General features: G+C 34.2%; 1 pseudogene; it reads right to left on the minus strand.

Annotated features, from left to right (window-relative positions):
• Positions 1-14,771: 14,771 nt before the first annotated feature.
• Positions 14,772-37,790, minus strand: LOC124501965 (40S ribosomal protein S17-like; annotated as a pseudogene).
• Between the last annotated feature and the right edge of the window lie 34,299 nt (positions 37,791-72,089).

Consider the following 72,089-nt stretch of genomic DNA (forward strand, 5'->3'; position numbering starts at 1 on the left):
TTTTGATCATGCTCCCCACACTTTCTCCTCAATGTAGGGTCTTTTCTGTGATGTGAATGTTGGTGTTTTGATGTCATAGAGCTCAGACCGCATCAATCTTTTCTTTTTAGAATCTCCTCTCATTCTTGCATATAATTAGGTCTCAAATTCCCTCTCAGTTTTAAATGCTCTGCTCAGTTTGAACTGGGATACTGGACAGTGAATATCTTTGGCCACTAGGGGCTTTCTCAGGTCCAAGGGTGGTCAGAGCCAAGTTGCTTCCCCTCTGCCTTCCCTCTTGAAGTTTTTGATTCCACATGGGTCTTGGCAAGTTTGACTATACACTTATATTTTAGAGTCCATGAAACCATTATGTCATTTGATTTTATGTAATTTTCATGGAACTTTCGGTTTGGCTATCTAAACTTATCTGTTGTTTTGTTTTGTCTTGTTTAATTAGGAAACTGGAGGAGATTCACAAACTATCCAACCATTGTTCCATCTTTCCAGAATTCCAACCTGACCTATTTTTTATAGTAAATTCTCAGAGACAATGGACTATTTGTATGTTGCCATCTTTTTATTGCTTTTGGAAACAATAAACTTGAAATTTTATTTATAGTGTAGATGATAGTAATTAACTTAGGCTATTTTTATCACCTAATAATAATACAAATAGAATTTCAAGATTCTATGCATATAAAACTGCCAAAAATATTTAAAGGAGGAATTCTTTATGTTTTTAATTTTGACATTTAATGTGTGACTTCCTGCAAATCTAACTTAATTTCCAAAACCTATAATGTATACATGTATACAAAAATGCTCAGTTTAACTCTAAAATTAGCACAAATTATTATTAAAAATACATCATTCAGGATGCATAAAGTAGTGGCTAAGGCAAATGTTACTATTCAGAAATACCTTTAAGAGTCAAATGCATGCCTTCCTTCAAATGATATAATCTCCAAAAATCTTTTCATATATGATTATCTTAAGTTTGTACTAGTCTTAATTTGAACTAGTCTTCTTAATATACATTCATGCCACTACATATACATTCATATTCACACATTAAGTTAAAGCTACTCAATTCACTGCAAAGAAATATCTGGTTTCTTAAAGTATTATCATCCAACCCAAATAATTATTAGTTATTTAGTGGAACATTTCCCTGCCTCTACTCTACTCTGCCAATCTATATTCTATTCTCAAAACAGCAGCATTAAGAGATCTTTTTTTAAAAAATTGTAAGTCAAAACATGTCACTCCTTTCCTCAAAACCATTAAGTACCTCCCATTTTGCTCAAAGTAAAGCAAAAGTCACCTCTCTAGCCCAAATTGTAGTACAAGATCTGGTCTCTCTTCCTCTTTCTAATCTCATCTTTTATCACTCTGCCACCAGGGCCAGCTTCATGGATGTGCAACCTATGCTATCACATAAAGCCTTTTGCTAAAATGGACCCCATGTTTTGTTTAATTCTCCCTCATCATCATCTTTGAATTCCCAATAATATTTTTAACATTTTACTGTATGTAAATTACATAGTTGGTCCTGCTGGCCACTTTGGCATTTCTTGAATATGCCAGTCATCCCCATCTTACAAACTGTGTTAGTTGTTCCTGTTTCCTGGAATATTAATCCCCCCAGAAATGATGACCTTTCTCATCTCTTCACAATTTTTGCTCAAATGTCAGACCTAATCTGAAGACCATTAAAAACTACAGCCACTCCACCAGCATCGACCACACTAAATTTCAGATTTCTTGTTACCATACTTTGCACTTTCTAGTTTCTATAATTCCTACTGACTTACAATTTTCTTATTTATTGTGGGTTTGTTTTTATTTGTTTGTTTTTGCTTTGCTTTGTTTTGTTAATCTCTTCACTAGCTTGTCTGTATACTGCACAAAAGGAGGATCTTTTTTTTTTTTTTTTTTAAATGACATAGCACAACCACCTAGGAGAGTGATTGGTGAGTACATGCTCAGTAAATCTTTGTCAACTAAATGAATTAATTCAGTCCTCTTAACTAGGATTTAGCCTTTGTGGTTTTCCTCATACATAACATATACCCACAAATACATCCTATATTATTGCAAAAATTTGTTACTGTTTGGGTCCCAATATCCCAAATGGTATTTTCTTGATCAAAAGAATGATACCTAGCTAGAAATTAAAGCATTATTTTTCTGAGAAAAACACTGATCTGATTTTTATTAAGAACTTTGCAATATGCTCATTAAGCTTTGTAATCTCTCATAAATTAGAATCAGAAGACAAGAGATCTAAAACAGACCCATTACATTAATGCTCATGTAACAATGTGAAAAAATCACCCTTTCATGAGGCCCTAATTTCCGTATTTGTGATGTGAGAATCAGTACAATATAAAGACTATAATGGACATCTACAGAGCCAGTTGCCTCGGTTGTATTTCGTTGTATCATTCTAGCTGTGGAATGTTGAGATTACCTCATTAACTGTAAAGGGGATAATAATAGAACTTCCTCAGACAGTCGAAGTTGTGAAGACAAAATGAATTTATCAACATAACATACTCTGAACAGGCATATACCAAACACATACTAAGGAAGAACATACCACTATATAAATTTGCTAATATTATATATAAAATGCGAATATCATTGTTCGTGTGCTGTGTACTTCTTTGGTCTTGTGAAACTCAAAGATAATACAGTGAAAAAGTCAAATTGAAAATCAGAAAGAACTATATAAAAATATATTACGTTGATTCAGCTTAATGATTTACCGTGAGATTTCCATCCCTAGGAATCTACACTGAATATAATGCCGTTTCTGGTATATAATCAATCCTCTTCTTTAACAAACCTCATTTTTATCTCTTATAATCAACTTAAATAAAACCCAATAGTTCTTGAGAAAACATAATTTGGGATATAAAAGGAAGACTTTACTATATTTTACCTGCTCTATGTCCATCATGCTTACCTCTAAGATGACAGGTGCATCTTGTGGATTGTTGTCTGGAGATTAGAAGGTTAAGAAATTATCAAGCCTATATGATTCATTTGAAGTGTATGGTAATAGACATGGTCTCTCTGAGAAACATGAGTGAGGAGGGAAAGGAGACTACTGTTTGGGGTTGAGATTTGTAAATAAATATGCTTTACAGATAACCTTTGGCTCCATGTTTATGGAGCAATGCCATTTCTTAGAATAAATAAGGCTAGCATATAGAAGGGCCAGAGGAGTATGTGTTAGGATTGTTAATGAAAAGAGTCGTTTTAGTTATGGTTATACAATGATTTTTATTAATACAGTTTATGCAATTCAATCACATGCTTTCTTTGGATCTAGAGACTAATACTTTTTTTTTTTTTTTCACCAGATCACAGTCCTTTGAGAACACTGACTGAAAATTGAGCACAGAATTAGGAGAAAAACTACTCCATTTACTCTTTCAACAAAAACATCTTTTGTAGTTCCGGAAGACTATGTAGGCTGCTACGTTAAGTAACAGAGCAAAGAGCCAAAATGAAATTTTATCAAGAGCTCACATTTCCAAAATCGGTTGGATGATCTGGCAAGCATAAGAGTACTAGAGAAATCTGATTCCAACCCTAAGGCCAGCTCAATTCACAGCTATGGGAGAGTCGATATCTGATTGATCGTTAGCAGATAGCTACTTGGAAATTAAGATGTGAAAATGTTCAGATGCACTTGAATAGATCCAGATTTCACAACCGAAGAACTAATCAAGCAGAGATTAAAAGTGCAAATAAAACCAGAACAAATGATACAATTCGTTGATGGTACCAAGACTCAGCATCCCCCTGGAGACCAAAGAATATACATTTCCCTTAAATATGACACTACACAAGGAATGGTTGACATACAGCCTAGTTTTAACATAATTTTGTCTTTGCCATAAACTAGGTAAATATCATTGGAAAGCTTATTTCATTTTTTCAGATTTCAGTTAATCTACAAAATGGTGATTTTTTTTTTTAAGGTTATTTAGTTTGTGGGAGAGAAGTGGGCGTGGGGGAGGAGAGGCAGAGAGAGAGGAGAGAGAGAATCCCAAGCAGGCTCCATGCTCAGCCTGATGCAGGGCTCAATCTCAGCACTACGGTGAGATCACGACCTTAGTAGCTAACAAGAGCTGGATGCTTAACTGACTAAGCCACCCAGATGCCCCTGGTGATTTTTCTTCTATATATGACTAAAGATCTCATTCTAAACCTGTCATAAGGAATTTTATTTTGGAAAAATTAACAAGTTGTTGAGAAAGAAAAATATCGAAGTGATTCTGTAAAAAAATGAGTTAATATTTATATACACAAAATTTTTAAAAAGTAACATATTTTGACAAGAAGAAAATTTTGCAACTGCCTGAGAGTAATTGTCAATAAACCAATCAGATGAGCCTCCCCCCCTCATTAAAAAAATGTATCAAATAGTTAAAGTAACAAAACAAAACAAAAAACCAATATGCTAATTGTTGGAAGATACATACAGAGATTGGCATAAATAAAGAGTGCAAGAAGGGATTTTCATTACTGTAGTCAAGGCTTGGTGCCACAAACACCAAAGGAATAATTCCACTCAAAAATCATCCTGCCCAAGACACCATGACTATATGTTCTATGTGGGAGTTTGAGGCAAAAGCCTTGTACTAATTGTCTACCCTGTACTCTCTGGGACAGGAAAAAAAAAAGCTACCACGTGAGCATTGGCTAGAGCAGAAAACAGTTTAAGGATCCCAGATCCCAGTAGGTCTCAGAAGATACATATAAAATATAGCATAGTATGATTTAGCCTGATTTATAATCATAGAAATTTAGAGAGGAAAAGGTCATTGCAGGATGCTATGCTTTACTTTAAATGATTAACCTACTTATGGGAAATTGTTTCAGACCAGAAAAATCTCATTTATTATAAATACTGAATCTTGGAAATGCCACTTATTAATTCGATGATATAAATGAGTCATATGTAATATCAGGCTGAATATTTAAATAAATCATTTCAGGATGATTATCCATTATGACTTACTGGTGAACTTTCTTATTATGAAAGGAAGCTAACTAAAGACATAATCATTGAAGTATTAATCCAACATGATAATCATTCAATAGATGGGATAGAAAGATAATTGATGAGAGAGAAGCCATTTACCATTAACTATAGTGCAGTTTCATGGCACTTTTGACCTCTTTTGTGATTTTTTTTAAAGATTTTATATTTTACTTAAACTCAGGTACCTAAATACTACTATGTGGATTATGACAGTTTAGAGGTTTATAAAATCCCTTAATAGTTTATATGGCTACCCAAAAGGGCTTTGGGGCCAAGATGTACTTTAGGTTGACATTCTGTGTAGTCATTTATATTATAATGAAATGGGTGTACAAAGTATGTAGAAAACCAGAAAAAAATAGATTTTTTTTAGAATAACATCCTTTTATTTCTTCTTATGCCCTTACCCTTTCAGGTTACCCAGCTTGTCACAGCAATAAATAGCTTCTACCTCCTGCTATGCCATGCTCAGTGGGCGCTTAGTAAGGTCAGAAAACTAAACAAACAAGAACAAAAGAATGAAAAGGGAACATTTTTATAAAAAGGCAGAAATATTAGGAAGAAATGGAAAGACAGATATGGTTAGTTTATGGTAGTATTTTGCAAAGCATGCTTCATGTAACATTTATTCTATAAAATACTTTTATCTTGAGAAGCCATGGAAAAGAGTACCATGTTCAAATATGTGTGGAAAATCTGCATACACTAACAGTTTCTAAGGCATATTTGCATACCCAATGCTCTAACTCAGAAAGAGAAGGAACTTATTCAACTTTGCTTAGCTATTTATTCCTCAAATGTGTTTGATCATAGAAGTCTTTCTATCTACCCATTCCAATTGAGCATCTTCTCACACCAGAGTTCTGCAAATCAGTTTGGGAAGACATGGTTTGGGTTACAGTCAAGTGTTGATTGTTCCCTTCCAAAATAAAAATTAAAAGGGTTATTTATATATTCAAAAATAAATATTTTATGTTTGGTTTCTCATGTATATATTCTTTACTTAGAAAATTAAAAGTGGGAAACAACTCTGTGAGTTCATCTCAGTCAAACTGGGGCTCCTGACAGTCTATGAGGTGGATACTACATGAATCCTTTCACAAAAATTAAAAAATAATTGTAAGACACTGAAAGACACTATTTCCAAGAGCTCCTGGGTGGCTCAGTGGGTTAAGCACCTGAGTCTTAGTTGTGTCTCAGGTCATGATTTCAGTTTGGTTTGTGAGATAGAGCCCCAAGTGGTCGGGTTCTGAGCTGACAGCACATAGACTTGGGATTCTCTCCCCACCCTCCCGTCCCTCCTCCACTCAGGCTCGCTCTAAATAAATGAATGAATGAATGAATGAATGAATAAATAAATAAATAAATAAAACTTAAAAAAAAAAGACACCATTTCTTTTTTCTCTACCAAATATACTTCCAAGTGTGGTACAGCTATGATCCATTGCTCCCACCTTCTTCAAGTATCTCACTGATCTTATGACCTAGAGAAGGAAGCATGGCTCACTTAGAAAATGAAGATGACAGAAGGATTTTCCACAGCCAAGTATCTGTGAATTTAATCAGTCATCCCTATCAACAGTGTGAGGCAGTGTTCTGACACTCTTATCAATTTTTCAGAGCAGTTGTGAACCAGTGTGACCTCAAGTCATAAATTTCAGATCTCATTTGGAATAAGATGACAAGGGTTTTTCTCATTATATAGAAATAAGAAGAGCAACCTAGCAACCTGATTTCTAAACAAAGGAAGTCTTGAATTTTTTAGAGATGTTCTCTCTTAATTCAGATATGTGGTCTGTTTTCAAAAGGGGGTACAATGATTTTGGTGTGCAATGCATAATACTAAAGGGTTGTTAATACCATCTTATTCACATGAGAAGTCTCCATGTCTGGGATAGTCTTGATGGCAAGAAGCTAAAAGCATAGTCCATGCAGTTACAGTCTAATAGAAAAGATAGGTAAATTAAATACATAGTTACAATAAAATTAGTTAAATGGAAATAGGTATATTGCACAGAGTATAAGAAAGAGTCTGAGGATGAAAGACCTTTGAGCTGCTTCTAAAAATTTATTTAAAAACTAACAATGAGAGAGATAAGAGACCATAGTTTGTTCTGTAAGACAACTATTAAGCATATCATCCAAGATACAAAGGGAATGGAAGTGGAAGAGGTCAAGGAAGACACAATAGTCTTAGCTGTGTGAATGGGTTAACTGTGGTACTGCAATATAATGCTGAGAACACAAAAGTAGGTTTAAAGGAGAGGATACTGAGATTTTTATAGATTATTTTGTTCTGGAAGCATCCATTAAATGTCCAAATAGTAAAGGAGGAGCAGAAGCGAAGCCTGCCTTAATATTCAGCATATAGGAGATAACTAAAAATGGAGACAATAAGGTAACCCATATGAGCAATGGATTGGGAAAAACTCAGAGAGAACACTTTAATTTGAAGGGAACCATAGGGAATATTACATCTAATTACATATTACTTTAATATGAGATATTATATTAATGTTTTATTTCCCTATATATAATATCTTTTAAGTATGTTTAGACTTAAAAAATTATCTATTTGTAGAAAAAACCTACTTTTTGAATAGTTTATTGGTATTACTATTGTGTCCACAACTATGAATATAACAAAATTCCTACCCTTTTACTTGCTATTCATTATGAACAAAGAAATTACAATTTTTGAATCATAAAAAGTCCTCCATTTAAAGTGACATTTTATGCAGAATGTTTGGTGAATTATACTGAATTGTTGCTCTCATATTAGTACGATTTCTTCCGTGTTCTTAATCAGGATAAATTCTCTTCCATGTCCCAGGGCTACTGAGCTGTAGAATTAAATCCAGATGACACTATTTATCTTAGGAGGGCAATATGACATAACTGAGATTACCATGGACTCTGATATTTGAAAAACTCAAATTCAAATGATGAGCAACTTAACTTTCAGAGATAGAAAACATACTTAAGTCACTTATAGTTAACTGCACGTGTGAGCAAAACTTAAATATAGAACTCAAAGACTTTTACAAAGGTAACACACAATTGCAGAGACAGAACTCTATATCAGATTCTATAAATTTCTCTCATTCTCCTTTCTCATTAATACCCTCAGAATTTCTTAATTTTCTGACCTTTATAACCATTGACAAGTATTGTTCATTCTTGAAATTCATGTAAATGGATTTATATATTTTCATTTGTGTTTGCTTCTTTTGCTCAATATAATATCTATTAACTATATTATTCTGGATATGAGAATTTAATTCTTTTTTATAGGTGCGTAATATTCTATTATTTGAATAGAATATCTCATCCATTTTCCTGTAGAAAGATTTTCGAGTTGTTTCTAGTTTGGAAATATGAATAAAGCTATTGCAAACACTCACTGTATATGATTTTGAGAACCTATATATTCATGTCTTTGGGGTATATAGTAGCAGTGGATTTGCTGAGTCATAATGCAGGCATACGTTTAGTTTTAGTAAATACAGTTTCCCGAAGTCGTCTAGCCAAATTAAACAACCACCAACAATGAATGAAAGGTCCAGATCCTTCACATCCTTGTCAATAATTAATACTGGAAATCTATTTCATTTTAGCTATCCTGGTAGGTGTAATGTGGCATATAAGAGTTAATTTATACTTACCTGCCGATAGATGCTGTTGAATATGTTCCACAGGCTTTTTGGAGATTTGGATATTCTCTTTTATCAATTCCTATTCATCTTTCTTTCTCCTAGGATATCTTGATTTCTCCCTCATTCCTGAAGAGTATTTTCCCTGGATATAGGATTGTGACTGACAGTTCTTTTATTTCTGGCCTTCATGGTTTTTATGGGAAACCTACTATCATGAGAATTATTTTTGCCTGATAGGTAAAATATTGTTTCTCATTCAGAACTTTCAAGATTTTTCTTTGCCATTAGTTTTCAGAAGTTTGACTATGATGTCTCTTGGTGCTAATATTGTTAGGTTTATCTTATATGAGATTTGCTCAGCTTCTCTCTTTTGCCAAATTGGAGGATTTTTTGGCCATTATTTCTTCAAGTACTCTTTTAGCCTTATCCTATTTTTTTAAATTCAATCCTCAATTCTGGTGGTGCCTGTATTTCTATCCATTTTTTTTTCAGTCTATTTTCTCTCTGTTGTTCCCATTGATAATTTTTATTCTGCTATTGAGGCTCTTCACTGAGTTACTCATTTTAGTTACTGTTTATTTCAGTTCTATAATTTCCATTTGGTTCTTCTTTATAGCTTCAATTTCTTTGCAATGAATTTCTATTTCCTTGCCATAACTTTCTATTTCATTTGCTTCAAATATGTTCATAATTGCTCATTTAAACATTGTTGTGATGATTGCTTTAAAGTCTTTGTCGGATAATTCCAACATCTCTGTTATTTTAGTGTTGGCATCTATTGACCATCTTTTTTTTTTTTGAGAGAGAGAGAGAGAGAGAGAGAGAGAGAGACAGAGAGAGGGAGAAAGAGGGGGAGAGAGAGAGAGAGAGAGAGAGAGAGAGAGAGAGAGAATCTTAAGCAGGCTCCACATCTAGTGTAGCCCAACACGGGGCTCGATCTCACAACCATGAAACCATGACCTGAGCCAAAATCAAGAGTCTGACACTTAACTGACTGAACCACCCAGGCACCCCTTGCTTGTCTTATTTATTCAGATTGAGATCTTTCCGATTCTTGGTAGAGTTAACAGTTTGATACAGAAACCTAGACATTTTGAGATTATGAAACTCTGGATCTCATTTAAACCAGTTTTAGCTGGCTTGTTCTGACACTGCTCTAGCAAGGAAAGGGCAAAGTAACACATCATTACGGCCAGAAGAGAGTACAAGTCCAGGTTCCCCAGTTGAGTTCTGTTGATAACCCATGGTCAAGAGTTAGTCATTACTGTGAGATGGTAGTTCTCAGTCCCTACTAGGCCTGTACTAATATCTCCCGATCTGGGTGAAGTAAGGTCTGCCTTTTTTTTCTGCATCTTACATGCCTTCCATTTACACAAAGTTAGGGAGGATGTTCTTGTTGCTGCTGCTGAGTGTGAGTTTGACTCTCCAAGAGTCCTCCCCTAATGCTTTCCCAGGAGGAGCAGAGGAGGAACAATGCTTCATTACTCCAGGCTTGCCATATAGTCTCCATTAATAATACCATATGGGGTCCTTGTTACCTAGGAGAACCTAGAAGAAATGAATGCTTTGGGTCCTGACTCAGGTTTCTCTGACACCACTCTTCCGTGGTATGGGTGAGGAGTTTGTGCACGTTGCTACAACCTAGAGACAGTAAAAATCCAGGCTCCCCACTCTGCTTTTGCTGGCTGGGTTGGAGGTGGTGCCATGGTTTATTCTACAATAGAGTACTCATTATATAAAAGTTTCTGTCTTGCTATATAGCCATTTTCCTGGTCTTCTGGTTGGAAAGAGCGGGCATTTGTTGGAACTTTTATTTTTGCCTGCACGTCTTGTTATTTCTAGGTTTCTGTATTTTCCAATTCCAAATTTGGGATATATGAGACAAAAAGAAAACCCAGGAAACTCATCATCATGTCATTCTCAGATCCCAAGGTCCCTAGCCTATCTGTCTTTCTTCCTTCACCTTTCAGAATGTTCTTTATTATTAGTAGTATTTGTAGATAATGTATTTCTAGAGTTTTAATTGTTCTTAGGCAGGGAATAGAAGTAGACATGTAAATATGACAACCCTGTCTTCCGAGAAGCAATTCTGTGTGTGTGTTTGTATGTATGTATGTATGTATGTATGTATGTATGTATGTATGTGTATCCCTGCCAGTAAAAATGTTATTTTCTTACAGCATGGAGTATATACTACATTTTATTGGGTTATTCACCCTACATTGTACAATTAGTGCAATATCTCACCTACATGAAACTATTTACACATTTGTCAATCATTGATACATTTCTTAATCCTCCTCTAAGAACAGTTATCTCCAATGAAGGTATATTAGTTCTAACATACTGAGATTTTTTATATTTTAAAATAAATATATGATTTAATTCAATGTATCACAGATTTTTGACAACTATTGACATGTTAACTGATAAAAATAAATCTAATGATATTAAATATGCATTGCTTTTTCAGGGTTAAAGGTTACTTTTGTCATGATGTATTTTTCTTTCAAACACTGGTAAATTATATTTGTGTATACTTTATTTAGGATTTTATTCCCCTGGGATTTTTAAATTTGGATATTTTTATGTACTTGATGACTGCCTTAAAATAAGTTGAAAAGTTGTAAAACTTCTCTTATGTTCTCAAATAATTCAAATAACATGAGAATTGAGATTTCTTATTATTTGTTGTGTGTGTATAGATAGCTGCATCTCTCTTCTAGGTGCAATATAACAGCATACCCATTTTGCCACTTCTCTTTTCCAACAAGTATCCACTTATAACCATGGAAGTGGCCCTGGTTCCTAGCCTTGAAAGAGAATGGCTGTATTTGATGGGAAGATAATTGATCATGTTTACTGAGACATATAAAATGAACTCCTCAATCTCTTGCAGGCATGTTTGTCTCTGTAATTGAGGCAACCTCCAAGCTTCCAGATACCAATCCCCAATTTTCCTTTCTTGATTTATTTAACTTTATGGTCACTTCCATCCTGACTTCCTAATTTTTTGAGGTCTATTTGTATCATATGTCCAGATCGCCATAAACTGCATGGCCAGAGCAGATTGTGAAGAGTAGCACTCTATTTTTGAAGAAATATGTAACACAGTGACTCAAAATAAAACTGATAGAACCTTAAAGTAAGAAAAATCTGTATGTCAGTTTTACTCTATCAATTTCTGATGTCTTTTCTTGCTGGCACTCTGAAAATCAAGTCAGACGTGGGATTGCAATTCAGAGATCAGAAGTCAGAGGTAACAAAAACAAGAGTAGAGTGGTCCACCCACATAGTCAACCTCACAGCAGAGAAACACTTGACTGACTTATAGGAAAAGAAAAAAAGGCAACAACAATAACAACAACAAACTTCTCAACAATGTATAGTTTTGGCAAATTGCTATAAATCTTCCTTAAGGGGGAAAAAAACAGCCTATTTTGATTGCTTGTTTTTGCTGTCATTATTTTGAAAATCCCAGCCTTTAGGTCTCATTAAAAGACCTGTCAAATGGACTCAGGCCAAGAATATCAACTCAGTTATGGTCTGTCTTTCAGCATAAGCTAAAGTTCCCTAATCCTTGTTCAGTAACTCGTCTTCTGGTCAGAAAGTTTCTACAGGCTCTTTGAGGTAGAAAGCCACATTACTAAATTCCTCCAAGGAACTCAGATGCTGACTTTGAAATTGCATATCGGAGAATGATCCATGACTGTCAGGAGTCCCTTCTGAAGGTTAATGTTACAGGTGTTGATACCTGCTGCCACCAGTTTGCTTACTGAGTGGTTAAGGGTCTTCCATCTCTGAAGAGTCTTTATGAGTCAAATTCTCATCCATTGTCCTGCTTTCCATTAAAGCATGAACATAACTTCCATGACTCCCATTGTCTAACTGATGGAGAAGCTTCTATAAACAAAGTTGCCTTACTTGTTCCTAATGTCACGTTTGCCTGGTCAAGTCAGTTTGATCATTCTTCCATGTAGGTGCTATAAATGTAGTTTGAGGACATAGTTACCTTGACCCAATGTCATATGAAATAAGTATAAGGCTGATCCTTTATCTGTTACCCAAATTATGTTTAGAAGAAAACTCGATCCATATCACTTTTAAGAACCTCCTATATTTAAATACCATGATTGTTTCTTTAAAACTAATTAACCAGAACACAACAGTACTTTTTAGACAAATGGCAGCAGTGATGTTTTTCTGTAGAAAGTTAAGCCTTTTTTAGTATGCACTAAATAATCAAGGGCCACTGTGGTTACTCTGATTGAAAAACAGTAACCAAACCCTGTAACATCCATTTTAATGAGACTTGCTGGGTTTGTGAGTTATCTGTGTCACTTTCCCCTTCTTTCAGAAATATGTTATGGAAGGACAGATACATTTCTGCAGTTTGACCACTGGTTATATGAATACACACACAACAGAAGCTAGTTTTCAACTACACTCCCCCCCCCCCACTAAACCCCCCACACCCAGTTCTCTCCTGAGAATTGTATCTTGAAGTTGTTTAGTTGAAAACTTAAATGATAAAGGGACTGGAAATGGTATTTAGAATTCTGTAAGGGTATAAGAAATTGAGGGCAGGCCCCTGAGAATAGTCTGTGGTGACATACGAACACAATTATGGTCTCAAACTGACCGCTGAGAATCCATGAACCAAGGAGGAGGCTGTAAAAAGAGTTGGTGCCCTTTTGCTGAGAGAACCTTGGTTCCTCTGCTGCATTTCACAGACAGCTCAATAGAACAAAGAAAGACAAACATGCACACTGAATGTGTAACCAGTTCAGAGGAAGAAAGGTTAATTAATAGCAGAGATGGTAAGGTTACACTGAAATCCAAGAATAAGACCTTCTTAAGGACACCACTGAAAAGCAGAGCATGAAAGGATCATAAAGGGCAACGGGCACACATAGAGGAGAAAAAGTTAGGTTTTGTTACGTCGCACAGTCTAAATTTTTAAAGAGCTCCTAAGATGTGACCATGAAAATGTACAAATGTATCTTGAACCCCAGGGTTCACAGCTTCTCTATAGGATTGTATTAGAGAATTAGAAACGAAAACTTTCTGTTAAAACGTAATTTTATCAGCTGCTTCCTGTTCAATGGGTTTTGAGTATTTGTGGCTAATATCATTATTTTTCTTTTCTGAATTGTCAGTTCAAAGTGTGCTTACTTATCTATTATCACATTACTATTTTCTTATCTATTCATCTGAGGCATTTAACTAAACACATTTAAATTAAACATAGTTTAATTTATTTTAATATTTTGATCCATAGCTATTTATTTTATTTGTGGTTTTCTTATACTGAGAAGTTGTGGTATTTTATGATGAAAATCTACTGACACTCTTCTTTGGGCATTCTTACATTACTTTTAAACTCAGAAAAACTCAGAAAATTCCCCTGCCCTGAATATTTTATACTATCTTCATAATATAAACATATATTACATATATTATAAACACATCAGATAAATATGTATCTTTCTAACAGCTGGACTAGTAGAGTTAGAACCTTATTATGATATAATTAGAAAATCATCTTAAATTTGTTTATGTTTATTTCTGTCTTACTTTGAAAATAGATTTTATTTTTAAGACAGTTTATTCACATCCTCAGATTTTCTTATGAAACAAGTGCAAAGAGATAGAGGAAAATGATACAGGAAACAATATTGCCCATTTTAGTAAGAATGTTCAAAAAGTACCTATCGAGTAACATATTAATAATATAGTAGAATTCTTGAGGGCAATAATTTCTTCAAAGCCATTATAAAGCACTGCATCTTTTAAAATTATGCATGTAACAAAAATAACAGAAAGAAACATGGCATCTTCACTGCTAAGCAACAACCTAAGAATAGGAAATTGTCAAAATTATATTTTTTCTATATAACATATACATGAAATGTGTACAGCGAAATCCCCTAAAATAGCTATAATGTATAATATGTAAATATTATAGGTGGAAATTATTTTAGAATAATAGGGGACTCTATTCCAATTTCTCTTGTTATTGTTGTTATTGTCCAAGGTTTACTGAAGATATTACCGCACAGCTGAAAGATTCAAACGACTCCATGGAGGGTTTTGAAATTCATCCCAACTGGAGGCTGAGTGACCTGCAGTTTGGACAGAATGGCAAAGCCCGAGGGTTTCAACATTTCCTTAGTGTCAGGATCTACTTCAGTGATCTCCTGATCCAGGGCCGAGACCTCAGGACCATAATTATCTCTCCTTTCCCGCTCCTCCTCCTGCAGCTTGACTGAGATACCTCTCACGGGGCCTCTCTGCAACCGCCTCATCAGGTGTGTGACACAGCCTGCGCCCTTGCTGAGAAGCTTCTCGCCGGGTGGAAATAATGGCGATCTCCTCACACGTGTGCTGGTTGGCGCGGCAGTTACTGCCCGGGAGTGTGCAGTACCTCTCTCTCAGTGATGACCGGGCCACCTTCTTCGCAGTTTTAGAGCAAACGCAGCCATGTTGGCAGGGCCTCGTAAAAGGAAAGTGGTTACGAGGGGTTTGGAATAGATGGTAAAATACTGAAATGTTTTAAAAGTCACGAAAGGGTCAGCACAAGCATGTTTCACTTCATACAGATACTGGAGTAGGATGTGGTATGTTTGGACAAGAACAGAGCTGTTCCGATGTAACTGTTCTTGGCGTTCTTACATGATTCTCTTCTTAATAATTGTGGAAGAAACACTTTAATTAAAAGAGTAACATGTGTGACAGCAAAAATATTATTTGAGAACTAAATCAAGGCTTTGGATTGAACCATGCTGACTGACTAAATAATTATTAAATCATCAATAAGAATTCTAAATATACTACAACATAAAATAATGATGATAATGATAAAAATATCCAGCATGCAGCAAGCACTGCACTGAGAATTTGAGATACACTTATGTCACTTAATCTCCACAAAAAAAACTATAAACTACCAACAATACCTCCCATACCTTTTTATTAAGATTTTTTTTGTTGTTTGGAATAAAAAATGTTAAATATACAGATATAATAATATGGGAAAAATCAGTGTATGGATCTAATTCTGTCTGACTTTACTATCATGTACAGGTATATATCACTTCTAAAAATATTTTAAGTTTTCTTTTTCACACAAGTGTTAAGTTATATTTTTAAAAAGTAACAAAATAATCACATAATTAAGGAGAGTAGTACCTGTGTGAGGGAGGAGGCAAGAATGGGGTACAGGGAGACACAGAGAGTTAATATTATCTGCAGTCTTCTTCTTAAGTTTGATGGTAGTTTCATGGGTGTTTGTTCTATACTTACTGCCAAAATGTGACAATTATTATTTACATATATATATGTACACACACACACACATTTATTATTTACATACACACACACACACACACACACACACACATATATATATATATATATATATATATATATAAAATAATAAAACCATTTCCAAAGTAGCTACAAAATTTTCTTAATTTAAAAAGCCATTTGGGGTGCCCGGGTGGCTCAGCTGGTTAAAAGTGTTCGACTTCGGCTCAGGTCATGATCTCACAGTTCATGAGTTCAAGCTCCGCATCGGGCACTGTGCTGACAGCTGGGAGCCTGGAGCCTGTTTCGGATTCTGTGTCTCCCTCTCTCTCTGCCCCTCCTCCTCTTGCACTCTGTCTCTCTCAAAATAAAATAAACATTAAAAAGTAAATAAATAAAAATAAAAATCCATTTAGATAATATAAAGTATATTATCTTTATATTGGGCCAACTGGGCCCACCTAGAACTTTGTGTTCAAAATTCTATATAGAGAGAGAGCAAATGAGATAAATAATATTCTTTTCAGAAAGCTGGCTTAGTCAGGATTATTCATGACCTTATTGGAATATATCATGTCATGATGAACAAACCCCATAGAAAGTGTATGATTTAATACATAACAGTTTTTATTCTTACTTTACACAATGCAAAAAATGCTTTGCCTATAACATCTTACTTTCTCTATGAGAATTTAGTTTTAAAATATTTATTGAATTGACAGAAAACACAACTAATGTTCCCTTCACTAGCTTTCAAATGGATTATTTTGTCATGCAAGCACACAGACACACGCATGCACACACACACTCATAAATGACAGCACTGTCTAAACAAAGGACAAAAGGAGATACTGGTGTAGAAGGGAAATGTAATTGATATATTACATCATAGTGGACTTACTCCATAACTTTTGCTAACTAGTTCTGGAGACAAATATAGTATGTAGTGAAATATACAACATTGGTCTTATAGGAAAACCCTTTTCTAAATGAAATACTCACATAAACATTCAAGTATGATAAAATATTTAGCTCTTTATCTTCAATATCTTTTAGTGACCTTTCAAAGCTCATGACTATAAATTTTATTATATTAAATATAAATGTACATTAGAGGATAATTTCTAGAAAACAAAAAAGTCCTTACATTAGCTAGATTCATCTCAGATATTTATGTCTGTAATTTTAAACATAAAGCACACTGATTTTTTTAGAGATCCTAAATTAAACTCATTGGTAATTACTTAAATGTGAAGTGAAGCAAACAATTTATAAATATAACTTTACTAAAGAAGTTGAAATTCCCTACTAGATAAATAAGAACTTTACAAGTTATTTTCTATGCACATCTTAGCATAATTATGAAATGCGACATGTATTCATATTAAAATAAATTTTCAGAAGGTCTTCAAGAAAACAGAATAATTTAACAGTATATTGTGATTTTATGTTTATTACCATTAATTCCTTGCTACATTTATGATGCTGAAGGAAAGCAAAATTGTAATCTCAATAAAAGTACTGAACTCTGAATATCAGCTTTAGATTTATGTGCTAATTGAAAAACAGAATCCCCCTTTCCATGGTTTGCACTTTCTACTGACGTGTGTCACAGGCAGGGTTTTTACAGACAACTCAGAGAACATTTAGTCAGTGATTGAAAATTTCACGTTTCATGTACTTGCATCTTGAGAATTTTCAGATTCTGAGATAGAAGCTCCTTCATAATGTTTGACAATATCTCTAAAAATACTTATGTTATAAAATCATTAATCATCTGCATGTAATGAAATCTTTTACTTTCTTTTATCCTCTTTGTATCAGGAAATTTTGTGGCCCATAATTTCTAAATTTCTATGTAATCAATATATGTATTTAGCTTTAACTGCCATTTTCCCATTTTCAGTTTGCTCTTTCAAACTTATAAAACAGAGGTTTACACATGTCTGTAATTGCAATGAAAATGTGCGTACTTTTTTTTCTCTAAGATTTTTTTTATCTTCATTTTACACTTCTTTTTACACTTCATTAAGTAAAACCGACTTTTCCCATAGAATCTCACTGTTGGGTGGTATCCACAAGCTATATTTACTATCTAAATTTAATTTTAAGTTAATTAAAATTAAATGGAAGTTAAAATTTTCTTCAGTGCACTAGGCACATTTTAAGTGCTCAAAAAGAACACACAACTTGTGGCTACCATATTGGAAAGAACAGAAACATTTCACAGGTATGTTAAAACAACAAAAACAGGGAAAGATGCTAATAAATGTATATATATGTATATGTATGTGTGTGAGCATGTGCGTGTGCGTGTGTGTGTGTGTGTGTGTGTGTTTCTTTTGGATTCTTCTGAGGGAATTAGGATTCTGTGTATCTCTTGAAATTTTGAGACTATGCCAGCAGGAGTAAAGTAATGTCAATGTCTAGAAAGGTTGGAATTGTCATAATTAACCAAAGGCACCCATAGGGAGATTAGAGAAACAAGAGTCCTTGAAGGACCACAGACCTTTAAGTGCCTAAGTATCAAGATGCTTCAGTCCCTGTCATTCAAGTGAATTAAGTATATTCAAAAGATTTGAATGGCATAGGGAAATAAAAGGGGATTTTTTAAAACAATTTCTTTTTTTTTAAGTTTATTTATTTTGAGAGAGAGACAGAGAGAGAGAGAGAGAGAGAGAAAGAGAGAGAATGAGCAGGGAAGGGGCAGAGAGAGAGAGGAAGAGAGAGAATCCCAAGCAGGCTCCCTACTGTCAGCACAGAGCCCAATGTGGAGATCGAACCCACAAATTGCGAGATCATGACCTGAGGAAACCAAGAGTCTGACACTTAACCAACTGAACCACACAGGTGCTCCGGGGAATTTATTTTTTAATACATATTGGTTTTATATTCTGCCTGACAACTTTCTCCATTGGCCACTAACATGCAAAGGAACCTTCTCTGCCCTCTGTCCCAGGAAACAAAGAAACCCAGAATTCAAGAATACAGAAATAGAGCTCCCTCCTACAAATGGAAGGTGGAACAGAGTAACATTTTATACATTTTGTTGTGCTATGGGAGAAAAAAAAATAAGAGTAGACAGTTAATTTCTCAGTAGATTATTCTGCCACTTGAAATTCTTAATAAATCACTCTGCCAGGTTATATAGTAATTTTTGTGTTAACCCTCCATTGCATGCATATCAGGTGTGTGCTTGGTAGACGGCAGGAAAAATGGAAGGCAAAGTGAGTCTTGTTCAATGAAATACATATTAACAGACATCCCCCTGCGCAGGGAATGAATAAATTAAATGAGGCATTCATAAAAGATTATAAGCAGTGAGATTTTACTCAGAGCTAATATATTATCCATAGTCACACAAAATAGGTCCTCAGTTTTATATTTACATTAGCACACCCATTTGTGGTTCTGTGTTCTCAGAATGTAACCTTCCACATACATTAAAGGAATTTTTTTTCCTTTGTAATTTTTGCAGTGTTCGTTCTTCATAACTCTCACCCCCTTTCACCCCCAGACATGTATTACAGGAAAGTACCTAGTACATCAATGGGTTAACTGAGCTATATTACATACAATATGTTAAATCAATCTTTTTCTTTTTCTTTTTAATTTTGACGACAATAGACAACAAGTCTATTCACATTCTAAAACAATGATGAAGCTGCCAGAGTTCCACCCCAAACCTGTTGTGGACTCCACCTACTTGTTCAGAGGGTAGCCAAAGTAGCGTTTCAACTTTACTTCCCAACAATTCAGCCATGTAGGCAGAACGGAGAACTTTGGAGGGAGAAAATGAATCTGTTAGGTGCTGAGGTGTGGCTCACCAAAATAACTGAATGGAGCTCATTTTCAGAGAGATGGGATTTTTACCAAAGAGAGAGCTGTCATTGATCATTTCTGGTTAGATGTCTCAAAAGCTGCAGAAACTCTTAGGCCCACCCCAGAAATGCACTGGTAGGGGAATATGCTTGAGAAATTGACATTTGCCCTCAGTAGTTTGGTAATATACATCCACTCAGAGCTTCGTGCCTGCTTCCTTTCTGAGGAATTTTGAAGGCCGGTGGTTTACTGAATGAAGCACAACCAGTATGGTGAGGAGAGAGGAGAACGAAGTAGGCCCAGGTGTACAAGTTTCTAGGACTTAACCTAATGGCACTGTCAAGCTGGGATATGGATGGTGGAGTATGTATACCTTAAGGAGGGTAGTGCTTCAAAAATGATGCCAGTTGAAACAGAATGCTGATGGACAAGTATTAGCATTCATCCTTTGCCTACACAAAAGGATCTCCTCAGACTGGTGAGGCCTCCCATGAAATCATTTTACAATACAGTGTAAATTCTAAGACACAGAAAAACAGCAAGAATCTACCACATTCCACACACTTTAGGAAATCTAACTTAGGAAATGTTTTTCTAGATTATTTGATATAGAAGAGCTTGAACAATTTTTTCAAATAAAAATTCGTTTCATATTAAAATAACAAAACATCATGATTATAAATGTAAGCATTAAATCAGTGACTTTAAGGACTATTTCCTGAATATACAACTAGCTTTTTTCCCCCCATTTTCTCACTGATTTTAAGGCTGTGCATACACATAATAAGAATACAAAAATTATCCCAATAAGAAGGCAAAAAGGGATTGTCATTCAAAATGCTTAAAATTTTGGAAATAAGCATGGAAGTTCTTTGGTTTAAATTCAGTTATCTAGATTATTGACTATATTGTCCAATTCACACTTTAATGTTTAAAGCATACTCCCAGTTTTCTTTTTAATTAAATGTTATATTTTTTCTCGATTAGCAATTCTGATAATGTGTAAGTTTAAAGTTCTTTAACATTTATAGTGCTATTTCTGTAGTTTTTAACTTTAGTTAAATTTTCATTATCAAATTAAACACCTATTTTATAAAATAAATAATTTAATTTTTGTTGTTCTTAGTGTTTAGGAACCGTGCATGTTTTAAACATCTTGAAAAATGTGAAAACCGTGGGGTTTTTTCTAAGTTACTCAATACTTACATAGTTTATTGTCTGGTGTTTATATGTAATACATAAACTCCCTGAATTAAACACAATTTACAGCTATTTAAAGAGTATTAGCAAGAGACAATATACATATAAGAAGAAGCAACAACAGACCCAGAGAACATTAGTTTATCGATAGCTGAAGTTTTCAGGAAGCAGAAATGTCAATCCAACTTAAAATATCTTTACAGGTCTCTGTAGTATCTATAAAGCAATGGAGATTTGGTCTGTGACATTTCAGAATATTTCCAGGTTCAGCAGTCATGCACTGTGACAAGGCTTCCTGGTGTAACTAATAATACAATGACTGTGGTTGGTCTCTAGCATCTGTAGGGAATCATTCCTACATTCAGATTTACTATAAGGCCTGTTGTGTTCTGAAGTATTATTTAGGAGTAACTCAATGTATATCTACTATTACTTGAAATTTTATTTTTAGAGTTCATTGAGCTAAACTACAGGAGGGGAATGGGATGCGATTTCCTAACAGAAAATCTTAGATTTGTCACTATTGTAGAATAAATTGTTTAAATTAAATGTTACTCTTGAAAAGCAATAAATAGACCAAAGTTACTTGTCAAGTCAAAAGAGTTTGAAAACGATTTTCCTAGACAAGGTTTGTTGCTGTCAGTATTTATGAAAAAAGTATATGGTGATTTAATGTCTTGGGAAAATGAAAGCAAGGAAGAGAAGGAGTGTTGCAAGTTAACATAAGGCAACCATGAGGGACCTCTTTATTTGGAAAGTTCTATTTGAATAAAGGATTAAAGTTGATGAGGGAGCTAGCCTGTGGATATGTGACAGAGGAACATCATGGGCAGAGACAAGAGCAAGTGCAAAGGCCCTGTGGTAAAAGCCTAATTGGCAAGCTCAACATTCAGAAGGAAGCCACTGGGGCTTTCTTTGGTGGACATCAAAGAAGTAAAGAAAAGAGGTTGAAATTTCCAGGATATTCTAAATACACTTTTTTGTGCTAAATGACATAGAGTGGGGGGCATTGTAAATTTTTGAGAAGAGAAGGGATGTGATCTAAGTATGTTTTATGAAAGATCATGCAGGCTTCTATATTAAAAACATGCACTAGAAGAGCATATAATGGAATCAGGGAGCTCTTTTGTTATAATCCAGACTTGGAACAAAAAGACAATACTGGAAGGGTAAAAAAATGTCTAATTCTATATGCTATATATTTTAAAGTTAATGTAGTTAATCCAAATGAATGGATTTGATGAGGTGTGTGAGAAAAAGAGAGAAGACAAAGAAGACAGCTGGGTTTTTGGCCTATGCAAATAGGATAGAGCTGCCTTGCATTGTGTGGAAGACTTATGCAAATAGGATAGAGCTGCCTTGCAGTGTGTGGAAGACTGAGACCAGAGCAGGTTGGGATGGGGTAACTGGTGTCAAAGGAGACCAAGCTTAAGATGTTTCTTGGATGTCTAAATGGATATTTTAAATAGACCATTGGGTAGACAAATACTGCATTCACGGTAGATGCAAATATAAAAGCCTTGAGCACATAGGCTGCATAAGATTATCATGGGAGTTAGTATAGAGCATAAAGACCAATGGGCCTTGGGTCTCTCCACCTTTAAGAGACAGAGGATATGAGGGATCAGCAAAGGGGACTGAGAAGAAGTGGCCAGTTATTGAAGAGGAAAAAACAACAATGGTGGAGAGTGGCCTGGAAACCTCCTGGTGAGGGACTTACCAATCGATTCAATCCAAAAGTATTGCAATTTGATGAGAATTGAGGAATAACATTGGGTTTAATGCCATGGGGGTATTGACAAGGTGATCTTCAGTGCTCTGGATACAGAATAATCTCATTGGAGTGGGTTTAAGGAAAAATCAGAGAATAAGGATCAGAGAACAGAAGTATTAATACTACAACATGGAAATATTGTAGAACATGCAATAATTCTAAGCTCTTTACATATACAAGTTCGTTAAATCCTCATAGAAATTCCTGAGACAGGGACACTTATCTCTCTCCACTTAGGACAAAACAGTAACTTAAAATTTGCAAAGTAAGGAGTGAAAGGGTTAGACACAAATGAGGTTTATGTTATGACAGATTTCAAATATATAACCTGACTCTTATCTCATATTCTGGGAGAACAGAAAAGAGAAACTACTGAGAAAATGCCATCTGAGTGCAGTTTTTTGGGGTTTTATTTGAGTTCAGTTTTAAAGAACAAAAGTGGTTGAATATGCCAAGTATAGATAGTGATGAGACAGAAAAGAATAATAAAAAGTTTTTCATAGGCATAATTTTTGCTGCAATCTTTATTTTTTTGTTTTGCCCAATTTTCTTTAGTTCTGTTTAAATTTCCTATAGATTTCTGACTCTGTGCTTACAAAAACTTACACAGCCTGTGCTACGAAGAGTATAAAAAAAGGGGGAAAAAAGGTCAGGAAGTATTTGATTATACTGAGAAACAGAAGGCTCATGGAAAATAAGCTAAAAATAAGGCTATTTAAAAAATTATGATGGATTAAAAACAGAAAATTTTAACTCTCCTATGTCAAATATTTATTAAATTACTTGTTTTGTGTATTTAATATTTTAAAAATTTAATATTAACACTGGTACAACTATGACCCTGAAATAAGTAAAAGATCTATAAAAGTATATGTCCTGGAGTTTCACATTCACATGCAGCATATATCATACTGCAAATATGTAGAACAACTTTGTGTCTAGGAATTTACATATCAAATTTTTTTAATGTTTATTTATTTTTGAGAGACAGAGAGACACAGAGTGTGAGCAGGGGAGGGGGCAGAGAGTGCGGGAGACACAAAATCGAAAGCAGGCTCCAGGCTCCAAGCTGTCAGCACAGAGCCCGATGCCGGGCTTGAACTCACAAACTGTGACATCATGACCTGAGCCGAAGTCGGTAGCCTAACCAACTAAGCCACCCAGGAACCCCATACTCATCAAATTTTATTTTGAAGAATAATACATTTTAAAGCTAATCTATTTGTTAAAACTACACTCTGTTGACCAAACTGAAGCTCCTTTGGTAAATTTTTACATCTTCTAAGTACGTGAGCATTTTAAGAATTCTCTTTAATTATACAGTTCCTTTATTGTTAATTAGCAGTGACTTGCCACTCATGCCTTATAATCATGTTTTTAAATGACCATTCTCTTTATATTGAGAAAATTAAATTGGAAATATTTGTTTCCTTCTTATTTTGTTAATTTTCCTATGTGTCTGTATTTTTCCTTACAGGATATTGCATAAACATCAGATCTAATACTTAAGAAATCCTACTTTAAAATGAACAATTTATTTTGAATGTCAGACAGTTACAACTGAATTCGTAAAGATAAAATTTAAAGCAAGATTTCATTTATTTCTACTAGGATAATTTAAAATTATTGGGTTGCACATAGAAGTAATGATTGTCCATTTGATGGAAGATAGTTAAATGATACATAAACTGAAAGCCTCACTCAGTTTGGTCTAAACTAGCTGTCCTGCTGAGTCACCCAGTGCTCCACTTGGGACACCTGCTCCTCTCACAGGGAGGAGCTTAGGTGTCATAGGGAGGAGTTTACATATGTAACCAGCTCTTGCTGGTTTTTGAAGCACTTAATCATTTCTCTCCTATGCCTCCTTGTTCAAATCCTCATTACCGGAAAGGCCCAATTCTACAGTCATCTCCTGCTTCAGATATCCCTGATATTTTGCTCTCAAAAAATTTTCCAATTTCCTATACCAAATTGAACTTTATTTGTACATCATCTCTCAGGGGACATACTACTTTCTACATTTTATTTTAGTTATTTATGTGCATGCCTTTGCTGCTCTTAACTTCATGTTTTACTGGTGTCATTTTTCACTGTCCGTTCCATTACACCATGGTTTCCAAATCAGGATTTATTTCAACCCATCTCCTGGTCACTTAAATTACATCTTGATTAAATTTTCAGTGAAGGGTCACGGAGGTGATTTTTTTCAAAGCCCTTGAATATCTAGAATATCCTTTTTGTTGACATCACATATGAAAGGAGAACCATAGAAAAGCTAGTGATATCTATCTCTTAGCATATTTTAGTGAAAATTCATAATTAATCCTTGTATCCTAAATAGTGACCAATACAGCAACTATGTCTTTTATTTTGTACAGTCAACTTTTAAACATGATGATTCCATTGATGAATGGCATGATTATTTCCCATCTAGGATATATTTCTGAGCTCTTCACTTATATGTCCAAATGCCCATTTAACAGCTTTCCGTGTAATACCTGTCACAAGAAGTTTCACCAACACTACTCTTTCATGACCTTCCTGTCCTGGGTAGTGGCACCATCTCCACACAGTCTCTCTAGATATAAACATGGAAGCCAGTTTGGACATTCCTCTCCTCTATCGTAGTTCAAAAATATATTTTAAATATAACAAATATATACATTTATCCTTTGTTGTTTTTACTGCAATAATCTTTTAACCAGCCTCTTTAATTCTTTTCCTATAAAGATTTAAAATGTTCTTGAAGAGTCTTTTAGAAACAGCTTTAGGTGATGTAACTTACCTGCATAAAACTCTTAGTAGCTTTTCATTGTATTTTAAAGTCCTGTTTTAAGTTACCTTAAGGTATGAATATTACTGTACTACCTTAATGTTTAAGAAATATCCCATTATTTATAAAAATAAAATGGAAATAAATGTGACTATTAACACCACCACTAAAAGCACTCTTTTTTCCTCTTCTCTCAGTATGCTCAGGCCTTTGTAAAGCAAATGCTAGGAGGAGAGATGTGGTGAAGGCATAGTTTGCTTTAGGCCCTAAAATTTAAATATTGAAACTTTGAACAAAAAAAAAGTGTAACTAAGGAGATCACAAGCCTAAACATCTTTTTTGGAAATTGCAAAAGTGGGGCAATGCTAATATTAAAAGTAATCCTAATCCTTTCTTGTTATATTATAGCCATTAAAACTTATACACACATACAAACTTTAACATATTCGAAAATATTTATATAAGTAGTATATGAAATCTTTCATGGAGTACTAACATCTTTTCATTACCTATTATTCTCCTCTTACTTTCTATGCTTCAAGCACATTGACCTTCTTTTATTTCTTAAAGTACACCAAAGTGTTTAATACAAATAGGACTAAAGCTCTTTTATCTGTCACCATGAATGAAAGTGATCTTAGCAAAATCCAGTGTTTTCCAGTTTATATTCAAAAATGTATAAATGACAAACCTTATTAAAGTAAATAATTGGATTCATTCCACTAACTTAAGCATAAAGTACTCCACAATTATTTTTATTAAATATAGGAAATGCATCAAATACAAAGAAATCGTTCCCTAAATTCACACTTTATTCATTAGAAAACCTGAATAAGTAGAAATAGGAAATGTTGTAAAAGAGGTATTTTCAAATGTTGATTAAATACTTTAATCTATATATTTGTGCATGCTTACATTAAAAAAAAGAGAACATTTAGAAAATAATACAGTTGTTATTATAAATTGAGACCCTACGGGGCACGCAGGTGACTCTTGGTTAAGCATCAGACTCTGGATTTTGACTCAGGTCATGATTTTGTGGGACCCAAGGAATTTAACAAAAATCCCCTACCCCTGGACAAGCAGAGCAAGACTAACTCCATTTTGTGCTACACCCACCATCTCATGTATAACCCCCACATGACCTGCTTATTGCTTAAGACACTCCCCCACCCTAGTCAAGCCGCTGAGCACACCCTTACTGGAAACCAGCTCAAATAGGAATGCAGAAGCCCGAACCGCCAAAGAATGTAAGCCCTGCCTTTTGCCCCCCAAACTTGCGCACCAATTCTGACCAGAATGATAGGCTAGTTCAAACAGTTACTATAGGGTAAATTGTAATTCAATTGGCCACCTGCGTGTGGACTGGCATGACTATGCAACTTTCTGTGTGCGTTACAATCTCATTGGCCACTGGCCCCTATAAAACTGCTACGCCTTTTAACCTAGGGGTCCAAGTCCCTGCTCCGCTGTGTCGGGTATACTTGGGCCCAAGCTTGAGCTTGCAAATAAACCCTCATGTGTTTGCATTGGTATCAGCTCCTCGGTGGTCTCTCGGATTCGAAATCGGGGGCATTACAATTTCAGTTCCTGGGATCAGCCCTGTCCATGCTGACAACAATGAGCCTGCTTGGGATTCTCTCTCTCCCTCTCTCTCTGCCCCTCCCCCACTTGCACACATGTTCTTTCTCTCTCTCAAAATAAATAAATTTTAAAAAAATAAAATAAACTGGGGTGCCTGGGTGGCTCACGTAGTTAAGCCTAGAAATTCGGCTCAGGTCAATGTCTCACAGTTCCTGAGTTTGAGCCCCCATCTGACTCTGCGCTAACAGCTCAGAGCCTGGAGACTGCTTCAGATTTGGTCTCCCTCACTCTCTGCCCCTCCCTCACTTGTGCACATGCACACGTATGCTCTCTCTCTCCAAGATAAGTAAACATTAAAAAATAAGAAAATAAAATAAAATAAAATAAAATAAAATAAAATAAGGCCCTAATCTAAAATCAAAGATACTTGTTTTTAAGACTGCTAATCTTTAAAAAAAAATCAGATTAATAATTAGCATCCACCTTTTCAGACATAAAGTTGTTTAAAACTTCTACAGAGTACTGAAGAACGAGTTTATTCTGCCATGGCACCATTAGTAAATGAACTACATCCTTACCATATACTATTCATTATAATCTTTGAACAAAGAACTGAAGGAAGAAAGGGAGTGAGTCATGTCAAAAATTGTGGGAGGATTATTGGATGGGGGAAAAAAGTGTTCTGATTTGGACATGTAAAATTTGTGATGCTTTTTATATTCGAAGTTTTTATGACTATATACCGGAGTAAAAGTTGGTTTGTATTTATTATATCATTTAATTTTCATAACAATCCCATAAATTTAGAATTATTATTGTTCTCGATTTTTAGAGGAAGAAGCTAGGGTACAGAGAAGTAATTCTTCAAAGTCATGCATCTAGCATATAGCAAAGCGGCCTAAGGACTTAAGTCTGTGGCCCTCTAAACCCAGGTGTTAATCTGAGCAGTATATTCTCTTTAACTGCATTGTATTCAAATACTCAAATCTAAAAGACAATGATGCATTTTTAGGCGTGTGTAAAAACTGAAGAAACTCTTTGTTATTCTAATCAGGATTTCCTAGAAAGCTTATCAAATGCACACAGAAATAGTTTTGTACTCCTGAAAAATTTTAAACTGCTTAACAGTTGAAAATTTCAAAGTAGAGCATTAAAACACTTTTCCCCACCATTTTACAAATGAGCTGACTTTTCCTAGCATATTTGCCCCCAAATAATTGTTGTCATAAAATTGTAGCATATACAAAGTTATGTATGGCTTGGTCTTCTTATGCAATAACTCCAGTGCTAAATAAATGTAACCATAGTCTAATACACTATGACTTTATAAGCACTGGAATAAATTTTTGCAAAATACACCATATGTTTATATCGCCAAAGGCAAAGCTCTCTGATAGAAATAGTGAAGCCAAAGGGGATGGATGGCAGGGATAATTGCAGACTGATTTCTCAACTAACATTGAGTAATTTTAAAAAGATAATTAATACAAAACTGCATTAAACAAAAAAGGATTTGACTATTTTAACTAATTTTGTTGCTCAAGAGAAATCACAGGGTTTGGCCCTTCAAATGAAGTTAAACAGACCAATACTGAATAACTGTCAGTCCCGTTTATTGCAATTTGTCTACAGTGCACATTTTTGTAGAAAGAGCCCAAAGATACTTGCCTGATGTTAACACAATTTCTGGTGTACTGAGTTCTGGTTTATGCATTTACTTTAATTTAATTGGTTGGCATAGGTGCTGCCAAAAATTGTTCTATTTTATACACAAAATGCAGTTAATATGAACATTGAAAGGAGAGGGAAGTTATTTTTTATATAAGGACATATTACTCCATCATGCAAAATTGGTTTCAATATAAGAACAGGGGATTCTGGGAAAAAGAGACAGTAGCATCATATTTAATCTTTTCGAACATCCTTATAAAAGCAGATGGAACAATTAAATAGTAAAGCAAAATGGATGGACTGCATTTACGACAAAATTATGTTACAAGATATTTCTGCAAACCCAAAATACAATGAGAGGGGAGAAAACATGATAGCTATAAGCCCCATGTTGTCTTTGTACCAGTGGAGCATAGGACAAATCAGATGTCTTAAGATTTGAGGACAGGCTATTCACCAGGGGCCAATTTGAAAACAGCTAAAACTAGGAGGTGTTTTGCCTAATCCACAAGTAGTCCATGCAAAAGTCTGTAGGAAGGTCTGAATCAGATAGAGTACAGCCCCTCTTAATTCTTGAAACTGAATAAGCATGGTTCCCTTCCTTGGAATTTGTCTCTTACAGTTCCACACTAAGAGAGGAAAAAAACAAAACAAAACAAAACTTACTAAGATTTGAATTACTGAATTAAAACTTATCAGGACAATGGGAATATATATGAAAAAAGAAAAAGTCTAGATAAAAGAGGGAGAGGGGAACTGAATCAGAAGAATCTCATAGTTTTAAATATTAATTGAAAAAAACACAGATGTGAGAGCTCTGTGAAGTTAGAAAACCTATTCTGAAACAAGCTTACTTCCAAAAATTCAGAAAACTTGTAAAAATTCAGATTTTCATATGAAAATCAGCCTTGGATGTATAACTATCTATATAGAACTAGGATTAAATGAAGAGAGAATATAGAATATGATTGTTAATCAGACAACAAAGAGAAATAAAAGGCATCCAAATAGGCAAGGAAGAAGTCAAACCTCCATTATTTACAGACGACATCATACTCTATGTAGAAATCCCAAAAGACTCCACCGAAACATAACTAGAACTAATACATGAATTCAGCAAAGTGGCAGGATATAAAACCAATGTGCAGGTATCTGTTGCATTTCTATACACCAATAATGAAGAACAAGAAAAAGAAATCAAGGAATCGATCCCATTTGCAATTGCACCAAAAACAATAAGATACCTAAGAATAAATGTAACTACAGAGGTAAAAGATCTGTACTCTGAAAATCATAGGACACTTATGAAAGGAATTTAAAAGGACGCAAAGAAATGGAAAAGCATTCCATGTCCATGGATTGGAAGAAGAAACATTGTTAGGATGTCTATACTACCAAAGCAATCTACACATTTAATGCAATCCCTATCAAAATACCACCAACATTTTTCACAGAACTAGAATAAACAATACTAAAAATATGTATGGAACTACAAAAGACCCAGAATGGCCAAAGCAATTCTGAAAAAGAAAAACAAAACTGGAGGCATTACGATTCCGGACTTCAAGCTATATTATAAAGCTGCAGTCATCAAAACATACGGTACTGGCCCAAGAGCAGACACATAGATCAATGGAACAGAACAGAGAACCCAGAAATGAACCCACCACTATAAGGTCAACTAATCTCTCACGAAGCAGAAAAGAATATCCAATGGAAAAAAGACAGTCTCTTCAATAAATGGTGTTGGGAAAACTGTATGGCAACCTGCAGAAGAATGAAACTGGACCACTTTCTTACACCATACACACAAATAAATTCACAATGGATGGAAGACCTAAATGCGAGACAGGAAACCATCAAAATCCTAAAGGAGAACACATGTAGCAGCCTCTTTGACCTGTCTGTGGCAACTTCTTACTAGACACCTCATCAAAGACAAGGGAAACAAAAGCAAAAATGGACTGTTGGGACTTCATCAAAATAAAAAGCTTCTGCAAAGCAAAGGAAACAATCAACAAAACTGAAAGACAACCTATAGAATGGGAGAAGATATTTGCACATGAAATATCTGATAAAGGATATGTCCAAAATTTAAAGAACTTATCAAACTCAATATTCAAAAACAAAAACAAAAACAAAAACAAATAACCCAGTGAAGAAGTGGGCAGAATACATGAATAGATTTTTTTCCAAAGAAGATGTCCAGATAGCTAACAGACACATGTAAAGATGCTCTACATCACTCATCATCAGGGGAATACAAATCAAAACTATGATGAGATACCACCTCACACCTGTCAGAATGGCTAAAATCAACAACATAAGAAACAACAGAAGATGTTGGTGAGGATGTGGAAAAAGGGGAAACCTCTTACACAACTGATGGGAATGCAAACTGGTGCAGCCACTCTGGAGAACAGTATGGAGGTTCCTCAAAAAATGAAAACTGAAACTACCCTACAATCCAGCAATTGCATTATTAGGTATTTACACAACAGAGACAAAAACACAGATTTGAAGGGGTAGAGGCACCACAATATTTATAGCAGCATTATCAACAATAGACAAACTATGGAGAGAGCCCAAATGTTCATCGACTGATGAATGGATAAAGAAGATGTGTGTATGTGTGTGTGTGTGTACGTAAACACAATAGAATATTACTCAGCCATCCAAAAGAATGAAATCTTGCCATTTGCAGTGTTGTGGATAGAACCAGAATGTATTATACTAAGCAAAATAAGTCAATCAGAGAAATACAAACACCAAATGATTTCACTCGGATGTGGAATTCAAGAAGCAAAACAGATGAATATATCAGGCAGAGAGAAGAGGAGAGAGGGAAACAAACAAGAGACTCTTGACCATAGAGAACAAATTGAGGGTTTATGGAAGGAGGAAGGTGGGAAATGGGTTAGATGGGTGATGGATATTAAAGAGGCCACTAATTGTGATGAGTACTGGGTGTTATATGTAAAGGATGAATCACTGAATTCCATTTCTGAAACTAATATTGAATTATATGTTAACTAGCTAAAATTTAAATTAAAAATTTGAAAAGAATGCATTTGCTATATGCTTGGACAAAGTAGATATAGTAAAGTTAGAACTGAGGACAAATAAAAATGTGCTTGCAAATCTTTCAATTTTGGGAGTATTTGCATTGTTACAAGGAAACTAACCTGGGTGTGACATGGGATAAGTCAAATGAATAGGTAATTTTATCACCCGCCTTTCTAACTGAATACAGAATTCTGAAGGTGAAAGAAAAGAAGTATACACATAAAGTAAAAGAGGTTAAATAGTCCTGCAGGCCTAAAGCTGAACTGGAAATCAGAATGAACTCATTAGGCATTTGATCCATCTATTGATCAATTAGTTGTTCTATCAGTGTTTGCTTTCTTCTAAGTTGCAGCCACAAAATTATATTAAAAAAATCAGGTAAAAAGAACACTGCCAGAATTCAGATTGTAAACTGAAAAGATATTTTCCCACTAAAGACAATGAGAGCTTCTTGGAGAAATGACTGATTCCAGGTCTGAGGCTGGAAATGCACAAAATGAACCTGGAATAACTTGTCACTGCAAAGACCACTAAGATCACATTAGAATGAGATACGATTCAATGTGAAGATGGCTATAACTAGACAGGACAATTTGAGTTTCAAATGGATTGAATTTATACTAAAAGACTGAAACCCATCAAATGTGCTTATACATGAGTTTCTAATGATACTTTGACAACAATCTAATAATAACTTACTTTCAGGGGATGAGGAAGAACAAATTAAATATCTGAAAATATATAATATAAAAAACTGAGCATTTGTCTTGTTTTTTTCCACATAAAGTGCTAATTTCATTAATACTTTATTATTAACTGATAAGTAAAATGAGAATATTAATATTTTATTAATACAACAAATAAAAACACTATTAATTCTTAACAGATGAGGAAAAATAAAATTTTATATAAGTACCCCTGGCAATAACTAAAAAAGAAATGTTAAGATTCAGTTATCAATGAATTAATGGATGTAGGCATTAAGCATAAAAAGAGAGACAAATTAGAAATAACCAAAATCATGTGTGATCTTGCCAAAAAAATCTAACCTAACTCTACTTTCTTCCAAGTCGCAAAAAATACAGAGAGCAGTGGGATGTATGACTTGCAAAATGAGCATATAATCAGCAAATCTAAACATGGGAAATTTGCTACTTAAATGGCTTATGTTTTTCAACTTGATATGTTGCAAGGACAAGAAGACAGAGTTTGCACCTGTTAATTAAAAGGCTTAAGAGACACACCAAATTTTTAGAAAATAGGGTAGTATTAAACCATGTTGTCTAGAGATGCATAATTAGATAATGAAAAAATAATCTTAAAAAGGAAGAATTGTGTTTGTTTTTTGAGGATTGTGTTTGAGATCTGGCACATGGGAAGGGCTTTCAATCTACAGAATATCTATAATTTATAAAACATACAGTATATGTAGTATATATAAAATATCTGTATATCTATAATTTTGTAAAACAAAATGGCCTTTTATATTTAGTTGTGTCCCATGATTTTATGCATTATAACAAATGATTTTTACATCAATAAATATGTATCTAAAAGGTATTTTTAAATGTTTGTAGCAACAAATTAAATGGTTATAACACAATTATTTTACTGTAATTAAATTTATTTTTAGACAGAGTATTTATTTTTAAATATTATAAACTATGCTATAATGACCACAGCTAAAAAATTTCTATTTGCTTTTCTTTCTTCTTTTCTTTCTTTTCTTTTCTCTTTCTTTCTCTCTTTATGATTTTTGGGCTAAATGATGTGGGGGAAAAAAGGACTTGGTATGTATTAATACATTGTTCCTCCAGAAATTTGCTAATTTATACTTTATGTTCTCTCCTATTTTCTCCAATTTGCCAATTGCTTAAAAAGTTTAAATTTTTCGGGGCGCCTGGGTGGCGCAGTCGGTTAAGCGTCCGACTTCAGCCAGGTCACGATCTCGCGGTCCGTGAGTTCGAGCCCCGCGTCAGGCTCTGGGCTGATGGCTCAGAGCCTGGAGCCTGTTTCCGATTCTGTGTCTCCCTCTCTCTCTGCCCCTCCCCCGTTCATGCTCTGTCTCTCTCTGTCCCAAAAATAAATAAACGTTGAAAAAAAAAAAAATTAAAAAAAAAAAAAGTTTAAATTTTTCATAATTTAAAAAAATTTCATAATTCTCTTCCTGTTTACACATTTAATATAGCCTCATTGTTAAAAAACTGAAAACAAAGGAAATTTTTCAATTAAATTTTAAAACCAGATATTTGGGATGGGTTACTGAGACACTTCTCTGAACCCTTATCATCATCACAGAACAATATGACCCATGTCAATCTATGGTTATCTGATGTTCTAAACGAAATGTTCCTGTTATTTGATTATTAGGATAAAACTTGATTTTTTAAAAAATTTTATTGTGGAAGGAACACTTAACATGAGATCTATCTTCTTAACAAAATTTTAAGGGTACTAAATACTACTGTTGAATATAGGTACCAGTTAATAAACAGTTTCCTAAAGCTTAATCACCTTGCTTGACTGAAGCACTATGCTGGTTGATTAGTAACCCCACTTCCTGTTTCCCCAGCCACTGGCAAACACTATTCCACTCCTGGATTCTATAAATTTGACTAATTTAGATACTTCATATAAGTGGAACCTGCAATATTTGTCTTTCTGTGACTGGCTTATTTGACTAAGCACAATGGCTTCAAGGTTCATCTATGTGTCATATAGTGCAGAATTTCCATCCTTTTGAAGACCCAGTATATTTCCATTGTATGTATATACTATATGTTCTTTATCTATTCTATCTGACAGTGGTCGTGGAGATTGTGTCCACATTAAAGGCTGATTTCTATATTCTATTTTGTTAAATTTGTTTTTTAAATTTTGCCCATTTTCACAACAAGCATGTCATCTTTATCTTATTGATTTCAAGAATCCCTTATACATTTAGTATCCTTTAACTGCTTTGTAGAACTTCCAAATTATTGGCCTATAACTTAAAAAAAAATTTCCCCATAATTTCAGGATCCATGTCTATGTAACCAGTCTTAGGCTGTTGTATTATTCTGGTTTTCTCGTATGTTTACTACTGGGAATTAAATTATTTTTTTTTAATTTTTGTATCCAAAGATTAAAGCCTTTGTGAACTTATTTTTATGTATGGTGTGAGATGAGAAAAAATCATCCAAGTGAAAATAAAATTCTTCCAAATTTTACATCATTTACAAAATAAACTTGGAGTAGATATAGGAATATTTAGACATTAACAGTGAAGTAAATGATAGGTAGAAACATACTAATTGTTGGTAAGTCAAGATTTCAGCAAAGAAGTTTTTGAGGACATAACAGTTTTTACACTATGACAATAATAACTTAGTCTCCTGTCAATTCATTGATGGTATGGTAATATGAGTAACTTCCTTTCCATTAATTATAGAACAATTTTGTAATTTTGCAAGTATGTCCTTAATATGTGTATAAACAACTTGACCATATTAATTCTATCAATTCTCCCAATAACCTGGCTAATAAATTTTCCATTGATTATTATTTGACTAGCTGGTTAAACTGATACAACTTTTTTTTTTTTTTTTTTTTTTGGTACAGACAAATCTATGACTATGCTGGTAACAAGCACATGAGATCTGTTTGTTTATTATAAAAATCACAGTTCAGTTATTAACAAAATTCTACAGAATGTGATACATAACACGTAACATATGGATTGGACATCATTACAAATAGTTTCCTCTTATATATAACAAATGCTTATAAAAAACAGCTATGAAAGCTAAATATTACTTTTTAAACTTGAACAACAGACTGTCATTGCATCACATGTGTTCTGTTATGGAGGTCTTAAGTACCACAACATTTTCTAGCCACCTCACACATGTTCTTTAATTTTGTTCTTTTCCCCTTCACGGTTCACACGAAAAAAAATCAGATTAAGTCTAAGGATCATAGAACTGAAACTAGAGTTGCTTCATTCAGCATCCTTAATGAATTCCATCTTTGTCACAATTGCATTATTTTTATGACACATCTTTTTTTATGTCTAGTATCAGCACTTTTATTTTTCCATTTTCCAGTAATTTATATAAAATAAGGGAAAATTCAATAAAATATCCAGCTAATTGCACAAATCACAAACACTGTTATATAGAGAAAAATGATGACACTGCGGCAGTGGAAATCTTAGCTGACAGCATAACCAAGGTACAAAAGTGCGAACTTGCACACAAAACATGGCATAAGAGTGACAATATATAATGTATCAATATATGAACTCTAAAACATCAAACATATAAAGGGGAAGATTCAGAGATAAAAATTCTACTTCAAGTGTGATGGCATATTAATTTTAAGAATATATTAAAAATTAAAAGATGTCTTTGAACACTATATAATTATCTATGAATTATTAAACTGTACTTGAGGAGAAAAATAAAACACATGCATCCTTTCTACCTTAATTTGCCTCACCTAATCTTTTCAATCTCAATAAATTACATCATCATTCTTTGGTTGCTCAGACCAAAAGTCTTTGGTTGCTCAGACCAAAAACTTTGAAGTTATTTTTAATTCCTCATGCCCCACATCCAATATAATAGTAAGCCTAATTGTTTTGACATTAAAAATGTACCCAGAATCTGGCCATGTTTCACCATTTCTGTTGTTAGTCTCCTTTGTCCCAACAACTGTTTTCATTTGTGTTCATTGCATCTATCAAGCCATCCTTTGATTCCCTGACCTTGTTCTTACTTCCATACCACATAGGTCCAATGCTAACATAGCAGGTAGAGCTACCCTAGAACAAAAGTCACATATTGTCACTTATCTGCCTAAAACTTTCCAGTGGCTTTCCACTCCATTCAGAGTAAAGTCCAAATTATTTACATATGGTCCATAATGCTATATACAGCCCTCTTCCCAACGTCTCTGACCATCTCATTCACCACCTTTCTGACTGCTCTAGAAACACTAGCGTCACTCCTAATACTTGAACACGCTTGGCTAGACGTCCAAATATGAACGAAAGTTTATTCAGCCTGGAGATATCTTTCCTCAGACACATGAATGGCTTTGCATTCTCCCTGTTTTCGGGGACTTTTTAATACATATTTTTAAGTTTATTTATTTCTTTTGAGACATAGAGCACAAGTGGGGGAGGGGCAAAGAGATAAGCGGAGAGAGGGAAAGAACCACAAGCAGGCTCAGCACTGTCAGCTCAGAGACCCGCTCTGGACTGGATCCCACAAACTGAGATCGAGACCTGAGGTGAGATCCAGACCTAGGCTGAAATCAACGGTCTGATGCTTAAGGGACTGAGCCACTCAGGCTCAGATTTTTATTAAAATGTCTACTTTTTAGTTATGCCTCCTAAATCAACCTATTTGAAACAGCAACGCCACTTCTCTTGACCCTCTTTCTCTCCTAGCATTACCAACATCTAATGTGCTTATTTTAATTAAAATTTATGTGGCTTTGGCCTGTTTCCTTACAAGAATCTAAACTCGATAGAAAGCTGGTATTTTCCCAGATCGCGTTCTAGTGTCTAGACAGAGGGGAAAATATACTCTCCATAAACATTTATGGAATAAATCAAGTACTGTACATTTATTATTACAAATTATTCATTTGGCAGCTAATTTTGGAGTGTCAGGCCCCGTAGACACTGTGTTGTCACCTGACCTAGACCTCCGCACAGGTGCCCCCCTTTCTCAGCACACCCACACTCCTGCCCCTGCATCGCGCCCTTGCTTTCTCCTTACCTGGTGATGCGGCAGCACCTGTGGTCCAGGAAAGCCAGCAGATTTCTTTCTCACCTCCAGGGCTGCAGGCACACCTTATCCTCGGACATACTGAAATAAATTTCTTCGCCCAAGGTAGAGCCATTCTTGTCCCGCGTTCGACCTCAACAAACCGGAACTCAGTGATGCAAATGCACCCACTTGACCCCAAAGGAAGGATATCCAGTCAGCCAATCCGCAGACGCCCCACGCCAAGCCAACTCCGGTCCCTCTCACCCCAAACAAGAGACGGTGGAGCCCCAATCCCTCAGGTATTTTTTTTTCTTCCTTGTTCCTTATTCTTTGTGACAGAAAAGCTTCTTGCCTTCCGCCCCATATTGAGGGTCTCTGAAAGAAGACTATCTGCTTAGTGAAGTGTTAGATAAGATTTGTTTGGCTTTTATCGCCGAAATTGTCTTCTTTAATCTTCCTTCCTTCCTTTCTTTCTTTCTTTTTTTTTTTTTTTTTAAGTTTTTGACCACGAGGAGTGGGATCCAAGGCTTCCTGCTAACTGGGGGAGGAGCTTACAGGAGAAACACCCGCAGCTGAACACTTTTGAGTTCCTGGTTCTAGCACTTACCGAGGGCTCCGGGTAAGTCACTGAGTACTGAGGGCTCGCGCGCCTGCGGCGCTCAGATGGAAACAAACTTTACTTAAAACTGCACGTGCATCTTGCTCCCAGAAAGGTTCTGGATCCCTGGAAAGGTTCCTAGGGTTTATTGAAATTCTTAGAAAGGTTCTGGGTCTCGTAAGTTTCCAAGATTGTTAAAGCATCAAAATAGGAAATATGAATGATTAAATATACATGTAAAATACCTATACATAGAAAATAACAAAAGACGAATGAGAAAAACTAAGACTCAATGCTCTTTATCAGGTTAAGTATTCTTCTATTCCTAGTTTGAAAGTTTTTATCAGGAATGTTTCTTAGATATTGTCAAAAGTTTTTCTGTTTATTAAACTAATTTTTTTGTTTCATTTTTACTTTGTTATATGGTGAATTATATCAATTGACTTATGAATGTTAAATAAACCTTGTATTTCTAGGGTAAAACCAATCTGATAATAATTTATTATTTATATTGTTGGAATCAATTTGCTAAAAGTTTGTATGTAGTTTTGCATCTATGTTCATGAAGGATATTTTTCTGGAATTTGATTGAAATGCATTTGACTGACTTTGATGTCAAGATAATTCTGGCCCCATTATATAAATTGGGAGGTATTCCCTCCTCCTAAATTATCTATAAGAGTTTGTGTAGAATTGCCATTAATTCTTCTGCAAATATTTGATAGAATTTGATACTTAGCAAACTAGTCAGGGAGTTTTCTTTGAGGGCTAATATGTTCACTACAAATTCAATTTCTTTAAAAGACATAGGGCCATTCACATTTTCTGTAACTTCTACAGTGAGCTGTGGTAGTTGTGTCTTTAAAGAAATTTATTTAATCTAAGTTGTTGAATGTATTGGCTGAAAACACTAATATCCCCTTTATCATCCTTTTAATATCTGTAGAGTCTAGAGCAGTGTAACCCCTCTCATTCCAGGTGTTAATTTGTGTCTTTTTTTTTTTTCTTTCTTTCTTTCTTGATCATTCTGGCTGGATTTTATCAATTGTATTGATGATTCTAAGATCCACCATTTGATTTCATTTTTTTCTATTGTTTTTGTTTCCTGTTTCATTGATTTTCACTCTAGTCTTTATTATTTAACTTATTCTAATTCCTTTGGCTTTAATTTGATCTTTGGCTTATTTCTTAAGGTGGCAGCTAAAGTCATTTGAGACCTTTCTTCATTTCTTATATATACATTTAGTGCTATAAAAAAAAAAAGTACTGCTTTAGCTATGTTAAAAGATAAACTGAGGCACATTAAAATTTTCAAGAGTTCATTTGATGGAATGTCTATTCCATTGAGGCTGCACCAAACCAAAAGTGGTTAGACACACTCCTTGGGCAGGAGCTGGGGAAACGCTTTTTTTTATTTTATTTTTAATTTTTTTTAATGTTAATTATTTTTGAGAGAGAGAGAGAGTGGGGGAGGTGCAGAGAGAGAGGGAGACACAGAACTCAAGCAGGCACCAGGCTCTGACCTGTCAGCACAGAGCCCCACGCGGGGCTCAAACTCACAGGTTCACAGCCCTTGAGATCATGAACTGAGCCCAAGTCAGCCACCCAACAGACTGAGCCACCCAGGCGCCCCTGAGAAAAGCTTTTATAGAGCAGATGCAGAATAAAAGCAAGGAAGTTATTTGGTGGGCTATAGCTTCAGTGGTTTTCAGGAGTGTGTTTAAAGTACTTTACTCTGGCTTACTTCTGTTTGCTTACCAAGGCTACTAAGACATTAAAGCCACCTCACCCTATTTACATAATTACTTTAACGCGTTAGCTACCACAGTTTTTGGTAAGTCTTTTTGTTTTAACTTCAGAATATTTTCTAAGGTCACTTTTGATTTCTTCTTTGACCTGTGGATTATTTAAAATTGACCTACTTAGGCTTTAAATGCCTGAGGAATTTCCAAACATCTGTGTATTTGGATATGTTGCTTTTATTTTTATGAAGTTTGAAATATTTTCTGTGTTCCCTAAGGATTTTTCTTTTCCACTTATGTATTACTTAGAAGTTATTTCCGTCCTTTGAAATGTGTTGAGATTCATTTTATGGGTTGGCATATGGTCTGTCTTGGTTAACACACTGTGTGGATTTGACGATTTTCATGCTGCAATTGTAGTACCTAGTGTTGTATAAATATCAATTAAGTCAATATGTTGATAGTGTTTTCTGGATAATTTATGTTGTTACCAACTTTTAAAATCTACTTGTTCTATTAAATCCTGAAAGATGGGTTTAAATGCCTATAACTATGATTGTAAAATTGTTTATTTTCCCTTTAGTTCTCTCAAATTCAGCTTCAAGTACATACTTACACATTCATTTACAGTTACTGTGTCTTCCTGGTGAGTTGACTGTTTAATGAGCATTACCATTTTTTTTAAATTTTTTTTATGTTTATTTATTTTTGAGAGAGAGAGAGAAAGACAGAGAGAGACAGAGCACAAGCAGGGAAGGGGCAGAGAGAGAGGAAGACACAGAAACTGAAGCAGGCTCCAGACTCTGAGCTGTCAGCACAGAGCCCGACGCAGGGCCCGAACTCACAAACCGTGACATCATGACCTGAGCTGAAGTCGGATGCTTAACCAACTGAGCCACCCAGGCGCCCCTAGCATTACTGTTTTTGACAGTTTTTTTTGTTTTTGTTTTGTTTTGTTTTGTTTTTCTTTCCTGGTGGGTCAGGTCACTTCTGTTACATCTCTCTTCAGTCTTGAGAACCTCCTTCAATATCTCTTGTGGTGCAAGTGTGCTAATGACCACTTCTGTTATCTTTATTTTGTCTGAAAATGTCTTTATTTTGCTTTTATTCTTAAAGAGTGTTTTCACAAAATATAAAGTAGTTGGTTATTTTTCTCTCAGTATTTTAAAATGTTCTTGGCCTCCATATTTTCTGATGAGAGGTCAGCAGCCATTCAAGTGATTGTTCCTCTGTATGCAATCTGTCATTTTTGTCTGGCTGCTTTTAAGATCGTTTCCTTATATTGATTATTTTGTGCATAATGTGATTTTCTTCAGTGCATCTTGTTCATAGTTCACTGAACTTCTTGAACCAATACATTTATATCTGTATTTTTGGAAAAACTTTTGGCTTTTATATTTTCATATACTGAAATATATTTTCTATTCATTTTCTCTTTCTACCTTCCACTACTCCTCTTAAACATGGGTTATACATTGTCTTATATTCCCTTAAATTCTTTAGGTTTCAACCACACAGCTTGGAAGTGAGTTCAATCTACCTTCCTGCTAAAAGCTGTTAAAAAGGAAATTCATCTGATACCTTCCATGTTTTGACTCTCCTTTCAGAATCTTTCTATTCTGATGTACGCACCAGTGCCTACAGGTCATTTTCATTTTCTCCAAAGACTGTAGTTATCTGTGGGAAGACATGAAATAGTGGGTGCTTATTTAGTTTTACTGAAAATAGAAATCTTGTCAAATAATTTTTCAAACTTGTGCTAGTATAATTAACATTGTGGTAGGGTCCCCTCCGTATGGAAAGGAAAAAAAAAAAAAAACTCAAGACAACCTGGCTATACACATATGTGACAACGTCTCTCATGACCTTGTAACATGAGACCACTTAGACTACATGTTTGTGTGTTACCATATATGGGAGACAAAGAAGTAGAAAATATATTCCACGTGGCATTCAGGGCTCAGTTCTTTGGTACAAACCCAGCTGAGCAGTGTCAGCACAAATAAAGTTGCTTCCTGGAAAGAAAAGCCTCTGTGTCACGACTCTCTGTGCGAGAATCCTGGTACAATATGGGGAAATTATATTTTGCTAGAATCACTAAAAATCCCTAAGGAATAAACCCTTGTATCACACCATACAGAACACTTAGCTCAAAATGAGTATTCGTCCTGAAGAGAAATGCTAAAAACCTAAAATTTATGTACAGAAACAAAGCAGATAATTCATATGATGTTAAATTAGATAACATTCACTACTAAGAAGCAATACCATTAAAGAAAATATAATAACATTAATAGATACGTGGTAGCCAGTCTCCAAGAGGGTTCTGGTCATCTCTGGTACTTCCTGGTAGTCACACCCTTATGTAATACCTTTCACATTGTACTCAGGTTGGTATATTGGACCAATAGAGAGAGGTGATCAAATGCCATTTTCGGGATTAAGTTATAACAGATATTATAGTTTCCATCTCCATCTCATAGTTTCTTGTTCTCTTCATTTCCTGCTCTTGTTCTCTCTCTGTCCTGCTCCCTCCCTTCAGGAAATGGAGCTGCCTTGCCATAAGCAGCCCTGTGAAAGAATCCATGTAGGAGAAATTGGAGACAGTAACCTTGAGAGTTAGGTGGAGAATACATTCTCCAGATGCAGTCAAACCCAACAGCTTTACTGTAATCTCATGAGAGATCCTGAGCCAGAACCATCTGTCTATCCACTCTTAGATTACTGATCCTTGCAACTATGTAAGATGGTTAAGTGTGGTTGATTTAAGCTGCTAAATCGGGAGAAGTCTGTTGTATAACAATAGATAACTAACAAATGAGATTTCATAAATAAAAAATTATGTTCTTTTAGAGACACTGCTAAGAAAATGAAAAGGCAAGCCACAAATTGTGAAAAATGATTCGCTTTAAATATATGTGACAGAAGTCTTTTAACTAGAATATAAAAGTCTCTTAGGACAAAAATCCAATTTTAAAAATGGACAAATGGGGCGCCTGGGTGGCGCAGTCGGTTAAGCGTCCGACTTCAGCCAGGTCACGATCTCGCGGTCCGGGAGTTCGAGCCCCGCGTCGGGCTCTGGGCTGATGGCTCAGAGCCTGGAGCCTGTTTCCGATTCTGTGTCTCCCTCTCTCTCTGCCCCTCCCCCGTTCATGCTCTGTCTCTCTCTGTCCCAAAAATAAATAAACGTGGAAAAAAAAATTAAAAAAAAATGGACAAAAAAATTGGACACTTCACCAAAAAGATATTCAAATGGTCAGTAAGGACATGAAGAGATACTCACCATCATTAATCTTCAGGAAAGGAAAATAAAATCACAATGAGATACCACTCCTCACCCACTAAGATAGCTAAGTTTAAAAGGTTGACAAAACCGTATGTGGAATAGGACATGGAACAACTGGAAAGGTCTTTTACTGCCAAGGAGAATTTAAATGGGCAAACACTTTGGAAGACTCTTTAGCAACTTCTTAAAAAGTCAAATATACACTTACCATATGGCCCAGCAATTTCTTTACTAGGTACTTACCTGAAGTAATTGAAAACACTTGTCTAAAAATACCTATATGTAAAAGAATTTAATAACTTTCTTCATAAAAGTATTCATACATTAGAATACTACTCATTAATATAAGAAATACACAATATGAATAATCTCAAAAACATGTTGAACAGAAGAAATCAGATGCAAAAGACTAAATAAATGCAAAAGATTTATAGGAAATCCTCGAATATGCAAAACACTCAATGGCAACAGAAAGCAGATCAGTAATTTTCTGGGTGGGTGAGGGAATGGGAAGATTGACTACTAAGGAATATGATAGAATGTTTTGGGATAATAGAATCATTGAGGTGCTAGCTCCATGGGAATATGTATTTGTGAAAATTCATTGAACTGGACACTTTATATCTGTTCATTTTATTGTATATAAATTATACCCTTATCAAGCTGACTTAAAAGGACAAACTCTTTTTTAGAGCACATGAAGCTATACATTTTTATTTCTGTTTTTAAAATAGCTTCAAATACCTAGTTAAACACTTTTTCTATGCCTGTGTTCTTATTATTAAAGTTATGTTACAAAGGTCTAGGACATTTTTTCAGGCTTTTAGCTTATATCTACAAATATTTGTCCACATTTAAATAAGACATAAAGATAAATATACCATGTTTTATTTGCATAAAAACTTTGTGTGGGGGAGGGGGAAGAGGGATAGAAGAGGTGAAAAAAGGAGACTAATAACATAAGAAGGAAAAGAGAAATAAAATAAGTAAATTGTTCTATGCTAAATTAGAGGTAAAGTTTATCCACCTTTATTTCAATCCAGAATTATTCAGAACTCAAATTATTGCTCATTTAAAGAAATACATAAATTATTTCTACATAGTGGTGTGAAACCAAACTACAAAGTTAAATAGCACAATAATGCTAAGTTAACTATTTATATACTTTGTATTTTATTATTATCCTGTCAACTCCCTTCAGCATTTTCTGCTAGTTATTTACTTCCTGTTTGGGGAAGGAACACTAAGCTTGGATACTGGAGAACAAGATCTCTGCCACTTACTAGGTATAAGATGACGACTTTGGGCAAATACTTAGATCCTACGAATCTTCGTTTTAATCTTCTGTGAAATGGGGAGAAAGAAAGAGTCCATGTTTGAGGCTTCAATTAGGAAGGTGATTAAATGGTCACAAATGTTCTCTCATTCTGAAGTTTAAGATTTTGTGGTTCAGGTTCAACTTACGTGTATTTTATACATACACAAACACACGTAAAATACACATGGAGAGATCATTTATATTGAATTTGTTTGATTTTCATTTTATATATAAAAATATGAAATAATTGTTCTTGATTTTGACAGTTTACATAGCTAATTCCATGCTGTGCTATTTCACTAAACTCCACATTGCTTTTTAAGTGTTCTGAGTGATTCATTTTCTCCCTCCATGAATCTTCAGGTGTAAGTAAGTTATAAAATATGAAGGGAAAAAACAATCTTCTAATAACCCTTCAACAATTACACAAACAGTTCTCAAAAGATAATTTATTGAATCCTTTTTAGTGTTATCATTATTGTTACATTTACACCTACTGCGTAAATCCCTCATCTTCTATAAAAAAATGGCATTAAAATAGAGGTTAGAATAACAAGTGCTGGCTAATTATTTGATTTCAAGTATACCAGATGTATTCCCTATACATTTTTAACGTGTTCTTTAGTTTCCTATTCTCAAGTCACTGGCAAAGGTGGCAATTGGCAAAGACAGCTGTCAAAACATACAGCTGTTTTTGTTTGTTTGCTTTTCATTTATTTTAGTTTTAGGTGGAATTTTGTAAACTCATCACATTTTGGTAAATTATTTTTCTATTCTACAAGAAAGCAAAAATGGAATTGAAGTTTCCAAAAGTCTCCAAAATCATGGTTGCCATCCAAGAAAATTAAAAGAAGCTGAGCTATTTGGTGTTTATAAAAGCATTAGTTAGCAGAACTTGAAAATCAATATTTCAAAATTTCCATTCAAAGTCAAAGTGAATAATTTTATGTCATATTAGTCAGCATTGTTGTAAGTCCTTAAAAAATATATATCCATAAGGATGTCAAGTGAGATACAGGGGAAAAACATATAGTCTGAAGAAGAGATTTTAAAAGATACAGACCCTATATACAGCCGTACATCAATATATATTGTACGTTTGCTCTATTTCTAGGATTTCTTTCCTTCTTTCATTTGTCTTTTTTTTCCCCATTACCTAGTGGTAGTCCACATAGCCACCATTGTAAATTAAAGTTCATATCTCTCATTGATGTGAAAGATGAAAGTGACTCATGATAGATAGCCATTAATACACCATCTTTCCCAGATGATTTACTAATATGGTTCTTGCAAACTGCTGATAGGAATAGTCATGCATTTTAGATGTAGATCTTCCTTTGAAATTTTCATGTTGCACAAATGTCATCTAGAGAGGTCTGGCAAGTTTCAAAAAAAAAAAAAAAAAGAAAAGAAAAGAAATTCCATGACAATATTGACCAGTATTTTTTATAGATTGTTACTTTGTGTATAACAACTTTTTTGCCTTAATAGTTATGAATTGAATCTTAACTTCAGATTTCTTAATTTTAAATTCCAACCTCAACACCTTGACCTTGGACAAGACACATATACATTGTAAGACTAAGTTTCCCTATCTTGAGAGATACTATTAGGCTATATCTCATCTATTTTCTAGGAGATAGTAAGTGAATAATACCTACAGCACCAGGTATAATACCTTGAATAAATCAAGGATCAAAATTGTTAACCTGTTTTAGTCTGTTCAGGTTGTTATAACAAAATACCATGGTCTGGGTAGCTTGTAAACAATAAACATTTATTTATCATAGTTCTGGAGGCTGGAAATCCAAGATCACGGTGCCAGCATGGTCAAGTAAGAGCCCTCTTCCCAGTCACAGACTTGTCCCTGTATCCTCACATGCTGGAAAGGGCTAAGCTCTTAGAATCTCTTTAGAGGGCCCCACCCTCCTGAGCTAATTGCCTCCCAAAGGTCCACCTCCTGGAACAATCATACTATGAGGATTCCAATATGTAAATTGATAGGGAAACACAAACACTCACACATAGTATTTATATTACTGTTTTTATTCTTTTTTTGGTTGTTGTAATGTGTAATATATTATTTAGCAAATCACTAATTACAGAGAACACTTTAAGTAAACAATGGCTGTACTATTCAGTAGATGGTGTGTTTCTAAAATGTTCAAAATTAAGTTAATTGACATAAGTTTCTAATAAATTTGTCATGTAACTCCTAAAAAAACATTTTTAACAAAACATTCTTAAATCAATCTATGTATAAAATATAAATAATACTATAGATTCTACAAAAATTTTTTTTTTTATTTAAAAAATTTTTTTTTTCAACGTTTATTTATTTTTGGGACAGAGAGAGACAGAGCATGAACGGGCGAGGGGCAGAGAGAGAGGGAGACACAGAATCGGAAACAGGCTCCAGGCTCTGAGCCATCAGCCCAGAGCCCGACGCGGGGCTCGAACTCACGGACCGCGAGATCGGGACCTGGCTGAAGTCGGACGCTTAACCGACTGCGCCACCCAGGCGCCCCACTACAAAAATATTTTAAAGATTACAATAAAAGTACTTTTACTTAAGTGGGAATTTCTGAATTCAGTTAAATGTCAAGTATCTTTACTAATGAAAACCAATAGCTTCTAGAAATGGGAGAATTATGGTTCTAATCTTCATACAAAAAAGTGAGGAAAGGCAATTGAAGACAAATTAGAAAGGTGTCATGGAAACAGGCCAGAATAAGAGATATTTAAAGGCAGTTGAGTCACAATGTCACCAGGGTACTAATTATGAACTAGGCAGAATTCAAAACAGACTTGAAATTAGCTGGGATCAAAATCAGGACAAAGTCATTCTAGTCATTTTGTTCTTATATTTCTAAGTTTTTATTTAAATTCCAGTTAGTTAACATACAGTGTAATATTAAAGGGGTATAATATAGTGATTCAGTACTTCCATACATCACCTGGTGTTTATCCCAGAAGGGCACTCCTTAATTCCCATCATGTATTTTAGCCATCTCTCCACCCATATCCTCTCTGGTAACCATTGGTGTGTTCTCTATAGTTAAGAGCGTGTTTCTTGGTTTACCTCCTTTATTTTCCAATGGTTAACTTGTTTTTTTTTCTTAAAGTACACATATGAGTGAAATCATATGCTATTTTTTTCTCTGACTTATTTCGCTTAGCGTAATACTCTCTAGCTCCTTCCATGTCATTGGCAATGGCAAGATTTCATTTTTTTATGGTAAGTAATATTCCACTTTTCTTTATCCATTCATCAGTAGATGGAAACTTGGGCTGTTTTCATAGTTTGTCTATTGTAGATAATGGTACTATAAACATCAGGGTACAGGTATCCCTTTGAATTAGTACTTTTTAATTCTTTGGGTAAATACCTAGTAGTGCAATTGCTGGATCGTAGGGTGGTTCCATTTTTACTTTTTTGAGAAAACTCCATACTGTTTTCCAGAGTGGCTGCACCAACAGTTCAAGAGTGTTCCCCTTCTCCACATCCTTGCCAGCACATGTTGTTTCTTGTATTGTTGATTTTAGCCATTCTGACAAATGTGAGGTAATATTTCATTGTAGTTTTTATTTGCATTTGATGATTAGTGATGTTGAGCATCTTTTCATGTGTCTATTGGCCATATTGATGCCATCTTTGGAAAAATGCCTTCATATCTTCTGATCATTTTTAATTGGATTATTCATTTTTGAGTGATGACTTTTATAATTTCTTTATTTTTGTGATACTAACCCTTTATCAGATATGTCATTTGCAAATATCTTCTCCCATTCCATAGGCTGCCTTTTAGTTTTGTTGATTGTTTCCTTTGCTGTGCAGAAGCTTTTTATTTTGATGATGTCCCAATAGATGATTTTTGCTTTCTTTGCTACACCCACTGTGAAACAGGATGCTGCCTGTGGTCTCCACTATTATTTTTTATGGTTTCAAGTCTCACATTTATGTGTTTAATCCATTTTGAATTTATTTTTGTGTATGGTGTGAAAAAGGGATACAGTTTCATTCTCTTGCATGTTGCTGTCCAGCTTTCCCAACACCATTTGTTGAAGAGACTGTCTTTTTCCCATCAGAGATTCTTTCCTGCTTTGTCAAACATTAATTGACCATATAGTTGTAGGTTCATTTCTGGGTTATTCTATTCTATTCTATTCTATTCTATTCTATTCTATTCTCTCCTCTCCTCTCCTCTCCTCTCCTCTCCTCTCCTCTCCTCTCCTCTCCTCTCCTCTCTTCTCCTCTCCTCTCCTCTCCTGGTTCCTTTAGGTATAAGTTTAGGTAGTTCATTTGAGATTTTTTTCTTGATGTAGGCATGTGTTGCTATACTCTTCCTTCTTAGGACTGCTTTTGCTATATCCCAAAGATTTTGGACCATTGTGTTTTCATTTTTATATGTTTTTATGTTTTTTTTTTTTTTATTTCTTCTTTGGTTTCCTGGCTGATCCAGTCATTGTTTAGTACCATGCTTAACCTCCATGTATTTATGGCCTTTCTAAATTTTTTCGTGTGGTTGATTTCAAGGTTCATAGTGTTGTGGTCAGAAAAAGTATATAATATGATTTAAATCTTTGTATTGTTGAATCCTGTTTGGTTTGGGACCTAATTTGTGATCTATTCTGGAGACTGTTCCATGTCCACTTGAAAAGAATGTGTATTCTGCTGTTTTAGGATGGAATGTTCAGAATATATCTATTAAGTCCATCTAGTCCAGTATGTCATTCAAAGCCATTGTTTCTGTGTTTATTTTCTGTTTAGATGATCTATCCACTGATGTAAGTGGGTGTTCAAGTCCCCTACTATTATTGTGCTAATATCAATTGGTTCCTTTATGTTTATTATTAATTATTTTATATATTTAGGTGCTTTCATGTTTCGTGCATAAATATTTACAATATTTTTGTTGGATTGTCCCCTTTATGACTATATAATGCCCTTCTTTGTCTCTTTACAGTCTTTGTTTTACATTATAGTTTGTCTAAGTACTGCCACTTCAGCTTTCTTTTGACATCTATTTTTGTGATGAATGTTTTCCATCCCCTCACTTTTGGTTCTTTTTTTTTTTAATCCATTCTGACACTCTATGTCTTTTGATTGGAGCATTTAGTACATTTATATTCAAAGTAATTATTGATAGATACATATTTATTGCCATTTTATTATGTGTGTTATCATTAATTCTGGAGATTTTCTCTGATCCTTTCTTGTGTTTGTCACTTTTGGTCTTTCCCTTGCACTTAAAGTGTCCTCTTTCATATTTCTTGCAGTGCTGGTTTAGTGGTCAGGAACTCCTTTAGTTTTTGGCTCTTTCTATTATGAATGATAGCCTTGCTGAATAGAGCATTATTCTTGGCTGCAGATTTTTCCCATTCAGCACTTTAAATATATCAAACTTCTCCCTTCTGGCTTGCCATATTTCTTTTGAGAAATCTCCAGCTAGCATTATGGGTTTTCCCTTGTAAGTTAAGGACTGCTTTTGTCTTGCTGCTTTTAAGATATTTTCTTTATCACTGGTGCTTTTGCAAGTTCAATTACAATATATCTTGGTGTTGGCCTGTGTTTTTGTTTTTGTTTTGTTTTTGTTTTTGTTTTTGTTTTTTTTGAATGATTTTTTTTTAAATGGGAGTTTTCTGTGCCTCCTGGACCTGAATGTCTGTTTTCTTCCCCAGAATAAAGAAGTTTTCTGCTATTATTGCTCGAAATAAATTTTCTGCTCTCTTTTCTCTCTCTTCTAGCACTCATATAATGCAAATGTTATTGTTTGATGGAGTCACTGATTTCCCTAAGTCTATTCTCATGTTCTATAATTCTTCTCTCTTTTGTTTAGCTCCATTATATATTTTTTTATTATGTTGTCTTATGTATCATTATTTCCTTCATCTGCTTCTTGCAGTCTGCTATTCATTGCATCAGGCCTTTTCCAATCTCATCTATTGTATTCCTCATTTTTTTTCTTTTTCTTTAATGTTTATGTATTTTTGAGAGAGAGACAGAGTCAGAGACAGTGCGAGCAGAGGAGGGGCAGAGAGAGGGAAACAAAGAATCAGAAGCTGACTTCAGGCTCTGAGCTGTCAACACAGAGCCTGATGGGGGACTCCAACCCACAGACTATGAGATCATGACCTGAGCCAAAGTCAGACACTTAATCAACTGAGCCACCCAGGTGCCCATGTATTCTTCATTTCTTACTGATTCTTTTTTAACTCTTTTATCTGTGATTCTTTAAATGTATATACAGGTGAAAATAAAATAGGAATTGTGCTTATTAATTTTGTGTGAAAATTTCAATGTAAGTAGCATAGAATCCAAAGATTAACTTATACACATAATTATCAAATTTACCAAAAATGTTATTATCCTGCATTTATGCATTTATTACGGCAGTGTTATGTATTCAGTCTAAGTCCAGTAGCTATGGTGAAATCATTGCCACCTTCCTTTCAAAGATTCTCATGATAGTCTATATGGTTAAATTGAAAATCATTTAAAACTAGAAGACATCCTAAGGAAGAGATGCCATAATGAATTATAACATGAACTTCAAAGGGAGGTAAAAGAGTGCTCCTCACATCTATTTTCTTCTTCTGAAATCACAAATGAAACCTATATGGAGAAATAAGCTTCATAATATCTAAAGGTGGAGTTTTCATGTACCACAAGATCCATTCCCTTGATGAAACAAGTTATTTAATGAATACCTCTTTATTTACTTTAATATCTTAAAGTGAGAGGTACGGGGTTGTTAGACATTGATTGCAGTAGATGCTATATTGGATATCAGACTATAGATAGCTATTTTAGAGTCTCTGATTAAATTTTCCAGGAGAATTGTCCTCTGGTTTTGACATTGCAGTGGGAAATCTAATTTTTCCTTTTTTATAGATAGAATTTTTTTCAGCCAAAATGTCTTTTAACATTGTTTTCCTTCATGGGTTTTTTCTTTCTTTTCTTTTTTATTTGCTTTTTTTTTTTTTTTAAAGGCAGATATCTGCCATCTTTTTTTTAATTTTTTTTTTCAACGTTTATTTATTTTTGGGACAGAGAGAGACAGAGCATGAACGGGGAAGGGGCAGAGAGAGAGGGAGACACAGAATCGGAAACAGGCTCCAGCCTCTGAGCCATCAGCCCAGAGCCTGATGCGGGGCTCGAACTCACGGACCGTGAGATCGTGACCTGGCTGAAGTCGGACGCTTAACCGACTGCGCCACCCAGGCGCCCCTGCTTTTCTTTTTTTTAATAGCTTTACATTGGATTTCCCTAAAATGTTATAAAGGCTTTTCAGTCTACTTAGTTCAGTAATATTTTAGACTGGGAAGTATTTCTGATATTTGTTTTTGTTCTAGTCACTGTAGTTTCTTTCTCCGTACCACATGTACAGAGGGTGGCTATTGTTTCCCATATCCCACATTTACTAAAACTTTTGCAAATAATTTTTATGTTTTGTTTTTCCATTAAAATAAGATGGTAGAATTATGTGTACAACTGCTGTCTTTTTCATTCTGCATCAACATCTCCCACATCCTTCTTTCACATTTTATCCTCTACATTAGATCCAATTATATCATTAGAATCAATTAAAGTTTATAGCTAATAAATATACTATTCCCTTTGCACACTGTCTCCACTCCCTTCCCTGCTCTGCCTCAATTGTATTCAGAATCTCACCTACTGCAGTAAGGCACTTGACTACTCTGACACTTATTTTAATTTCATAGCAGTTAAACTTAAGTGAGACCTTAATGCTTCCCGAAAATGTTGCCTTTTAACTCACATATCATTCTCAAAAAAAAAAAAAAAAAAAAACTATTTTATACCTTTTTTATTGGCTCTCAGTTAATCAACATCTAATTTTCTCTGTTCCCCTTACTCTCTGCTTATGATCTTATTATTTACTCATTCGAAGAAATTAGGAGGGAATTCCCATATTAGTGCACCATTACTTCCACCAAACGTCCTTAGTTGGTGACTATGTACAGCATCTTTTCTCCCATTGCTGTGAATGAATTACCCGTATATTTCTCAATGGCCAACCCTTCTACCTCTGCACTTGTTCTCATTATCTCTGGAGTATTAAAATTTTGCTTTTTAGTGGTCCTCTCTTTTATGAATTATAAATATTCTCTCTACACCAGATCAAACATGATAAACATTTCCTACCTGGCAGAAAAATACACACACAATCGGCAAAACTCCCTAGACTCTATATGTGGTTTCAAAACAACATTGAAAAACTGTACCAGTCCACTCTCTACTTCCTTTTCACAGTCTAACTTGAACTTATTCCAATCTTGATATAGTCCCTTTCACTCTGAAAAAACAAACCATGTAAGGTGAACAATGATTTACAAATTACCAAATCCAGTGATCAATTCCAGATCGCCATTCTCTTCAACCTATGGGCAGTTGAACACTATCTATCTTAGAACACACTCTTCACATGAAGTTCAGAATACATATCTTTTGATTTTTTTGCTACATTACTGTCTATTTTTAGACCAATATTCTTACTGTTCTTAATTTCACCAGTCTTCCAATATTGGTATATCTCAGGGATCCATCCTTGGGGCTTTCATATGTACATTGAATCCCAAGTTTCTCATTTAGTCCCATGACTTTAAATATCATTTATGCATTATCTAATCCCAACAACATTTTTTATTCTCTTTCCTTACACTATAATGAAAGTTCTATAAGCACATGAACTTTATTTTTTTTATCATATCTCTAGTGCCTAGAGCAACGTCTGCATGTAGTTGAACAATTATATGAACGAATAAACGAGTTAGCTCAATGACACATTCTAAGCACTTGGAAGAAATAAATCTAATGTTGTTGTGCTTTTCCTCAGAAGAGTTTTTCTCACCAACTGTCTTTTTGTTCCCCTTGACACTATACAGACAAGTGCAGAATAACATATATTAACAAACTGTCTTCCTCCCTATGACTCTTAATATAACAATGTAATTGTGTATTACCAATTTATTCCTCCAATTGTTCAGTGCATTTTCAAGGACCCCTGTGGTCCCAGAAAGATAGGCCATAATGATACAGTTGTGCTAGCAACAATTATAGATCAGATGCCAGTGATTTTTGTTCATTCCCTTATTGACTGCTCAAGCATTTTCTAAGGAGCAGAGACTGTATAAATATTAAGGGAGGGGAGAGTGATGAGAATGGAGTATGGGATACTAGATACCCCAAAAAGTTTGTCTCCACACTAACCTATGAAATGACAAAAGATAAAGAATTAAGTGGTATACAGCTGGAAAAGACAAGGCACACTATCTTTCTTCCATAAAGTATAATTATATGTTTAGAAAATAAAGGGTGGAAATAGATGTGAAAAATTAATAGGTAATAAGTAAAGTCAGTAATATGTTTGATTTTAAACTAGTTAGACAAACATGTAGAAATGCACTCTAGTGATAAGTAGGAAATACATTAATTAAAATTAATAATTGACAATGCAAATATATGAAATGCCCAATAATGAACTTTTTCAGAATATGAAGAATACAAAAAAATCTTTGAAATAACTCTTAGAATAGATGCAAATGCATAATATGTTCTTGGATATGAGGATTAAATATTTTTTAGATGCCATTTTTCTAAATTAATATTCCAAATAATATAGCTTTATTTTTTTAACTAGGGAAACTGTTTCTAAAGTTGATAATAAAAAGGGAAATATCCAAGAATGACTGGAAATTTATGTAAAAAAGGAGAATTAGGATAGTGGCAAAGGAAATATTTCAGATGGATATCAAATAATAAAGCTCTAATTAATAAAATAAATTATGGGTTCATGAGTCACCTGGTAGATCAATGGAATATAATAGCAAATCCAGAAATAAGTCTCCAAACAGTAGTTGATCTAATCTATCAAAATCAATGGTGAAAACATGGATTAGTAAAAAGATGACGGTAGGGAAATTGACTAGCTATTTTAGTTCATCTTGATTCCTATTGCATACTCTACTACAAAATTAATCTCATAAGGATCCCATTTAAAAATGTAAAAGTGAAAAAAAATTTAGAAGTGAATTTTAAAAAAGTGCTGAGAGAAATACAATTTTTCTTCCATGACTTCAGCCGGAATAGGCTTTTCTGAAGATTACACAGAATCTATAAACCATAAAAAACAAATATCAAAAATGTTTGCTTATTGCTAGAGAGGTATAAGGAAAGTGCAGTGTTAAGGAAACCATGAGAGTGCACTATTTAGAAAATGCACTTTTCCAGTTTCTTATGGATATTAACACCAGATTGATGGTAGAAAGAAAAATGGGATGTGTTTTATTTAGACTCTGTCTCTCAGGAACAGGTTATCTTTGCACTCCAAAGACAAACGATTGCGAAGAAAAGGAGGTAGCTCCTGGGGCGCCTGGGTGGCGCAGTCGGTTAAGCGTCCGACTTCAGCCAGGTCACGATCTCGCGGTCCGTGAGTTCGAGCCCCGCGTCGGGCTCTGGGCTGATGGCTCAGAGCCTGGAGCCTGTTTACGATTCTGTGTCTCCCTCTCTCTCTGCCCCTCCCCCGTTCATGCTCTGTCTTTCTCTGTCCCAAAAATAAATAAACGTTGAAAAAAAAAAATTAAAAAAAAAAAAAAAAAGAAAAGGAGGTAGCTCCTAATGAAAGTGATTATGGCATTATTAGTGAGTATTCTTACATAGGACAAAATTCTCTCATCCTTTGTATAGGCATATATTCTACCTTATTCACAATATAATCTTTTCAACCACTAAGGGAATGTTTGCAAATCGTGGGCAGAACATGTTTAAGGACATTTGTCATAACTGTACATTATAAAATCATGATTAACACTTGAAATAAAGATATAGTTATGGTTGTTAACAAATATACTAACAGTAGGTGAACCACATTGGAGGAGATCAACTTTGGTCAAATTGGTAATGTAAAGAAGACTCTTAGATTTCTAGAGACGGGTGGGAATATTATCTTAGAAATTTTGCCACTAGTTATTAACATAGCAAATACAATTGCTATATAGAGGAATCATCCATATGTTTTAATTGTGAAATGTAACGAATGATACTATCAAAATGGTAATTGACAATCTGTGAAGTGCAGGAGCAATGTATATTATCTCACTGTAGTGCATTTTTAAGTTTCATGATAAAAATCTATAATTGTAAACATCAGGTACAAAAGAAAAGCAAATAGTAAGAGAATTGTAGTTATTATAGTAGTTACTATAATTTACTATTGTAGTTACTATAATTTAAATGTCTACAAGAAAGCGTTTTTTTCTATGGAATACTCAGTGTTCAACAGAGATGCAGCTGAAGAAAAGTTATAGTTCTCTAGTTTTAATAGAGTTTACCATGGATTTTGAAATAAATGATGGACATATATTGCTAAAATATTTAATTTTAATAAACTTTTAATACTCTACCATTTAGTCATTTAATGAACTTTCTTAAATTTTATTAATTCTTAAGATAATGTTTTAAAAGAAGAAAGTTAAAACTTCAGTTTTAATTTTTCTTTATTACTCAAAAGAAGAACATGAAGAATGCTGAGAATTACTGACTCATTAAATCTATTTCTAGGGTTTATTCTACAGAAATAATCTGAATTGATGTATCTTTATGCTCAAAGATGTTCACCGCAGAATTATGTACAGCAAAGAAAAAACAGTATTTGTTGAAATTAGAAGTTTTCTGAAAGTACAATTTGTTGTCCTGAATGTCTGTCATGGAAAAATAAAAAGTTATATACATTTTAATACACTGTATATGCTAGGATATTATGGGATACTAAAATAATATTGGTAAAAAATTTAAAGAATAGAATCATAACATTAGAATGTTAACCAAAAAAATTTTTTTACTTATATTCTTTAGGCACTTAAATATTTAAATAATAACAGAGCACTTATTAATTACCCATAATATCCTCCATGATTTCCAAATATTAACTTAACTAAATATTTACAATGACCTATGAGTGGATACCATTATTATTTTATCCCCCAGTGACCCTATGAGTTGCTACTAATTGTATTACCATTTTAAAAAGAAGAATCTGAGGCAAAGAAATTCTTGCCCTTTGCCACCCAACTATTTAGTAATGGTCCAGATTTAAAGCCAGACACTCTATCCCAGAGTCCATGCTGTGAACCACTAAATTCCATTAGAAATACACAGTGAAAAGAAAGGCTGAGAAGAAATACCCTAGACCTAGAGTGTTAACAGCGAGTGTTCATCTCACCTTCTCAGTTTTATTACTTCTGTCCTTATTCTCTCTTCCTGGAGCATTAATCTGTCTTTTCTGCTGATTCCTTTTCCATTATCTATCATCTTACTCCATCATCAACCATTTTGTAAAATAAAAATAATCAAAAACCAAAGTCTGTGTAAAAACATTTGCGTCTTAATTGTCTGTTTCAGCAAAACCCATGAAAGAACTGTAAATGTTTACTCACCTCCTATTTACTCTTCAGCCCTCAGAAGAATTTGTACTTTGTCAAAATCTAAACTGGAAGTAGTTTCCCTGAATTCCCTTCCATGCCTCATTCCATTTTGCATGAGTTACAAGAGACATTGTGAGTAAGATTTAGACAATGGAAGTTAAATCATGTTCTTTTTTGCTCTGGGAAGGACAGAGGCTGGAATGAGGTGCTGCTGTAGCTCAAGCAGGTTGTACTTTATCTGGTGGCTTACATGGTTGGGATGGGCACAGCTGGCGCACAGCAACTCTACTGCCTCATTGCCTCCTTTTGCACTCTTAGCTCATTGACAAAATCACTAGCTATTCCTAAAGGGGTCTGCACCATTGAAACTGGAGGCTTGGAGGCGATGGAAGACTAAAATCAATTTTATTCTATTCTCAGTCCATTCATTCATGGATATTTTAGTTTTTCCACATTTCTCCATTTCACATGAGTATCAGTCAATCTGCTGACTTCCTGCAAGAGCTCCACACAGGGATGGCATGAGTTCCCACAATTGTTTACAATCAAATTTCAAAAGTAAATTATTTATTGCTTCTGTTTTTCAGCTCAAACTCTTAACTAATAGAAATTGCTCCAAAAATGAAAAACAGTCTCAAATACCACTTTTTTCATGACTTTTTTTTTTAAGAATTCAGCATATTTTAAACACTCTCTTCTCTTGCTTACAGTCACATTATCTAAAGATTTCCCTCTTGCCATCCAGTGTTCCCTTATTCTCTTTTGCTGGCTTCTCTTTCCCACCCAGTTTCTAAACCCCAGTTAGAGGGTTTCAACACCAAACTGTTATTTCTATCCAAACCACGCCTCACTGGATTCATGCATCCACTTTTGTATGTTGATGACACAGCCATTTACAGCTTCTTCTAGATCTCTCGAGCTCCAAACTTCTGTAATCAGACTGCCTCCTTGATATTTGAACTTTCATGTTGAGTTGCAATACTAAGAAATTTTGTTTAGAAAGAAAAGATATTGCTTTCCACATTAAGTCTATTGCTTCCATTTGTATGAGATCTGATATGTCATTTTACCGCTCAAAATTAATTTTTTTGTCTGTAAAATGGAGAAAATATTTTTTTAGCTAGATCACTCACTGGCTGTGAAGGTTATGTAAAACCATTTTTATGACAGTGGTGTTTAAATGATAAGACTCATATATTATGTTTTGTTGTAATGCTCCTAAATGAAAACTACAGTCTTGTGTCCATCGTCAATTCTGCATCCTAAAAATGTGTTTTTATTAATACTTCTAGTTTCCCATGTTAGAAGCCTGGTACCGATTCTGAATATTTCCAAGTAGCCCAGAACAATTTTCGAACCCCTCTAGTCCTGTTTTCCCCATCTTTAAATCAATGGAAGCACAAGAGTTAAAGATGTAAGAGAATTGACCACTAATAAAGTACATAGTGGATATAGTTGTATATTATATTATGCCCAGGGAAAAAATGCAACTGAAATCACAGAGCATGGCCTTTGAATCTATGATAATAGATAATGTAATGACTTCCAGTTGAGGCAGGGGAATAGTCACGGTACTTATTGGAGATATTTCTCCTCAGGAGAAAGCCTAGCATTGAATGACAGACTACAGGAACAAGCTTTTTTACATTACCTTCATAAACTCTTTACTTAGCCTGGGCACACTTTCCAATCATAATACAGCCTTTCTCTCCTAACTGTGGATGAATTTGCCATCATAAAACCTATCTATACATTTGATGATCTGATAAAATGCTAATAGCCATAGAATCAATAATATCAATGAATATATTTTCTCAGCACTTGCTCTGCGTTGAGCACTTTATATACATTACTTAATTTCATCTTTACAGAACTCTATGTAGATGCCATCATCATTCTCATTATACAGGGACAAAGCTGAGAAAGACCATTTTGTATGAAGAAATAAAAGGCATGAAAGTTGAAGTCCTACTTTTTTTTTCTTCTTGCATGACTATATATATATATATATATATATATATATATATGGTCATATATATATTTTTAGCAATTCCTATACAAGTTATTTTTCAATCATTAGAATCACTGAGCTTAAACAGATCATATCATTTTATTATGGTTTCTCTGATACAGACAGAAGAAGAACAGAACAAGGACATCATGGTAGATTTATAAAGAAATAATGTCAAAATGGTTAATGTAATTCACCAGTTCAATAAACTGGATTACATTTTAGTAGGACAAAAGATCAACGAAAACCTATTTATATTCATTGGCTGAAGGCTGAAATAGCAACCAGGTAATGCTCTTCCTATCTTTAGGTTCATTAGCTGTGGCTATTATACTTGTTGGGTGCCATAACATCCAGATGTTTCTGGACAGCTCAGCTGATTTTTCCCCCATGGATAGATTAAATAGTAATAGATAGCAGGTGGAAAAATTCAATCACTAGTCAAGGTTTAAGGCTTATTTTTTTTCTTGCTATCTTCTATCTTTGTATTTTTCAAAATGTTGATATCTTCATAAAACAAGCCTTAAGGACACAGGCCACTTCTTTCAAGGATGAGTATGGTACAAGGATTAGGAAGCCATTTATTTCTTATTTGCATAATGTCCTCATCCATTCACTCTACAGACTCGGTTGATGTGGTATTATGTTCCATCCCTCTGATTATTCCTTAAGGAAATCCAATAATAAGGACTCTAGTAATAATTATTTTCTCATTAACTTGTTGTTTCTTGGTTCTACAATAGTATCACTTCCCTGAATATTGTAGGTGTTCTATAGAAAATGTAATACTTCTGTCAGAATATTGAGTTCTAATTTTCATCTTATCTGTCATGTTACTGAATAATAGACACATTATGTTTTATTTTTTCTAATGAAAAACCAAACAGATATGTAAATATACATATATATTAATAATACTGAAAAGCCAAAATAGCATACAGAAGAAATAAAACTAAAGTATATTTTCAAAATACAACTATACCACTGTACCACTGTAATGGTTAATCAACAGTATTACATTCCTTTTGTTGGTGGTAGTAATTTACATTATTACGTTCTCTTTTCATTAATTATTCAAAGCATAATTGTGATCTTGATAGGTTTTGGAGATAAGGAAGGTCTTTAATAATATGTTTTACCTTATTTGTGGGAGGGTGTATGTATACATTTTAAACAGATGTTATTAACTCTGTCTTCTCTATATATATTTATACTTCAATCAAAATAAAGACTTATGATAATCATCCTCATCATGACATTAGGCATTGATGAACTGTCTGATTGCAAATGCCACTCTGGTGGCTACTGAACAATGAAAATTGATTGTAAGTCGCTGACCCCATAGAGTTTGCAGGCTGTGGCAGACACCACTCTTTGGATACATATGTCAAAGAAACATAGGGAGTTAGAATAAAAACATTAAATCATGAATAGCTTGTAAACTATCTCCAGAATAGAGCAAAGGCACATGCATGTCAGTACATTTTATAGTCAGGGATCAAGACAGATACATAATTAAGGTGAAGATCAAGGAGAGTAGCTGTGGGAGCTTGATGTCCTGACTAGGTGATGATTTACTAACTTAATTATTTCAGAATCTTCCCAGGAAAACAGGGGTGTCTGCTCTTTAATAGATGTTGCTCTCAGATATGCCACTGGGTTTTTGCTGACATACACAAATAATTATATCCTATTCAGTTTAAAAATATGTCAGGATGTTCAGTGATAGGTTCAAGTAAATGCCTTTGGATTCCTTTTGCTTAATTAGAAAACTTGCATAAATTGTCTTTTTTTTTTTTTTTTTTGGTCTTTCTCAGCTCTGGCAGTCAGAGAGGCAGGCTTGCTGGATTGATGAATACTGCTTTCTCTAAGATATTTAATATCAGAAACATGCAAAACTATGGAGTTGGAAAAACTTTAGTACTTTTCATGGGCTTCAACCTAATTTTTTTTTTTTTTGCAACCTGGATTTTAAAAACAAATAGTGTCATGAACTAAATAAAAACGATTAAATATTTTACCTTTGGTTAGATAAGGGATATAATGCTAAGTTTTTATAAGTGTATATGCATAGGTATAAGTATCTATATTCTGCAAACTTTAGCACAATAAAATTTTCTTAAAATTAGTAAGAATATTTAGATGCCTTACCTAATCATATCTTTGTTATGCAAATGGATGGATCAAAGATTTCTCACTAAAAATAGTTTCCTCTGAAGAAGATTAATAATTTACTACCACCTTCATTTCACTAATTCTACTTGACTTCCCCTTTAGAGCATGTGATGCTATAATTTACTTGTATCTCTTTCTCTTTCAGCAAATATCTTGTCAAAATAGAGAAGTTTTATTTCAGACCAATCATTATAAGAACAAAACAAAAATAACAAAGATTAGGCTCATATTCAGTTAAATAAACCTACAATTGTACACAGAACATGGTTATTTCCCATGGATTGTTATTTTCAATGCTAGTTGACTATTCCAGTGATCACTTCAGCAACATTTGAGGAAACAGTTCCTTCAAAATGACATTTTGAAAGCAAAAAAAAAATTTGTTTTTTTATAAATTGTGTCAGGAATCTAGAGCTGCAGCAATGAATGGATTAAAGTAGACCAAAATTAATTAAGTTGGCTTATTCATGTAAAATGATTCATTTTTTGCTTTGTTCCTAGTAAAGAACACAATCTTAGCATCACAATGACTGAGAAATAGTGATGGGCAGAGTGACTTCATCAGACTGGCCAGCAATTCCAGCCTAGTTTCTCACTCGTTTTAATAGTCTTGAGCTATCTTCATAAATGCACCCCTCCTGGTAACCATAGGAACAGCGTCCACTGTGATTTCTTGAAGTGGAAGAACAGCTAGTGCCTAAAGACATCTATGAGGAAATATATGAACATAATTACATCCTAATTATTATATATGATATCTCACATTGTGTATTAGATGTTAATGTCCTCTGTGCCTGAATGAAGAATTAGATCTGTGACCTTTCCTCCACAGATGATTCTGATGGATGATATTGAAAGCAAATTCTTGAGATTTGGGTTGAAGAAAACTAATGAAGGCAATAAAGCCTTTTAATTTTATTCATGATGGAGCTTGTGAGTTTAAGGCTTTATTTTAAAATCCAGCTTCAAATACATCTGTTAGTGAATGAAAACTCACCTAGTGATTCTTGCTTTTGCAAGCTGGACTCCATCTCAGAACTAATTTTCGATATCCCCTTGTACCATTATAAGGAACAAAAAAAAAATCCTTGGAAATAATTTGCTAGAGAAATTTGTTTATAAATGTGCATCTGTTACTATGCAATTTGTTAATATTTAAATTATATTTTAATAATTCACAATATTTTTCTCTTCTCTGTACTTATTCCATACACTAAAATGTCATGGTTGGGGTGTGTGGGTGGTTCAGTTGGTTAAGGGTCCGACTCTTGGTTTCAGCTCAGGTCATGATCTCATGGTTAATGACATGGAGCCCTGCATAGGGCTCTGGGCTGTCAGCCCAGAGCCTGCTTTGGATTCTCTATCCCCCTCAAAATAAATAAATAAACATTAAAAATAAATAAATTAATTAATTAAATGATATATATGCTTTCTACAAAAAAAGAAGATATTAAGTGATAATTCACTTTATAGCTTTAAAGAAATTTATATTTAATTGAGTTTTATAGTAGCAAATTCTTCATTACCTCATTATTTAGTTAAGTTATGAATTAACATGGAGAATACATATTCTCTAACATTTTAATTAACAAATTTAAGAAAATTTTTCTTTAAAAATAGGAAATTTTCAACTGAATTGTTATATTTAATTGATTAGAATTTGATGAAAAGTATATGAAATAGGGCTTCCTATTTTGGCAAAAGTCCTATATTTAGTATTCCAATTCTGGTCCTCCACCATGTCCAATGATCAGAGAGCACATTAGCTGATCTAGATTTCAGCACATGGCTGAAATACTAGACTTTGCTCTCCAGATTACTGACCAGTCACTGGGGCTCGGCTTAAGGTCAGGCTACTAAGCTCTCTCTTGTTACCATGAAGGATCTCTGCTTCTCACAGATTGTGATGTGTCAAGGTCAGGCTGTCAGCAACAGCGAAGCTGTTTCAGGCAGTTAATTCTAAGCTTAAGGTGGTTATTGGCTAAACTTGAACTTTAATATCAATATTAAGATTTGTTTGTTTTTTGTATATACCTGTGCAGATCTGCCTGTCAAGTGCACACTCTCCATCTCAAAAAGTATTCATCTTGAAACTAGCAATAATTTTTTAGGTACAGTAGCTTGGAAACACCCAGAAATAGTGTAGAAACAACTTATTCCTACCCGTTTCTTCCTACTTACAGGTTGTCCTTGTTCCTTCTTTCTTGATTAGAATCTTGATTAGAATTTTCTTGACTGCAAAAACTTTGAACCTCTTTTAGTTCTGTTGGAGAAATAGAAAACCATGTCCCTCTCCCCAAAGAGGAAACAAAAAAATTGTATCAATAAAAAAGAAGAAGAGAATTATTTTGTATGTATATCATTATCTGCACTCCAGGAGAGTGCAAAGTATAGACAAAAATCCACATAAGTTTATAAAGAATAGAATAAAGAACAACTAAAACTTCAGTTATCTCCATGCAAAACAAATGATTGCACCTTGTATTAATCTCCTGGACCCCTTGTGAGAGACTCCTGAGTGAACTTTTAGAGGTATGTGTTTCAAGTTCCAAGAAATAGAAAGCCCACAACCTTATATATTAAAATCAAAAGTTTGGGCCTATTATGTTACCAAGGAGACATCTAAGGTGTGGAGAGAGAGAAGCTGCCATCTCCCTTCCCTAAATTAAATAAAAGGAAATTTCACTATGTTATAAGTTCTTCTCTAGCAGAATTGCCTTGGACCTTGTATGCAGCTATCTTTTCCAGCAATCTTCGGTTTATTGCATATCAACTATGATAAATATGTAATACAATAAATAAGCTGCAAGTCACTAGATAATTTACTAAAGTAATAATAGTAAAAGCATTACTGAGAGAAGCTTGGATTATGAGTTGTTGGGCATGAAGTCTAGATTCTTAAAAGTGTAAGAAATTAGCACATTTGTATGCCAGGTTAAATGTAGTATCCTGGTTTTACATCTTTTCCTGAAAAATGGAGAAAGACTAAACTGTCATGTCTCTATGGGAAACAGAAACAGAACATCTTTAACAAGAAAGGTGCTGGCGGCTACAGAATTGATGACTTTTTAAAATTTAGGTGTGGAAAACAATTGAGATGGATGGTATTTATTAAAGTATACTCTGTCTCCTTAGAATTCCCTCGTACCCATTCCTAAGTAAGTTACCTCAGAGATAAGCACTCTTTTGTCCATTTAGACATATTTTTTGTTACAGAAACAGATTCCTTTTTTTGATTTTATGGTTCTAGTACTATTTTCCATGCAGTATTTCATTTTATTCTTATAACCCTATGAATTCAAAATTATTAGAATATCTTATGCATAATAAAAATAGGGTTTGGAAATATAAATTGACTTGCTCAAGGTCATGTAGCTAGTAAGCAATGAAGTCAAATTTCTGACGCTAAAAGTCACAGCTCAAAAAATAAGGCCTGTCATGTTTATAGTTATACTAGTACTCAGGCACATAAAAGTGCAGTGTGAATCACAGTCTTTGAACTATAAGAACATATAATACTTTGAGGGATTAGGGATGGGAAATATCAATACATAATCTTAAAACATTGCATAACTGTTATGAAGTAGTGATTAATACCAAATTGTATAATGCAAGAAATAAATGCCTTATGGATTTGGAGAAATAGATCATATGTGTTGAAATGTTTAGATAAATATTCATGATGGAAGTGGAACCTACACTAGACTGTGAAAGTCGGTTAAGATTTTGAGAGATGTGGGAAAGAGGAGGAATCAAGGCACCATTTTAATTGTCTCATATCTAATTCTTAGAGAATAAAAGCATTGAGTTAATTCTCCCAGGTATTCTTGGTGAGGGACTTATACCAAATAAAATCTGAAACCACATAAAAAGTAATTGGTACTCTAATGGCACTGTTCACCTGACACAAAGTTTATGGGATTTGGTAGCCAAAAGATATATTGTATAAAATGAAATAATTTGATAATAAGGCTATTTTTAAATATTTAATAAAGTGGTAAATTAAATTTCCAAGGGTGGCTTGGGTGGCTTAGTAGGTTGTGAGCCAGATTCTTGATTTCAGCTTGGGTCATGATCCCAGGGTCATGAGACCTGCTTAAGATTCTCTCTCTCTCTCTCTCTCTCTCTCTCTCTCTCTCTCTCTCTGTGTGTGTGTGTGTGTGTGTGTCTGTCACTCTCTGCCCCTCCCCCTGCTTATAGGTGCCCTCTCTCTAAAATTAAATTAAATTAAATTAAATTAAATTAAATTAAATTAAATTAAATTAAATATCCATTTTGCACAATATGCTTTTTTCTGGCTGCTTTTTTATTGTTGTTGTTTGTTGTGGTGGGTTTTTTTTTTTACTTTTATTTTTTTATTACTTAACAGAAGCTGTTTTTCTAGAGCTATCTAAGACTTTAACTCTGTTTGTTGAATTCAGGCCCTATCTACTTGCACTTTCTTTCCTTCAGTCATATCCCACTTGTCCTCCACTTGCAAAACAAGAAGACCAAAGAGCTTCTCAAATAGATTACTCATGAAAAATGGCACTTTCAAGACAGCAAGGGAAGTGTCTTTCACGGATCACAGATAGAAACATTGAGCAGAGAGAGGAGCAAATATAGATAAGCCTATTGGCAGGACTGAGAGAAACTCCCCCCACCCCTTTTTATCAGAAATTTTAGCTCTTCACATTATAATATCTTTAAGTAGCATAAATTCTGAGTACTTTGGTTTACATAAATTTGTATCAGTGGATTAACCCATGGAGCTTAAGTACTTATCTGATTTTAATCCCTCATTAGAGTATAATAATTATGTCAAGCTATCTGCTTTACAAATGTAAACAATTTAAAATGACATGCCATAGCTTTTTTTTTTAAATCTGAAAACAATTTTAGCTGAAATGACTGGCTAACATCAACATTACTAATAACATAATGAAAATGTCAATTCTATTTAGTCTAAAAAGTAAATGCACACTTAATGCAAATTTCAACTACTAAACTAATATATAATGAGCAATATTTATAGTGTAGGGTTGTATTTTTACCTTTAGGGCATCTGAGTAATAGAGCAACATCAATGGGGTAAGTAAACAACATGAACTGTGCCAAACCATGAGAGAATGTATGCATGTTTAAAGTATACATTAACTACATAGAGCTAGGATAAATCATAGAAAAGTATTAATCCAAATAAGATTATTCAGTTAGAGAGGGACTTAGAAAACCTGCCATGTAAGCATGATTTTTAACATGAGGTAAAGAGAATGTCTAATTGAAGAAAGGGTCTAAAAAGTTAAAGCAAGGCAGCCTAGGACAGAGATAGAATAAAAATCATCTTCATTGAGCAGTATAAATGTAGCAGAAACTCTGTTAATTTCAGTACTTCTGATTGAATTAAGTAAATTAAGTCAAGGTGAGAGAGATCCCAAGTTTTGTTTAGCCAGTGCTATTACAACATATTAAAAAATGATATATTTTTAAATGATATATATTAAAATTAAAAAATGATATATTTAAATTTCTGACTTTGAGAAAGTCATTGTTTTGCAGTGTTAAAGTCATAAAATGCAACACATTCTTCATGAACTAGAAAGATGCATTAATAAAGGACAGCCACAAAAGATTTATATTATATTACAGAAGTAAATATTTCTGTGTTAACCCAGCTCACCCATATAGGTAAGTAACTATTAAGTGTATGAGAAATGTGAAAAAAATTGAAAATTTAGCCAAAATAGTTTTCTTTTTTTTTTATTTTTTCACTTTCCAGGGCCAACAGAAAAATACTACATGTTGCCACATTACAATTTTAAGATTTAATAAGTAATTATAGAAAAAAAACACTGAAGCAAGAGTATTATTGATGATAATATTATTATCAGATTAATGAAATAATGAGCAAGTAATGGTCAGAATAATCAATTATATTCATAACAATTTTCCTACATTTTAATGTTAGGAGTAATTTGCAAATGGCAAAAATAAGCTATTAGCAGAAATTTATTTTAAACATCCTGAATATAATCTGGTCTTAGTACGAAATTAATTGACACAATTAAGTGCATGTTCATTCATTTCTACTCCCTTTATGTGAATAGTCAATATTCAAACTGGTAAACATGCAGTATGCAAATATTCACTAATTCACAGAAGAAAGAAAATGCTTGATTTATTAAACTCTGGTTTGAAGGTGCTGTTTTACTTTTTCTCAGTAAGTCTACTATCAGGATCTTCACTCTGATAAACTCTCAAGTTTTTCAATGTGTTTTTGTTTTTGAAGGAGAGAGAGAGAGAGAGAGAGAGACAACATGAACGGGGGAGGAGCAGAGAGAGAGGGAGACATAGAATTTGAAGCAGGCTCCAGGCTCTCAGCTGTCAGCACAGAGCCCAATGCGGGGTTCGAACCCACGAACCGTGAGATCATGACCAGAGCTGAAGTCATGGCTCTGACTGAGCCACCCAGGCGCCCCATAAACTCCAAGTTTTTCAAAATCAAGGAAAGATATTCTATCAATTCAAAAGACTTATGTTGGAGGATAAATAATGCCAAATTATAGATAACTGTGATACTGACTTTTGGGATATATTTGATGTCTATCATCATCATCCCTACTATGATTACTTGCTATCAACTTTATACTTGCAATATATGAAATATTTTGCCTATTTTCAGGGCCAATGTGTTTGAGAAGCTCATTTGATATCCAATAATTTTAAAATGATGGGGCACCTGGGTGGCACAGTTGGTTAAGCATCTGATTACTGATTATGATTCAGGTCATGATCTCACCGTTCATGGGATTGATGGAGCCCCAAGTCCAGCTATGCACTGACAGCACAGAGCCTTCTTGGGATTCTTTCTCTCTCTCCCTCTATCTCTCTCTCTCAAAATAGACAATTAACTTAAAATGGTGAAATTTTGGTTTGTTTATCCAAACCAAATGTCTATTCTCTGTCCTTTTCTACTTAGAATCCACCTGGGAACATCCTATTCAACTATGAGGATCATCTGATTCTTAACTCTGAATTTTATTGCTTACTAGTCAGAAAAACACTGAATTTTGAAACTGTTCTTTATCTTCTCTACTGCCTCACACCTGCATGCTAGTTCCTTTCTCCTCTGTTGGAGTTGGGGAGGGGCAGAGAAATGTTAGAGTGCATCCATATTTGCAGGTTTGTGGCAGCAACATCAATTAATATATGAGTCAAAGTCACATTCCATAGTCCTGAGAAATGAAAGTTACAGTGAGGGAGTAGAAGGGTGGGGGTTTAATTGAGAATGTCGTCCTACTCTTTGCTGCTTTGTGTGTATTAAAGGCTAGTAATGACACTTGAGCAAAATCTATATATTTTTTTGAGACTGAAATTTGACACAGGTTTAATTTACTTTCATGTGATTGCTTTAACCTTTTCTCCAACATTACTCATAATTACCTATAATTGCCCTATTTCATTTTTAGATGTACAAAAAAGGCATTATTATTGATAAATATTATATTAATAACAATCTAATGGATTTTTGCATAGTGCTTAATAATGTTAAAGCATTTTCACTTGAATTGTTTCTAAATTATTCACTTTCAGAACATTTCTTTGAAATATAGATAAATTATTTTGTCTATTTTTGCATGGGGGAAATTGGAAAAGGCCACATCATCAGGAAAGGAAAAATAACTTTCTATTTTTGTCTTAATAGATTTGTTGTCATTGGTGAAACTTAACACACTTTATGAATAACACATGGACATAAAGTAAATTAAGCTGTATTAACATTAATGCATACATAACCCACATAAAACCAGTGAAATTTGAGAGATATGAGTTGCAATTCTTGCAAAGTTTATTTCTTAGAACATTTTAACTGTGTATCAATTATTGGGATGTCACAATTTTAATAAATAATGTGCCATTAGCGAAAAGGAACACATAAAAAAGTCACTGAAAAACAGCAGTTTTGCCCCAAAGATTTAACAAAAAGCTTTGTTTTTCTCCTCCCAGTGAGACTTTTCTGAAACGAATTTTTCAGAAGCAATAAGAACAAAGCCCTGCATGTATCATCATGTTGTCATTTCTCCCCTTCTGACTATCTTTGTTCATGAACTTCAGATATTATTGAATTTGTTTATTTTGCTCTGTGGTTGAATTACTTGTAACTAGGAACTGGGGATTTCTAATCCTCTTAAGCCAAATTATTTTCCTTCTCAACTCTGCACTAATGCACTCATGATTTCTTGTTGATAATATGTTCTCTAATTGGCACTTTTCCTAATACAGTAAGGCTTATCTGGTTCCAGACATCTTCTGCCTTGCTTGTACTTTCCCTGTGGTATGAATTATGAGGGCCATCAACATGTGGCGCAGAGTGGAAAATTAGACCAGCTTACATAACCTTATTTCATATTTATTTTTTCCCTGCTGAGAAAAAAGTTTCACCTTACATATATTATAGAATTTATCAATGGCATATTTCCATCAGGAGTAGAGATACTTATAGCATCAGATATACTCAGTCCATTTCAAACCCAGGTTCACTCACTATTTATATCAGACATTAGCCTAAATTTTGCATTTACAGAGTGGAAGGGAAATATCAAGATAACTAACACATTTTTGCCTAGATTCACAAAACAATGATTTTTAAAAAATAAATGCCTTTTTAAACTATTTGAGCTAGAGTCATCTAAATCTTTTTTGTATTTTATGTACCAAATTTGCTATGCTTTCATGAACTCAGTTTTAGTATAATGACCTAGTGGCATTTTATCATGTATTAAGTTACACCACATTTTATTACATTCATATATGCATTATACACATATGAATGTTTTAAAGAAATGTTATACTTTATTTGAGAGAGAGAGAGAGAGAGAGAGAGAGAGAGTGTGTGTGAATAAGGAAAAGGAGAAGAGGGAAAGAGAGAGAGAAAGGACAGAATCTCAAGCACACTCCACACAGAGCTGGACAGGAGGGGGCTAGATCCCATGACCCTGGGATCATGACCTAAGCCAAAATCAAGAGTCGGATGCTCAACTGCCTGAGCCACTCAGGTGCATCAGAAATATATGTGTGTGTGTGTGTGTATATATACACATATATACATATATACTTTTAATATAATATACTTTTATTAAATATACTTTTAATGAATATATATATACTTTTAAATGTACATAAAAATTAAAACAACAGAGCTCTACCCTATATAAATATTGTTTTCATTGAGTAATATTTTTATAGTCAGTATTATCTAATTGACTTTTGCCAAAAAAAGAGAAAATGTTCATCCTTGAGCAAAGTAACTTCCTGCAGAACCAATTTAAATCATTTGTTCCTATTATATACATGGTAAAAAAAAATGAGCTAACTTGTTCTGATGGATTGTAGTCTACAGTACAAATTATAAAAATAAATAACTTTAGTTTTAGAATAGTTCATTATAGACTCTCAGACTTGCAACTGAGTCAGTAATCACAAACCAAATATGTATAAGATTCCCATTCCAAATTAATAGGTCCTAATCAAATTCTGCCCAATAGAATTTAAGTTCTGTGAGGATGGTCTGCTATATCCCAGAACATGGGCTAATATCTTGTCATATGGGAAATGCTTAATGGATATTTGGGAAAGGAAGCAAGGAAGGGGCTGTTTTCAGTAATAGTTCAGAAAACATGTACCAGAGACTTCTTTCTGGGAGACTTCTTTCCTCCCAAGGCTGTTCTTATTCTGGTTGACAGTCAAAGATACAAGGGCAGATCTGGCATAAAGGCCTCTACCTCTTCCTCTCCTGCTATCTGCCTTCTTTTCTGCCACATCTGTCAAGTCCAGGGCATGATCTCAGTTTTACCATTCATTTCAGGAGTGTTATAATATTTAATATATCATATTAAAATTATTCTGATTCCACATATATCATTCTTTTCCCCAATGGTAGGCTTGGTAGTATCAGGTCTAGGACATTAATTCAATTATGGTGCTATGACCCCTACGTTATCTTGAAACCAGTGCCGGGTCCTCTTTCCACCTGGTCACACCTGTATGATATTTCTGGTTATTCCTTACTGATCTTACTATGATATTTACATTTTCTGCAACTATCTATTTTGACCCCTCTTTATCTACAACACTGAGAAAAATGTTATGCGTCATAGAAGTACTGAATAGACTTCATAAAAGAAACAGGGTACCCTTATGGAACTACTGTTCTGTCTAGATAATCTAGCGTAAGTCTCTGTGACTAGTGCATTGTAGGCTTTCACTGAATATTTGTTGAATGCTTGAATAATTACATAGCAATTTTTCCATATATGTATGAATGTTAAGTTAAAGCTAAAAAAAAAAAAAAAGCAATACCATCCGCATTTTTTTTCTGTTTTCTAGAGCATTGTAGCTTGTAACCAGTTGATCTAGAGTAGTATGAGATGATTTAAAATTTTAAAAAGGAGTTTTTTTAAAAAGGAAGAAATATATTTCTGTTGGACTTCAAAAACGTTTAACTGCTTCATCAGGAGACTGTTCCTCATAACTTTAATTCTCTCTGTAGTTTTATGTCATAGATTCTTTAAAATAACTATATGATACATTAAAGGAGGCCATGCTGCCTGGGTCAAAACTGACTCATATCAAGACTCAAAAGCCAAGAAAAGGAAAATGTAAGCTACATATCTTCTAGAATTATTCTCCTGAACCTCACAATGGTGTCTAGCACTGAATGAAACCATAACATTAATGAACAAAACATTGTTTCCAAGGACAATTTCAAAAGAAGCATTCCATCACTTTTGCCATCAGTGTAAGCACCTTCAGAATAAATATTTCAATGATATACTGAAATAAAACACTATCTGTAAAAAGAAATGTTCCAGTGTAT

Source organism: Lynx rufus, unplaced genomic scaffold (genome assembly GCF_022079265.1).
Source record: "Lynx rufus isolate CCGP_SWC_20201006 ecotype Redwood Valley unplaced genomic scaffold, mLynRuf1.p SCAF_7, whole genome shotgun sequence".
NCBI lineage: Eukaryota > Metazoa > Chordata > Mammalia > Carnivora > Felidae > Lynx > Lynx rufus.